Raw genomic sequence first — 72,089 nt, 5'->3', positions numbered from 1 at the left:
GACTGTCTAACGATAAGGGTGACATTGCTCCAAGAGTTGTAGAGGACTTTACGTGAAGTATTGGTGTGGACACATCAAGTGGTGGTCCCATTACAGATATCTCTGTTGAAATGTAGTCATGATCATTTATTATGATTTCCTCATTTGCAATTATGCACGTTGATTCCTCGGATCTCTCAAGTGGTAAATCAAACAATGCAGTTTGTGTGGAAGCATCGGCTTTTACAACATTACATTTACATTCTAACAATGTTGAAGCCCTCTTCATAATCGCATTTTTGATTCTGTTAAGTTTTTTTCTGCCACTTATTTTCAGCAGATCTTATCATAAGTGTTTCATCAAAAATTGTAGGCACAGCATCTGCTTTTATTTTTCTCTTTTTTCCTTGGCCACTAAAAGATTCTTCAATGAAGTGCACTGAACAAAATCGGTAATTATCGCTACGTTTGTCATCTAGAATAAGTGGAATGTATTCTTCTATCATAGAATCCTCCATTCCTGCATTTCTTAGCCATATCCTGATCCTCTGACTATCCTTTGGGAAGGTAATATATTTTATACCTTTCTCAAGTTCCTTAGAACCAATGTGGTTTTTGCACACTAGAGCAAAACAGCACAGCATTTCTAAATACTGAATAATAAATCATATTATAAATTGTTGGACATAAAAGTATTATAAGTACATATACTGAAATTTTATAATTACAAAATTAAATTTAACTTTAAAACTAAATATTTTTTAAAAAATAGTATAAGTCTTAAATTAAAAAAAAAAATGTATTTTTTTCACCTGAATGTCAATATTTTTCGGTCAATATGTTAATATAAAATATAAAAATAAAAATTTTCAAAACAATTTCAAACAAAATATTATAAAAGAAAGAAATAAAAACAAAAATTAACTTTACAAAAAATATTTTTATTTATATTAAACATCATAAATATAGCATTTATAATAGAATATACATGATAAGTTCAATATTCATTAAAAAGAGATAAAAGTGTAAGAGGGCGAAGACTAAAGTTTAAGAGGGCGAAGACTAAAGTGTAAGAGGGGAAAAAAGTGTAAGAGGGCGAGAAAAAGTGTAAGAGGGAGAAAAAAAGTGTAGGAGGGCGAGAAAAAGTGAAGGAGGGCGAGAGAAAAGTGAAAGAGGGCGAAGAAAAAAGTAGAGGGGATAGATTGACAGTAGGGGGGGAGGTATAGAGTGATGGGAGAGTGGGGGGACAGAGAGACAGTAGAGGGGGGCCATAGACAGAGGCTGAGTGACAAAAAAATAGAAAATAAAATTTGAGAAAAAGCAGACAGACATTACAAAACATTTTACTAACAAACAAGTATTTGTATGGTTTCAATAAAATTAAAACCAATCGTCATAAATACAAATCAAAAAACAATTCTTGAGATAATAGGATAGATGGTAGAGGGGGGGGGGGATATAATAACAGTAGAGGGGGGGGGAGGAGAATAGAAAGAAAGTAGAGGGGGGGGGAAAGATAGAAAGTAGAGGGGGGGGGGAAAGATAGAAAGTAGAGGGGGGGGGGGAAAGATAGAAAGTAGAGGGGGGGGGAAAGATAGAAAGTAGAGGGGGGGGCAAAGATAGAAAGTAGAGGGGGGGCAAAGATAGAAAGTAGAGGGGGGGGGAAGATAGAAAGTAGAGGGGGGGGAGATAGAAAGTAGAGGGGGGGGGAGATAGAAAGTAGAGGGGGGGGAAGATAGAAAGTAGAGGGGGGGGAAAAGATAGAAAGTAGAGGGGGGGGAAAAGATAGAAAGTAGAGGGGGGGGAAAGATAGAAAGTAGAGGGGGGGGAAAGATAGAAAGTAGAGGGGGGGGAAAAGATAGAAAGTAGAGGGGGGGGGGGGAAAGATAGAAAGTAGAGGGGGGGGGGGAAGATAGAAAGTAGAGGGGGGGGGAAGATAGAAAGTAGAGGGGGGGGGGGAAAGATAGAAAGTAGAGGGGGGGGGGAAAGATAGAAAGTAGAGGGGGGGGGGGAAAGATAGAAAGTAGAGGGGGGGGGGGAAAGATAGAAAGTAGAGGGGGGGGGGAAAGATAGAAAGTAGAGGGGGGGGAAAGATAGAAAGTAGAGGGGGGGGGAAAGATAGAAAGTAGAGGGGGGGGGAAAGATAGAAAGTAGAGGGGGGGGGAAAGATAGAAAGTAGAGGGGGGGGAAAGATAGAAAGTAGAGGGGGAGGGAGAATAGAAAGTAGAGGGCTGGGGGAAATAGAATAACAGTAGAGGGGGGAGAATAGAAAACCAGTAGACGGGGGGGGGGAGAATAGAAAGAAAGTAGTGGGGGGGATTGAAAGACAGAGGGGATAGACGGTATAGAGTGATGGGAGAGTGGGGGGACAGAGAGACAGTAGAGGGGGGCCATAGACAGAGGCTGAATGACAAAAAAAATAGAAAATAAAATTTGAGAAAAAGCAGACAGACATTACAAAACATTTTACTAACAAACAAGTATTTGTATGGTTTCAATAAAATTAAAACCAATCGTCATAAAACAATTCTTGAGATAATAGGATAGATGGTAGAGGGGGGGGGGGATATAATAACAGTAGAGGGGGGGGAGGAGAATAGAAAGAAAGTAGGGGGGGGGAGAAGAATAGAAAGAAAGTAGAGGGGGGGGGGAGAAGAATAGAAAGAAAGTAGAGGGGGGGGAGAATAGAAAGTAGAGGGGGGGGAGAAGAATAGAAAGAAAGTAGAGGGGGGGGAGAGAATAGAAAGTAGAGGGGGGGGATAGAAAGACAGTAAAGGGGGGTGAGAATAGAAAGAAAGTAAGTAGAGGGGGGGAGAATAGAAAGAAAGTAGAGGGGGGAATAGAAAGTAGAGGGGGGGGGGGAATAGAAAGTAGAGGGGGGGGGAATAGAAAGTAGAGGGGGGAGGGAGAATAGAAAGTAGAGGGGGGGGAGAATAGAAAGAAAGTAGTGGGGGGGGATTGAAAGACAGAGGGGATAGACGGTATAGAGTGATGGGAGAGTGGGGGGACAGAGAGACAGTAGAGGGGGGCCATAGACAGAGGCTGAGTGAAAAAAAACAAATGAAAATAAAATTTGAGAAGAAGCAGACAGACATTACAAAACATTTTACTAACAAACAAGTATTTGTATGGTTTCAATAAAATTAAAACCAATCGTCATAAATACAAATCAAAAAACAATAGAGGGGGGGGGAGAATAGAAAGACAGTAGAGGGGGGGATAGAATAACAGTAGAGGGGGGGGGGATAGAATAACAGTAGAGGGGGGGATAGAATAACAGTAGAGGGGGGGAGGAATAGAATAACAGTAGAGGGGGGGGGGGGATAGAATAACAGTAGAGGGGGGGATAGAATAACAGTAGAGGGGGGGGGGGGAATAGAATAACAGTAGAGGGGGGGGGAATAGAATAACAGTAGAGGGGGGAGGAATAGAATAACAGTAGAGGGGGGGGATAGAATAACAGTAGAGGGGGAGGAGAAGAGAGACAGTAGAGGGGGAGGAGAAGAGAGACAGTAGGGGGGGGGGGGTGGGAAGATGGGAGAGATCAGTGGAAGAGGGGGGGGTGGGAAGATGGGAGAGATCAGTGGAAGAGATGTATACAAAAGAATAAAGATAATGTTAGCTGTAAGGGATAGAGGGGGACAGAGAGGAGGATACAGGTGAACAGAGAAGGGCTAAAGTGTAGGATCAGAGTGGAAGTGAGTGGTTATGAGATAAAAAAAAAAATACACATACACAAAAAAAACATATATTTGACACAAATAAAATAACCCTTGATTTTTTTTTGGGCATGGTTTTGAAAAATCAAAATCCACTTGTCAGTTCATTCTATGGAAAAACAAATATAAATTAATCAGAAACAAACAAGTTCATTTATATATCAGTGCAATAAAAAAAAAAAAAATATATATATATATAACAGTGCCGATCACAGAGATATCACATATATGTATGATCTATCTATTAAAAAAAAAACACATACACAGAAAATTCATACCTGTTTTGAAAGTTGAAGATCAACAATTTAGCAAGATAAATGAACTTTTAGATAATATTTTTTTTTTTAATTAGAAAGATCGTAACAAAAAATTAGCAAAGCAGACATGTTAGCGAATTTTTTTTATATGGAGTAATTTTCAAAAATATTTTTTTAAATAGATATTTCTAACATACCTTTTACGTTGCTACCGCTAATGTTTTCGTAATATGTCTTCCGACTAGCTTTTTGCAATCTTAGTTCAGCTTAAAAAAAGAATTTACATTTTTTTAAATAGTAATCATGATGACTTTTAATAAATATACATATTCATAATACAAATTTTTCCATATATAAAAATATAATAATCAAATATAAAAAAATATAATAAAAAAATAAATAAAAAAAAACAAAAAAAAAAAAAACCATATTGATTACCAAACCATTAATTTAGAATTTTAAATGAGTGATGTTATTATTAAGATGCTAAAAATATGTATTAAAAAAAATAATAAATTTAAAATATATAATGCTTTATTTCTTGCCATTAATCACACAGAAGAAAAAAAAATAAACCCCACACACACAGAAAAAAATCCCCCCCACACACACACAGAAAAAAAATCCCCACACACACAGAAAAAAATCCCCCCCACACACACAGAAAAAAATCCCCCCCACACACACAGAAAAAAATCCCTCCCACACACACAGAAAAAAATCCCCCCACACACAGAAAAAAAAGCCACACACAGAAAAAAACACACACACACAGAAAAAAAATCCCCACACACACAGAAAAAAATCCCCCCCACACACACAGAAAAAAATCCCCCCCACACACACAGAAAAAATCCCTCCCACACACACAGAAAAAAATCCCCCCACACACAGAAAAAAAAAGCCACACACAGAAAAAAACACACACACACAAAACCCCCCCCCCCCCCCACAAAAAAAACACACACACAGAAAAAAAAAACCACACACACACAGAAAAAAATAAACCCCACACACACAGAAAAAAAACCCACACACACAGAAAAAAAATCCCCCCCACACACACACACACACAGGAAAAAAACCCACACACACACAGAAAACACACACACACACACACACACGAAAAAAAAAACCCACACAGGAAAAAAAAAAAAAACCCCACACACACACAGAACCCCCCCCCCCCACACACACACACACACACAGAACCCCCCCGCACACAAAAAAAAACACACACACACACAGTAATTCGAATTTACATTTACAAACATAAAAAATTATGACGGTTTAAGAAGAAAGAGATTAGATATACCTAACAGTTAAAGCAAACGATTATTATGCATGTGGGATAAACTGTATTTAAAAAAAAAAAAAATAAGGTTTAGAACGCACTTACAAATAACATTACATACACCGTTTTAGTCTAAAAAATACAATCAAAATGGTTAGTAATTTTACACTTACCTTGTAAGTAGATGATAACGTTCTGGTATCCTTGCCTCACGTTACACTGCCTTAGCCTTGCTGTAATGGAGGTTTTTGAGAAGCCCGCCCTCCTTCCTTTGTTTATCTCGGACGTCACTTCCTGCATACGAAATCCCGCGATATTTTACATTACGGCTGCGCATTAAAGAAAGGGAGCTAGGCATATTAGCTCCCAGAGTGCACTGCTGCAAACGGGAAGTGACGGAATGCCCGTATTATTCCCGCAACGTTGGAGACCGGAAGCCTCTTCAATTACAGAGGTAATGTACATTTATATTAATTAAAAACATCGGTTTTTAACATATTTTAGGACGAAAATATAAAAGGGGCAAGGTTGTAATTAGGGTGGAGAACCGCTTTAAGCCACAAAAAAAAAAAAAAGCTAGCATTCCATAAAGAAACCTACTCCACGGCTCGCAATACTGGGGCTCTCCTCCTACTGCACTCTTGCTGCAGTGCAGACTGCTGCCACCTGCCCTCAAAGAAGAAATATTACAGTTCACGTTTGGAAGACATCTCACCACACTATGGATTTAATCCTGGTAAAGTATGTTGCCTGTGGCACCCTCAAACACGTGAGTGGCTTATCAATTTTCCTTTACTCACCTTCCATCATTCCATTAATTGTTTCTGCTAATTTATATCCCTCTCTCATTTTTTTTCAGTTGCAATTTAGTGACGTCACGTCGCACATGCATGCCTAACATTGGACCTGGATGTGGATGAGGAGGAAGCAAATAGAAAAACACATGAGGTTTTTTCAGCACTTCATAGTAAGTATTAAGACTAATGCCGCGTACACACCATCACTTTCTGCGATGAAAAAAAACGAAGTTTTGAAAAACGTCAATTTAATTGATCGTGTGTGGGCAAAAACGTCGTTTTATGTCTTCTAAAAAACGACCTAAAAAAATTGAAGCATGCTTCAATTTTATGTGTCGTTTTTGGCCGACGTCGCTTTCTGTGTTCTAAACATTGACCGTGTGTATGTAAAAACGTCGTTTTAAGCACACGCATGCTCAGAAGCAAGTTAGGAGACGGCAGTGCTCATTCATGTAAAACGACTGTTCAGAATGGAATAAGCACATTCGTTAAGGTCTTTTTCAGCTTATATACAAGAAAAGAAAGCGCTTCTTTAACCCCTGCTTTTAACTGCTACCCAGAAATGGACGTTTGTTGCGGCTGATCTTGTTACATAGTTATGACAAGCTTTTAATTAGTTTCTTTCTTGTTTGATAATGTTTATGTTTGTTTTCTGTTATTTAGTTGTATCTTCCATCTTTAAAATTTTAAATATATATATTGGGCAACCTTTTTTTTTTTTGGATTGTCACCAATTTTATTTGAAATCTCTATTTTGTGTTGATTTGGGAGTGTGTGAAGTGGCTGCAACAACATAATTTTTTGTGGAACAAGCATGTTTTTTGACCTTGTTAATGTTTCCAAGAACTTTTCGGGAATGGGTCTGCCCACTCACTAATGATCTCTCAAATCTACAAAAAAGAAACATGGTCAAATTTGGCTGAAAAATTAAAATTGCATTTATTCTGCCCAAAAATTGACAAAAAAAATGGTGACAACCCAAAAACACAACATAATAAAAACAAAGATGCCAAGGAAGGCAGCACTTTAGAGCGTGCTTGAACTTTGCTGAAAACAAGGGTCCCCGAAGCCACCAATTCAGCCTGTGAGTCAACATTAAAATTCCATCAGGGGCACCGTTTTATTTTTTGGGCTTTTTCTTCCCAGCAGCCTTCCCTGCAGTCTTCCCTGTAGCCCGAGTCCTTGGGGGCTGGGTTCCTGGAAGAGATGAAGTGCCAGGAGCCAGAGCAGCCTCATGAAGAGGAGGAGCAGGAGCAGGAGGAGCAGCAAGGACAGGAGGAGCAATCCGCACAATGTCGGTGTCGTCATCGAGCTGCCCCAGGGATGCCATGCTTATGGCTTTGAAGATGAGTTGTTCGCAGCGCACACGCTGGCTCTGCTCCAGATTGTAGAGCTTGGCTGCAATGAGCGCTGCGAACCCCTCAACTTCACTGGGTGGCTCTCGGATGGCCGCAGTAGCTTGGCGAAGCAGGCCCTGGGTCTCCTCCTCCATTTGGCGCAGACTCCTGAGCCGTTTAGCGGGATTGCGGAATGGAGGGATCCGGGAGATGGTATCCCGCCGGCGTGCCTCCTGGGTCCCACTGGGGCCTGCCACCTCCTGGCTCCCAGTGGGCTCTGCCACCTCCTGCCTTGCAGTTGGCCCTGGCTCTTCCTGGCTCACTGTGGGCCCCGTCTCTTCCTGGCTTTGGTCTGCCTGTGTATCAAAAAAAGGAACATAGTTTATTTGTGTTTGTCATTAATCACACACATTTTTTAAATCATGAGTGATGCAAATTGAATGTCAATATATATTACACACAGGGTCGCCATCCCTAATTATGTGGCCTCTTACACACCTTCAGACATGGTCCCCCTGGAATTATGTGGGTTGTTGCAGGCCTAATTTTGGAAATAAGTGGCCTTTTCCCCCAAAAATTAAGTAGTAAATTTCGTGTCAACTAGATTGTACTCAAAAAGGGTGTTTTCCATCTGGGACCCCTTGCAGGTGTATTGCGTTACCCCCCCCCTACTGGCCTCTCTGAAAATGCCACCCACTCCTTCAGAAACATTATTATTTGGCCAATTTTGTCCCCATCCTGTTTTGCCACTACTGACTATTGATCTTATCCCAAAACTTTGGAGATTCACTTAGAATTTCGAACAATAGTAACAGAAATTTAACATTATTACTAGACTTGTCATATACTAACTAAATTCATACAAAAAACACATACCATGCTCCATGGGTCACAATTGGGGTCCTCCAGGAACTCTTGCTCTTCCTCCGAGCTTGCCTGCTCTTGTCTGCAGAGAAGACTGGAGGATTGGCTGCTGGGAAGCTGGGAGCTACCTCTTGGGGGAAGGGTAGACATGGATGCCCTGGTCTCAATGTGGTCGTCCAGGAACTGCAGCTGACTGTAGTACCACAGGGTTGGTTTGTAGATGGAGTCAGCTGCAGCCCCAGACCTCATTGAGGCCAGGACTTGGACCCGTTGGGCCCTGTAGGTGCCCCTGATGGAATTTATTTTGCTCTTCACTGTGGCTTTTGTGGCATTGGGGACCCTTGTTTTCAGAAATTCAAGCATGCTCTCTTTTGCTTTTTCCCTGGCATCTTTGTTTTTATTGATTGTATTTTTGGTTTGCCACATAACAGGATGTTCCTTCCATTTTTGGATAAATTCTGTCAGGAACTCCGCATCCTTGAAGGGATCCATTCTTTCTGCACATGAAACAGAAGCCAAAACCTAATGTAATTAAAGCCACTAGCTTACTTCCCCTAACTAGCCCACAAACTCATTCCCTCTTCACTATAATAAAGTCGCAAAAAATAACTTACGTATCGTCGTTAGCAAAGATCGTGACTTCCGCCTTCTTCCACAGACTATGCACGCCGTTTACAAACACGTCCGATCCCTTTTTACACTACGCACGCGTGACGCTCCGCACGACACCCCGCCCCTGACGTTCGGTATCGTCCTTTCCACGCCCCTTCTCTGTCGTTTGGTGAGGGAGAAAAGATGGACAACATGGAGGTCTATTCCAGCTCAAGCCAGGAGGCAGGCCAGGCCCAACCACGCCGCAGATTCAGATGCAGAGCCTCCAACATGTCATTCAATGAAATGGTGGAGATGGTCACCATATTGAGGAGGGAGGACTATGATGCCAAGCATGGCCCCTACATGCATCCAAATAAAGTTAAGGCAAAAATAATGGAGAAGGTCATCCGTAGGCTCCAGCGGAAGTTTGGAAGACGCAGGAGCAGAGAGCACCTGCGCAAAAGGTGGTCAGATTTAAAGAAGAGGGAACCCCACCAACTTGCCAAAATAAATAGGGTGATTCGAAGAAGAAGTAAGTTTTTTCCATGTGTATTAATTATTTGGGTGTGTTCTTTGTGCCATGTGTTGTTTTTTTGCAGGTTGACCAGAATTAATATTATGAATGTGGACGCATGATTCAGTCGTCGTAGTCGTCGTTCATTCGCTGACTTTCAATAATCCAATACCATATTACTGCGAAATGGCATCATGCCTAGTTTGCATGTGCAAAGGGGAGTTGAAGCACTGCATCATAAATAAAAACGTAATTGTAGGAATTGGGGGCGAATGAACGACGACTCCTAGGACCAATTATTCGACACAAATATGAAAGTTGTGACATTTTTTGGGCTTAAAGGTGTCTTCAATTCTGGTATTGATGTCAATGTGTTTCTGCTTATTTTTGCACAAACTTAAATACCTTGAGATTCCGAAAAAGGAGCGTTTGCTCATCATTTTTTTTATTGAACATGTGTACTCAGTAGCACAATTGTTTGTCACAATCACAACCTATGTTGGGTGACACACAGGGGTGAGCAGATCCAGGGGATACTTGGTTAGCTTACATATAGAAAAATACACCAATTGTCCCCAGATTTTAAATTACTTTGTGAATGGATTAAATACTGGTCTATCTTCTTTGAACGCTTTTTAAAAACAACAATATTGCCCTCTTTTATTTTCTTTTAAAATATTTTTGGGTCCTTTCAGGCCGCTCTAATGTTTTAACATCCTGTTTTCCCTTTCTTCAATCTTGTAGGGCACAATGAAGCAGCAAGGCAGGAGGCACAAGCCAACCAAGCCACACCCCAGAGGGATGTAGATGAAGGGGAACCTGCCACAACATCCGGTAAAGTAACATATACCACATTTTCAGGGAATATAGATATAGGCATACAATCTTTTAACACATGTTTTGGTTCCACATTTCAGGAGGAAATCGGGCTGGTCAGTGACTGGACACGTATAGTGCCCAGCTCCTCATCGCCGAGGTTCTGACATGCAGGGCCCAAGTCGAGGACATACGTCTGGCCTGCCGGGAAATTCGCCACAAAGCGAAGACGCTGGAACGTCAGCTAAAAATTTTATTAATGTTTTGGGGAGGGTTTAATTGTTTGTGGTCCTTTTTTATTTTGTACTAATTTAAAAAAAGACAAAAAAAAATTATAAAAATATTCTATTATATATTTTGTTTTTTTTTAATTCGTACAAAATAGAATCTTTTTCTTATATATATTTTTTTTTTTTTAATTAGTATAAAAGAAAAAGATTCTATTTTGTACGAATTAAAAAAAAGACAAAAAAATTGTACTCCAAAAAATGTGTGTGTAGTTATTGGTATCAATGCTGACTCATTAAATTACTCAGGCATATTTGTAGAGTTATTAAGATTTACACTCATGGGAATTTAGGACATCCCAAACACATGGCTGGATGAGAACCTAGGAAAAAGAAACAATACACAAAAAAAAAAAAAGATACAAAATAAATTTACACTGTTTAATCAAGAAAAAAGAATATATTATTTAATGAAGATCGGGCATTGCAATGGCCCCCCTCCCCATAAAATAGTCCACATAGGATTGACGCACTGCACGTGCGGTTTGGGGGACCAAGCCTCTATGGCTAGCCTCACGTCCCGGCTCCGGAGCCACAACATCTGCCTCATCAGGCAATACCGTGAGGTAATTTTGGGAATGTCTTTTTAAAAAATTGTGGAGAATGCAACAACATAAAATAACGTGATTCCATTTGTATTCCGCAAGGTTGATTGCTGTTAAAAACAATCGGAATCGGCTGGCCATGATTCCAAAGGCATTCTCTACCACACGTCTTGCTCTGGCCAGCCGATAATTATAAACCCTCCTCTCATGGGTGAGGGTGCGTAGGGGAAATGGCCTCATGAGGTGGGGACCCAAAGCAAAAGCCTCATCTGCAACAAACACGAAGGGCAGACCCTCTTCATTCTCCTCCGCAGGTGGCAATCCTAGGTCCTCCGACTGAAGCCGTCTCCGTCTCCGCAAAGACACCGCCGTCCGACATCAGACCATTTTTTCCTACATCCACATACATAAACTCATAGTTGGCAGAGACCACCGCCATCAAAACAACGCTGTGGAACCCCTTGTAGTTGTAGAAATGGGATCCACTATGGGGTGGGGGCACAATGCGGATGTGCTTGCCATCAATGGCTCCTCCGCAGTTCGGAAAGTTCCAACGCTGGGAGAAGTCCGCTGCCACAGTCTGCCATTCCTGTGGCGTGGTGGGGAACTGGATAGAAAGATAAGAAAAAATCCATTCAAACAAACATTGTGAACAGAATATATCTACAATTTCAAGGGATCCCCCCAAAAAATAAACAAAAAAGGTTAAGATTAAAAAATAACATGTGAACACTAAGAATATTAATCACCCCCTCTGATGTTCAAAAACTATAATTAGGGGGGGCCCAATATGAGTTTGTCACCTGAGAAACCACCCCCCAAAAAAATAACAAAAAAATAATAAAACTAAATATTAGTATGTAGTCAAACAATCTTGGGGGGGGGGGGGGGGGTTTGACAATGGAGGCCACAAATAAACGGGGATATAGGGACACACAAAATGCAGCACTACAATGGAGGCCACAAATAAACGGGGATATAGGGACTATGCTAGGTGGGTTTGGCCACAACATAGAATGATGGACAGGTTGGCTAAATACAATAAACATGTAGGGCTTTACAAATTGTGTAGAACAGCATACATGGAGACAAAGTGAACATTCTGAGCATATTAGAAATAGGTTAATTTTTTTTTTAGGGCCATAGTTTGACCATTGAAAGAACACCACTTACCTTAACATAGTCCTCCTGAAGAACCTGAATGATGGCCGAACAGGTATCCGGGATTATGAGGCCCAGAGCCTGGGGGGAGATGCCCGTCGAGAACTTCAAGTCCTGCAGACTTCTCCCTGTTGCAAGGTAGCGCAACGTTGCAACTAGCCTCTGCTCAGCAGTGATGGCTTCCCGCATAACGGTGTCCTGCCTGGTGATATATGGCGACACCGAAGCCAAAAGCTGCTGAAATACGGGGTCAGACATCCTAAGAAAATTCCTGAAATCATCAGGGTTATTTTCTCGGATCTCCCGCAGCAGAGGCATATGAGAGAACTGGTCCCTGCATAGCAACCAGTTCTTGGTCCACAACCTCCTCCTCACCCTGTTCATGGACCGTCGCCGGGATGCAGCACACATCCTAACAACAAGCACAGCACGATCTCGGCGAAGAGTTCGTACCCGCAACATGGCTAGAAAACGGTCGTCAAATCAGATCAGACTAAAAATTACGCCCTGAAGTACAGAATGGCCTCTGAAGAACGACCTGCTAAACAGCACAGTGCACACAAAACGTAATGCCAAAACAAATACGTCCTTAGTACAAGCACTGTATCACAGATCCGACGACAAATAGACAAACTGTACGACAGAAAACGAAATTTAAAGCACAAACACTGAAAATCACGAATCGTCTCTCACCAAACTTTTACTAACACGCAGCAACACGATATCAGCAAAAGAGGCCGTCTTCCGCATGGAAACGACCTTTTATAGTGACGTTGTGCGTGATTGACGGAACTGCGCTTTGCTAGAGCGTTGTGAAAAAGTGATGGTGTGTATGCTACGTCGTTGTTCAAATTGAAGTTTGAAAAATGTCGTTTTTTTCAAGCACATAAACCGTCACATTTTTTCATCGCAGAAAGTGATGGTGTGTACGCGGCATTAGAGTAAACCCCACTTAGGATGTTATAATGATATACTTGTATGACTTTTTTTTTAAATAAATCGCATTTATTTGTCATTGTGTGTGAGTGAGTATGGGGTTAGTCTGTGTGTTTTTAAGGGTCAATGTGAGTATGTCTGTTTTTCTGTGATTAAGTGTCTGGGTCAGTCTGGCTTTGTTTACAAGGCACTTCATTTATTGGTCAGTGTGTCTGTCAGTTAAAGTGTGTGTCATCTTTATGGGTCAGTGTGTGTCACTGTGTATATGTATATTTTAAGTGGGTGTGAGTAAGTATATCGGTGTGTGTCATGGAATGCATAATGTGCAAAAATGTTCTTTTGATGTATATATGGAATAAAATTGTGTTACTTATTTTATGTTTTTTGACATTGAAATCATTTCTTCTATGCCATTGTCAGTTCATCACCGCCACACTTCCCAGAGCTACAAATCTAAACTCATGGTCTATCTTGGCCCTGGTATTTTGATTTCCAATGTAAATAAATAGTTTAACCACTTAAGCCCCGGACCATTTTACAGCTAAATGCCCAGGCCAGGTTTTGCGATTCGGCACTGCGTCGCTTTAACAGACAATTGCGCGGTCGTGCGACGTGGCTCCCAAACAAAATTGGCGTCCTTTTTTCCCCACAAATAGAGCTTTCTTTTGGTGGTATTTGATCACCTCTGCGGTTTTTATTTTTTGCGCTATAAACAAAAATAGAGCGACAATTTTGAAAAAAATGCAATATTTTTTACTTTTTGCTATAATAAATATCTCCCAAAAACATATATAAAAAAAATTATTCCTCAGTTTAGGCCGATACGTATTCTTCTACCTATTTTTGGTAAAAAAAAAAATCGCAATAAGCGTTTATCGATTGGTTTGCGCAAAATTTATAGCGTTTACAAAATAGGGGATAGTTTTATTGCATTTTTATTTATAGCGTTTACAAAATAGGGGATAGTTTTATTGCATTTTTATTAATTTTTTTTTTTTTACTACTATTGGCGGCGATCAGCGATTTTTTTCGTGACTGCGACATTATGGCGGACAATTTTGACACATTTTTGGGACCATTGTCATTTTCACAGCAAAAAATGCATTTAAATTGCATTGTTTATTGTGAAAATGACAGTTGCAGTTTGGGAGTTAACCACAGGGGGCGCTGTAGGAGTTAGGGTTCACCTAGTGTGTGTTTACAACTGTAGGGGGGTGTGGCTGTAGGACTGACGTCATCGATCGAGTCTCCCTTATAAAAAGGATCACTCGATCGATACAGCTTCCCCATGCTTCACTGTGGCGGCGTGTTTACATACGGCTCTCCCCGTTCTTCAGCTCCAGGGAGCGGCTATAAACGAATAGCCGCGCCGTCGCCCCGGATCGCTCCCCGAGGGAATCCGCCCGCCGCACGCAGCGGAGGGGGTCCCGATCGGACCCCCGACCAGCTAGAAGGCAGGGACGTATATATACGCCCATCTGCCTGTCCGTGCCATTTTGCGGACGTAAATAGTCGTGCGGTGGGCGTTAAGGGGTAGGTTGACTCTGTATTTTTTAGTTTATGGACTTAGTATTTTATTCCGAACTTCAAACTCTATTACCATGTTTGTGTGTGGAAAATGAATATCATAATAATTTAGCAGATATGTGATGATGTATATAAATAATAATAATAATAAAACTATCAAAGTATTAGACCAAAAATAGTTTGTCATTTCTAAAAAAAAAATATTTTTTTAGTGAAAATAAAACACACATGCTGGTAGGTAGTAACTTGGCAGCATAAAAAAACTTTGCTAACAAAATCAAGGAACTGTAAAGATATATTCTGCATAACAATGTGAGATGAGATGGCATGGGTCCTGGGGCAGAGGTCTAGCCTTCATTTTTCAAAACTTTTTTGCTGGTTATATGTTCATCGTAGCTCCCAGGCATTGGAGCAATGTGTCTCGAAATATCTTCAAGTACCGTAATTCTAACTCGGTCCAATGCCTAATTGTGTTGTTGGCTTGACCGGGCCAAAATAATTTCAAAACGGTCAGTTTGCTGTCTGCTCAACTGATGGATAAGCCTTTTGACCTTTCTTCGTAGTTTTCGGTTGTCACGCCTTAATTCTATAAGCTCCCTCAGAATGATTTCCTGCACAGTTGGGAAAGGCGGTAGGTACAGCAGTAGGTGGCATCAGGGCATGGGGTGGCAGAATGAATGAACCTTGGCCTCTTCCTCTGGGCCGGGGGAGAAATCAGGAGTCTGGGGAATGATAGGAGTAGTAATCTCTGGCTGAATCTCCAGCCTTTCCAAAAAAAGAACAGGAGAGTGCGGGCTGCACTGTACTGTCCTCTCAGGCTGGTATTGCTGATCTGAAATAGATAAGATAGGCAAAGTTTGATGAATGATGATGGCGTTCATAGTAATGAATTTATTCAGATTAGACTTTTATGTAGTAGGAATAATGAATAATGGAGCAAATGAAAGATTGAGTGAGTTGGGGAGGGAGGATAAGTTGAATTGAAATTGATTTTTGGTTTTCTCTCAATCATTAACTTATTTAGGTAAATCTACACATTGCATTTATATCCTATATAGCGAGACTTGTTTTTCTCTTGACTTTAAAGTTAAAAAAATGCAAAGCTTATTTAATAAAATAACCTTTATAGAAGTAAATACAATTTAAAACTGCAGAAACAGAAAATGCCTTAAACAGAAATTCTGTTTTTTTTTCTTTATTAGATAACATAGTTATCAGCATATGACACGCACATTTAACTCCTGAAAACAAAGGGAAAATGCCAATGTGTAAATAAGCTGCAGATAGATGAATGATGATGAATCTGATAATGGTGTTAGTGCTGTGTCCTGTTTCTTCCCAGATCATGCACTTACCCCTGAGGAGGAGCAATGGTCCTGCCAGAAGCTGATGCTGGAGGGTCTTGAATACAGCTTTCTGTTAAAGACAGAAGAAAGAATGAAGATAATGTTGAAGATAAAGTTCCTAAAGGGTCCCAGTAAGTTGCAGGTAAAAAGGGCATATGTATCCTAAATTTATTATCCTAGTACTGTTGATATCCTACTGCAAAAACCTTTGTAGCGCTTTTATACCCACTAAAAGATAAAAAATACCTGTAAAGCAAAGGCATAATGAGCTAGTATGCACAGCATACTAGCTCATTATGAGCTAATAACCTTGTAAGTAATTTAGCGTGCCGTGCTAGGTATGCAGGGCGAATATCTTCTAAACCATACAGGTTATAGAGATATTATGTATAGATATTATAGGCTTAACGGTAGATAAAAAAAAGTGCAAAAGAGCTGTTGAACACCTTTCAATAAGGGCTACTAAATTCAAAATCATTAAAAAAAACAAAGGCAGAATTTTTTTTTAATTACGGTGGAGTTCCGAAAAAAATCTTTGTGCTATGAATGAATCTCTGACATCACAGCCCCTCATTTATTGCCACAGTTTTCGCAGTCCTCCTTGATATATCAATCATCCTTCAAATCACAGTGTCCCTTTCACAGTTGAGTTCTGAAGGTATGAGGTGTCATGTTTGTACAAATTTTTAAATTGAACTTTTAGGTGTATTACATGAAAATGCCTATGTGTAAATAGGGTACATGATGATGATGATAATGGTGTTAGTGCTGTGTCCTGTTTCTTCCCAGATTATGCACTTACCCTGAGGAGGAGCAGTGGTCCTGCCAGAAGCCGATGCTGGAGGGTCTTGAATACAGCTTTCTGTTAAAGACGGAAGAAAGAGTGAAGAGTCAAGGTAATGTTCATGAAAAAGCCAACAGCTTTGTTTATAATTTTTGCCTGAGATATGTTGTATAACTACAATATTTTCTACTATGAAATCAAATATTCAACAAAAAATGGACTGAGGGATTCTTTTGCACTGGAAATGTAAAATATAATCAGAAGTTGCTGATGTGTTAAAACAGATGTTACATTTCTGGCAATTTTTAAGATTAACAAAATATATGTGAAATATGCTATCAAGTATCTACATATCATTTACTACAACCCCCATATACATAGTACCAGGGCTAAATTAGCTACTAACCAGGCCTCAAGGGTTACTAGCCAACAGTTAGATGCCACACCCAACTCTTACCTTTCCCCACCCCTAATTCAACCCCTAAACACACCCTCATAAATTATCTCATTAAATGACACAAATTTTTTTTATGCAGAATAAAATTTAAAAAAAAAATATTAACACCAACTTTATCTAAAACCACCCATGAAGCCTGCCTGTGCCCACCATGCAGCCTACATGTGCAGGAGAGAGCGATAAATGTTTTAATTTCAATTGATGTTTTCACCGCTACTAAACAGCCCCGTCCCATGGCCAGGAAACTTTAATTTACAGATCACCTGTCCTGGGATTGGACAGGATAAAAGTCCAGGAGGAGGGGATGTATGTGGCAGCGAGCGGCGGGGAACACGGCAATGTCAAATCAAAGCTGTTATCGCTGTGTTCTCCTCTCTCCCCCCCCCCCTGTGACCGATGAGAGAAGGACTCCCTTTCAAACTATGCTGTTGGCGGAGCTCTCCCTCCTTTCTCGGCATCCCTCAAAATCTAGTCGCAAAATGAGAGCAGGCAAGTTTAAATTTGGAAGGGTGCATACTACTACTATAACCACCTTTTTATTTAAAAATCCCATTTCTTACATCAGCTTCCTCAGTCCACCTTCACATGACAGTTTCCCCTTCACAATTGTGTTCTGATCTGAACCCCCTTCACAATGGTAAATTTCACCCACCTTCACAGCACCTGTGAACAGCTGTGTTCTCTGTCCCACCCTGCAACTTGACCCACCTTCACATAAACAGCCCCCCGCAGCTCTGCCCCCGTCACAATTCAGCATCCACAGCTCTGACCTTGCTACCTTGCTTGGGCACACAGAACCGTAGACACAATACATACTATAGTGTGTGGAGCAGAAGTTGCTGAAGTTAACCAGCATAATGTTGTTTGTTACGGCCGCATAGCAACCAATCACCTGCTGGTTAATTTGAAAAAGTTCTCTTCAGCTGCTCTATTGCTGCCCACTAGTTTGCGTTTCTGTTTCTTCGCCCCACTGTGCATAACGTTTCTGCCTTCTGCTCTGGACTGTGATAGTAAAAGCTGAGTAGCCAGGGAGACAGAAACGGCACCTAATTGGCTCAACTGTGACGGTCTGCATGGCACAGTGAATTGGTCCAAGTAGTAAATAGCAGTTCATGATTATATATCCTTTGTGTTGGGTACTCACCAGAATGTTGTTGATAGGAATAGGATGTACTTGGAGTTGGAGCTGATCCTTCCAAAGATGATGTTTCTTGATCTGGAAAACATGAATGTAAAAAAATAAAAATAAAAGTCATACATGTGTAGTCATCATAAACAATAAGATAGCTTTAAAAATATATTATAACTGCAATATATATAATGATATATTTCATTTTACTCACCACCAGCTCTATGATTTGGACCCCTGCTGCTGAATCCAGGGACATCCTCTGCCAGAAGGACATCTCTTAGCTCCGCCTCCCACTCTCGCAACTTGATAGGCTTTCCTCTGTTTTGTCCTAGTCGAAGCTTCTGCATCTTCTGTAACCGTTGACCGACATAGAACCTGCAAATGTACATAAACATTATGATTACATTAATTAAAAGCCAAATACTTAGATTAATGTTTTTTGAAAACCACATTTCTTTTCACATTGTGATGGGTTATATGTATACTGTTCAGCATGTGGCTGTGACAAATTAATTTTCCCCTAATCGTCTTTCAGGACAGCCACCTGAGACCTTGGCTCCTCCCCTCTATTGGAAACACCGCGCCAGCCTATAAATTTCCTCCTCCACTGCTGGTCCTCAGTTATTTGTGTTTCCTCCAGAGGGGAGACACCACAGGAATCAGTCAGGAAGAGCCACGGGAGGCTCAGGCAAATCGGTCCTGGAAGGGAGCAGGGGCTCTTGGACTAACCTGGAGACAGGGTGGCCGCCCCCACATCCCTGAGCGCAGGTGCAGGTTGGGGGGGCTCCGTTCTTGTATGCACTGAGTGCGGTGCGGGCGAAGTGCAGCCAGCGTCCCATGCTCAGCAGCGTGTGGTTGCAGGAGGAATGGGGATTCCAGAGCGCAAACCACGATGAGTATTGGGACCGCTCGGAGGAGCCGACGGCGGGTGACGTCATGTCCGGCATACGGGGGCGTGCACTTCCGGGTTCGCGGCTTCCGGGCGCAAATTTCAAAACGGAGCCAGGCAATGGCTGGAGGGAGCTGCATATCGCTGTAGAGACAGCACAAGCGGCGCTGGTGACACAGACATGTCGGGGACAGAAGGCAAAGATGTTGCTCCAGCAGAGACCAGCTCCAGCCATACTAAGGTAAGGGGAACCTAGGGTGGCTTTCCCCTCTCCTAGAAAAACCCACCATCCCTCTTCACCCCCAGGGTAATAGGGAGGGGGAGGTGGTTTAACCCCTCAGTGTCAGAGGGTGATTCATAGGGCCCCTAGTGTTGTAAGCCCCTCTGAAGGCACTGCGCACCTGCCGTGTAGCAGGGGGAAGGTTACGGTACTAACTGTGGGGTATATTTTGTTCCCTTGTGTCTTTCAGAAAACTGACAAAGATAAGAATACCCACAGTTCAAGAAAAAAGTGTCCATCCTGTAGAGTCACACTTGGATAGTCATGGAAAAAAGCTATTTGTAGCGACTGTATTAACAAGCTAGTACAGGAGCACACTGCGGAACAGAGTGATCTGGCATCATCGGTTAAAGAACTATCTAACACCTTTGGTTCTTTTAAAACATTTTCTGAAGGTTTCCAGATCCCGCAGCTTCAGTCAGCTTCTCCTCCTGTACAGGCAACAGCTTTAGTACCGGAATTAAGACCTTCCACTAGTGCAGGCCCTTCAAGAGTTCCTAGTGAGCCAGAAGAGGAACCTGACAGCGCAGTGTCCGGTTCGCAGGAATCAGAGGAGGAGGCTCAGGAAGGTGATTCCAAGAAGCCCTCCCATTACAAACTCTCAGAGGATGTAGATCACCTCTTGGGAGCTATATATACCACTCTGTGTATTCAAACAGAGAAAAAAATCACTATCCCTACATGACCAGATGTATGAGGGTTTAGGTGATCAGGAAAAGAAACATTTTCCAGTCCATGAAGTTCTGATCGAGGCAATTAAGAAAGAATGGCAGGAACCAGAAAGAAAACCATTTTTTTCTAAAGCTTTGAAAAGGCGATTTCTATTTTCTGATGACCCATCCTCAATATGGAACAAAACACCAAAGCTAGATGCTGCCTTTTCTCAAGTATCAAGGCACACAGACCTAGCTTTTGAGAATATGGGCGTCTTATCCGAAGCTATGGATAAGAAAATTGATTCGTTACTAAAGAAATCTTGGGACTCCACGCTGGGTAGTTTGAAACCAGCAATGGCAGTCACGGTGGTAGCCAGAAACATGGAATTTTGGCTAAACCAGATTCAGGCTCACATTGAGGAGGAGACTGCAAAAGAGCAAATCCTATCCTCTTTTCCCACATTGTTGAGAGGCATAGCTTATATTGCAGACGCCTCAGCTGAACTTGTACGAATAGCAGCCAGATCATCTGCACTGGCTAACTCCACTAGGAGGGCTTTATGGTTGAAGACATGGCAGGGGGACTGCACGTCTAAAGCCAAACTATGCGGAATCCCATTCACAGGGGACCTGCTTTTTGGGCCTGGATTAGAGAAGGTGCTAGACCGTACAGCGGATAAAAAGAAAGCGTTTCCGCTGAAACGCAAAGCACCTTGGAGTCAGCCACAGCAGAATAAAAAGAGACAAAACAAATTCAATTGGGTTACAAAAGGTCCCTGTTTCACAACACCCAAGGCAGACAATCAAAAAAGGCCCTGGGCCCAGAAGGGAAAAGGCAAACCAGGAGCTATTTTTCGTGCTCCTGAACAAGCCTATGATAAAAAATGACAAATTGCTTGCAGTGGGAGGAAGACTGGGGCCTTCCTCCCTCAGTGGGAAAGGATAACTTTCAATCAATTTTATATTGAGAATCATAAAGGAAGGTTATCATCTGGAATTCTCCAAACCACCCCCAAGAAAATTTTATTTAACAAGGCTTCCAAAAGACAGAGGAAAAGCCAAAGGGTTAATGAGAGCTGGAGGATCTCAAGAAACAGGAGGTAGTAGTAGAGGTCCCCAAAAAAGAAAGGGGACTCGGGTTTTACTCCCACATTTTTGGAGTACAAAAGCCCACGGGAAAGGTCAGACCAATCCTAAACCTCAAGCCCCTGAACGTGTCCATAACCTACAAAAGGTTCAGGATGGACTCAATATATTCAGTGAAGGCCTTACTACCTCCAAACTGTTTTCTGGTCTCCTTAGATCTAAAGGACGCTTACCTACACGTCCCAATTCACAAGGACCATCAAAAGTTCCTAAGATTGGCAGTAGAGACGGAAAACAGAACCTTGCATCTACAGTTTCAGGCCTTACCCTTCGGCCTTTCCTCCTCACCCAGGATCTTCACAAAGATTCTGGCGGAAGCCCTGGCACCCTTGCGAGTCCAAGGCATATCCATCATCGCCTACTTGGACGATCTGCTGCTGTTCGCAGAAACCCCAGAGAGGTTGCAAAAGAACCTCAAGATCACACAGACCTTTCTAAAGTATCTGGGGTGGTTAATAAATGTGGAAAAGTCAAATCTAAAACCCACACAACTAATTACATACCTGGGGTACGTGATAGACTCTGTTCAGCAAAGGATATTTCTACCCAAAGGGACGATAGAAAAAATCCAAAAGGAAACAAGGGCAATCCAGGTAAATTCACCATGTTCCATTAGACAGATCATGTCAACACTGGGGTTGCTAACATCAGCAATCCCAGCTGTTCAATGGGCAGCCTTACATTTTCGGCCACTGCAAAGTTCCTTCTAAAAGTCTGGGATCACAAGCAGGAGTCCTTAGACACCCAGGTTCTAATACCGACACAGGTAAAAAGAACCCTATGGTGGTGGAGGACGGTAGAGAATATGACCATGGGTCGGCTGTGGACACTTCCCATTTCCCAGATCCTTACCACGGACGCAAGTGGTATAAGATGGGGAGCATATCTGGGCTCCCAAGGGACTTGGAAGTGGGAAGAGAGGATGAGATCCTCCAACTGGAAAGAATTGAAGGCAGTAGGGCTTGCACTTCAATTCTTCCAGAAACAACTAAAAGGACATCATGTTCAAATAAGGTCCGACAATGCTTCAGTCATTCCCTATGTAAACAAGAAGGGTGGAACAAGAAGTGGAACCCTGTGGGCACTAGCGAAAGAAATCCTGACATGGGGAGAGAAAAACATACTCTCTCTTTCAGCAATCCACTTAAAAGGGGATTTAAACACAGTAGCGGATTTCCTCAGCAGAATTCAGGTGAAAGAAGGGGACTGGGAACTGAATCAGGAGGTGTTCAATCAAATCACGCAAAAATGGGGAACACCTCAAGTGGACTTATTTGCATCCAAGAAAAACAAAAAAGTCAAGACCTTCTTCTCTCTAAACAGGGAGGACGGAGCACTGGGAGTGGATGCATTAGCACAAGGGTGGACATTCAGGATATGTTATACCTTTCCTCCACCAGTATTAATTCCAGCAGTGTTAAGGAAACTGCCAAACTGCCAACACCAACCTGATTCTCATAGCACCTCACTGGCCCAGGAGACCGTGGTTCTCTATACTGAAAGAACTAGCTATAGAACCCCCCTGGTTGTTGCCAGTCCAGTATACTGCCCCCAAGTAGAAAGGTGGAACTTGGCCGCGTGGTTTCTGAGGAGCAGCTGCTGAAAGCGAAGGGTTTCTCGAGCCGCTTAATTGCGACTCTGCTGAAAAGTAGGAAAATAGAGACACGCAAGATCTATGATAAGGTGTGGAAGTGCTTTGGCAATTGGTGCACAGAAAACTCCTTTAATACACAGAGTTCAGTGGCCATCCTAGAGTTTCTACAGAGGGGTGTAGAGAAAGGACTTAGCCTTAGTACGTTAAAAACTCAAGTATCCGCACTATCAGTTTTCCTAGAGGAAAGGCTAGCATCTGACCCATGGATAGTCAGATTCTTCAGATCTCTGAGCCGGCAAAGACCTATACAAAATTCAGTCTTCCCGAAATGGGACCTGTCATTAGTACTACAAACTTTGACAGCAAAACCTTTTGAGCCATTGGAAGATTTCAACCTAAAGACGCTGACGCTAAAAACAGTCTTTCTGGTGGCAATCACCACAGCAAAAAGGGTCTGTGAGTTAGAGGCCTTATCGATCAGACCCCCTTTTTTTCAGATCTTTGCAGATCGTATAATTTTTAAGATGGACCCGGGATTCCTGCCTAAAGTAATCTCGAGGTTCCATAGGGAACAAGAAGTTATATTACCTTCATTTTGTCCGAACCCTTCTAGGGAACGGGAAGTAAAATTCCATAACTTAGACGTCAGGAGATGCGTCTTACATTATTTAGAAGTGACTAAAACTTCAAGGAAAACGGACTCCTTATTTATTTTGCATTCTGGAGCTAGGAAAGGGCATAGAGCTACCAGGTGCACAATAGCTAGATGGTTAAAATAAGCCATTGAACAAGCTTACAGGTTAGGAGGCATACAGATTCCAGAGGGTATCAGAGCGCACTCCACAAGATCTATGGCAGCCTCACAGGCAGAGAGAGCTGGAGCAACGCCGGAGCAGATCTGTAAAGCGGCGACATGGTCCAGTTTTGCCACCTTCGTAAGACACTATAGAGTGGATCTTTGGTCAGCTAAGGATCAGACCTTTGGACGTAAGGTCTTACAAGCTATGGTCCCGCCCTAGGGTAAGTGCTCGGTTATCCTCTCAGGTGGCTGTCCTGAAAGACGATTAGGGGAAAAACGAAGTTACTTACTGGTAACGTTCTTTCCCGGAGTCTTTCAGGACAGCCGGGTAACACACCCAAAGGTATGTATAAGATTTACTTACAGGAATTGTGATATGGTTAACGATGTGTATCCCCAGCAACTGGAGGTGCTCCAAAGGAACTGAGGACCAGCAGGGGAGGAGGAAATTTATAGGCTGGCACGGTATTTCCAATAGAGGGGAGGAGACAAGGTCTCTCAGGTGGCTGTCCTGTAAGACTCCGGGAATGAACGTTACCAGTAAGTAACTTCGTTTTTTTTGTTACGTTGAACTGTTACTTTTTTGTTATTGACTACAAAACTGTGTATTTTTTACACCTGTGTGTTCTAAAAGTGAAAGAATATTTTAATATTAATTACCTGTGTCTGACACCAGTGGTGGGCCTGTGAAACTTGGAGACCGCATTGACGGAGTTCCGGACTCGTTCCCAGGCTGCTGACTTCTCAGATGCTGGCACGGATTGGCAGAAGAGTGTCACTTTTTCTTTTGATACTGCAGCAACCAAGGCAGCATTCTCCTCTTTGGTATATACGGGTCGCCTTGATTTCTGTCTCTTGGTTTGCTTGTTCTGCTGCACATCTGAGTCCGCACTATCTGACATAGGAGGGGCCACATGTCTCCTTTCTTGGCCATGCTCCCGCTCCACTACACCTCCACACTCCCTTCCATGCCTCGGCTTCACTCCACTCCTCTCCTCCCCTCCATGCCTTTCCTCCACTACGCTCCTCTCCTCCACGCCTCCTCTTCCCTCCACGCCTCTCCTCTGCTCCACACCTCTCCTCCACTCCACTCTCAGTCACACCAACAAGTCTCACATCAACACACTGACTAACACCAACATTCTCACTCTCAACACTCACATGTCCATTCTCACTCCTATACATGACTTTAATTGCCCAAAAGATAGCAAACCAGTGAAACCACCACACAAAAACAAGTAGAAATTTGACAAGCCCACCTCTGCCCTGCTCTCTGTTCCTCCCTCGCCAAACCACGCACTCATACACCCTCTCAAAATGGAGTCCAGGGGCGGAGGCTATAACCGCGCATCGAAAACGAAAGTAAAGTATGAGATTTCCGAATGGTTACGATTTGCTGCGATGTACTTACGAAAGTACGAATGATTTACAAAACACATTAGTAGCGTTAGCGGAGCGCAATTCTGACACATTGCGTAAAATAACGAAATAAGGCCCAATAACAATCTTACGAAAGTAATAATAAGTAAGACCGTCAAGTAGTCTATCGCAGTAAAGTTAGATTTACAAAATTACGACGAATAGTGTGTCGAATTAACGTAAAATGTATTTTAACTGAATTACGAATGCACTAAAATCTACTAAAGCACGTTTTTATAATCGAATGAAACAAGACACGAAAAATACGAATGATGATAAAACAACGAAGATCTATTTCTTCCGAAAATAAGAATGCGGCATGATGGGAAACTAAATGTAAATACGAATATAAAAACAACGAAAAATAAACCAACGTAAAAACGAATAAACGAATAAATTCATTCTAAAAATACGAACGAGGCAGAATACAACATTTAACGAAAATACTAATTTTGAATCACCGAAAATTAAACTTAACAGAAAAAAACGGAAACGGAAAAAAAAGTGTTACGAAAATACTAAAGAGTACGAATACGATAACTAACGTCTTACGAAATTACGACTCGCTACGAATCACGATAAACGAACAGAAACGAAACAGAAATAAACGAAAATTTTTGCTGTGCACATGCCTATTTAGTATATAGAGTCCAGGCTATGCCTGTGTTAGATTTTGCCTTTGCGTGGGGCAGTTCAATATACCGTGACTCTGACTTCATGCTTTGGTTCTACATCAGCAACCTACCATGTGGAAGCTGTGTGTTTCTTTTCCTTTTTTTCTTGCTGGGGGTTGCGACACGGGGGCTTATTTCACTGCGACCTCATTTTCAATGCATGCGTGTTTTTTTTTAGGAATAGTAGAGTATTGACATTTGGCATTGTATTGTATAGCCACACTAGCAGATTAAACATACAATTCAACTGTGGGAGCATGGGTAACTGTTACAGTGTGACCACTATTGAGGTACTTCAATGTATCGTTTTTTTTTTTTCTTTCAGGCTATTTAAAGGCATTGGCAGGACACCAGAACCTGCATACAAGTCTGCTGGCAGTTGATTTGTGTGAAACTTCGAGACAAGGCCAAGGAGTGGGCCATAAACCGTGATGATCGTGCAAGTTGAGTATGTGATCAATTTGTTTTTATTTCAAGGTGGTAGCTCCAAGGTAACCTACCTTTCATTTATGAACACTGCTCTTCTTGAACGTAGGGTTACAGCACTGCCCTCGGGAGTAGTAATAGAATTGCCAACTAGTCCCTTTTAAACACAAACGTCTATTAATGTGACAGGTTCAGTGGGTGATTAAGTTGGTAGTTAATCTGACTCTGTGCCTTACCTGCATCAAATTAGCCTCAGAGCATGTGTAGATCCTATATGTTTGGGTTACGAGGCATGAGAAGGCAAACCTAAGTAGGACTCTAGGCAGAAAAAAAAAAAAAAAAAAGGAACACAGCGCCCTCAGCATTTTTAGGACAGATTTTTAGGTCTGCTGTGCCTATGAGCACTAGGTCTGCCTTTTCGTTCATTGGATTGTCCCTGTGGAGATTTTCAATCTACAACCGGTCTGGGTGATGGGGCCAGTGAGTTAAATGTTTCATGGGCATGCATAGGACTGTTCATCTTTCTTCTTTGTAACAGGGTTTTGACTGGCCAACAGACTGCCCTTCTGCTACCTCTGGTGGACTGTTATGTATGTTCCTCCCACCTGGCAGGCTGTGGTTACTCCCCTGGGGTGGTGGGCTCTGCGAGATCCCCGCTACCCTTCAGTCAATGGCTATCTACGTCCATGCTCTCCCTCCTCTCCCCTTCTGTCGGTCGAGTGGACCTCAGTCTCAATGTATATAACCCAGAGTGTCATAGGTTTTGTGTTGGTTTTGGTGTCTGCTCAGTCGCCTACTCCCTTTATCTATTTTTTTTACTATTGTCGCCCTCCTCCTTAGTTGATGGAGAGATGTGTCTGGCTGGTCGGTGCCCATGTTTTTTTAAACCCCTTTCTCCCTTTCTCCCTTTCTCCCTTTCTCCCTTTCTCCCTTTCTCCCTTTCTCCCTTTCTCTCTTTCTCTCTTTCTCTCTTTCTCTCTTTCTCTCTTTCTCTCTTTCTCTCTTTCTCTCTCTCTCTCTCTCTCTCTCTCTCTTTCTTTCTTTCTCTCTCTCTCTCTTTCTCTCTCTCTCTCTCTCTCTCTCTCTCTCTCTCTCTCTCTCTCTCTCTCTCTCTCTCTCTCTCTCTCTCTCTCTCTCTCTCTCTCTCTCTCTCTCTTTGGATCCGGACTGGCTGTTTGTACTCTTTGTAGGCTGCGGCATTCACATTGCCGGTGGGGCTCAGGTTGGTGGTCTTCCTTCCCGGCATTGATTGAATTATTCTAGTCTGCATCTCTCCAAGGTAATACTTAAAATCTGTCCTGTTATCGGGCCCTGAGGACAGGGTTTGACGACCCCTGCTCTAGGGCACCTTTCGATGGCCAGTGTACTGTGTCCGATCTCTCACGGGTGGGCTCAGAGCACGTTTAGGCTGTGGCTTTGCGGCCTACTTTAGCAGGTGGCAGCGTCTGTCATTTCAATGTTGGTATTTGCCAGTCGTAGTTAACAGTCTAGCTCCATGTCTTTGCAGCGACTCGTTTTCCTGCACCCCCACCCACTTTAGTGACTTGAATTCCAGCCCATATTTTGGTGTTCTGTTGCCTCTCCATTGGTATTCTTGGGTGGTTCCCCTTTCTCCCTCTTATGGCTGCATCTCCCCATCCTGTTGACCTTGCCTTATTAGTACAGTTGGTGTGTTTTTTTTATTATTATTATTTATTTATGTTTATGGCCATGTGAGTGGGCCCCTGACCTTTTTACAGATTTCAGATCAAATTAACCCTGTTATTTTTGGCATAAAGTAGTAGTAAAAGCATATATATATATATATATATATATATATATATATATATATATATATATATATATATATATATATATATATATATATATATATATATATATATATATATATATATATATATATATATATGTAATATATCTGTGTATTTTCGTGTCCATAACGTTAAAATACAATTTTTGACATTCATTGTGGGATGTGGTGCTGTTTCACCCATATTTGCATCCTCAGGGCCACCCTCTTAGTATGCAAATAAGACAGTGACTCGGTCCATCATTTACAGTGCCTTGCGAAAGTATTCGGCCCCCTTGAACTTTGCGACTTTTTGCCATATTTCAGGCTTCAAACATAAAGATATAAAACTGTAATTTTTTTTGAAAAATCAACAAAAAGTGGGACACAATCATGAAGTGGAACGAAATTTCTTGGATATTTCAAACTTTTTTATCAAAAAAAAAATGGAAAAATTGGGCATGCAAAATTATTCAGCCCCCTTAAGTTAATACCTTTTGCTGCGATTACAGCTGTAAGTCGCTTGGGGTATGTCTCTATCAGTTTTGCACATGGAGAGACTGAAATTTTTTCCCATTCCTCCTTGCAAAACAGCTCGAGCTCAGTGAGGTTGAATGGAGAGCATTTGTGAACAGCAGTTTTCAGTTCTTTCCACAGATTCTCGATTGGCTTCAGGTCTGGACTTTGACTTGGCCATTCTACAATGGAATGGTTCACAAATAAACATATCCAGGTGTTATATTTTGCTTTATGTTTTGGATCTTAGTCTTGTTGGAAGACAAATCTCCGTCCCAGTCTCAGGTCTTTTGCAGACTCCATCAGGTTTTCTTCCAGAATGGTCCTGTATTTGTCTCTATCCATCTTCCCATCAATTTTAACCATCTTCCCTGTCCCTGCTGAAGAAAAGCAGGCCCAAACCATGATGCTGCCACCACCATGTTTGACAGTGGGGATGGTGTGTTCAGGGTGATGAGCTGTGTTGCTTTTACGCCAAACATAACGTTTTGCATTGTTGCCAAAAAGTTGGATTTTGGTTTCATCTGACCAGAGCACCTTCTTCCACATGTTTGGTGCGTCTCCCAGGTGGCTTGTGGCAAACTTTAAATGACACTTTTTATGGATATCTTTAAGAAATGGCTTTCTTCTTGCCACTCTTCCATAAAGGCCAGATTTGTGCAGTATACGACTGATTGTTGTCCTATGGACAGAGTCTCCCACCTCAGCTGTAGATCTCTGCAGTTCATCTAGAGTGATCATGGGCCTCTTGGCTGCATCTCTGATCAGTCTTCTCCTTGTATGAGCTGAAAGTTTAGAGGGACGGCTAGGTCTTTGTAGATTTGCAGTGGTCTGACACTCCTTCCATTTCAATATTATCGCTTGCACAGTGCTCCTTGGGATGTTTAAAGCTTGGGAAATCTTTTTGTATCCAAATCCGGCTTTAAACTTCTCCACAACAGTATCTCGGACCTGCCTGGTGTGTTCCTTGTTCTTCATGATGCTCTCTGCGCTTTAAACGGACCTCTGAGACTATCACAGTGCAGGTGCATTTATACGGAGACTTGATTGCACACAGGTGGATTCTATTTATCATCATTAGTCATTTAGGTCAACATTGGATCATTCAGAGATCCTCACTGAACTTCTGGAGGGAGTTTGCTGCACTGAAAGTAAAGGGACTGAATAATTTTGCACGCCCAATTTTTCAGTCTTTTATTTGTAAAAAAAGTTGGAAATATCCAATAAATTTCGTTCCACTTCATGATTGTGTCCCACTTGTTGTTAATTCTTAAAAAAACAAAATACAGTTTTATATCTTTATGTTTGAAGCCTGAAATGTGGCAAAAGGTCGCAAAGTTCAAGGGGGCCGAATACTTTCGCAAGGCACTGTAGCCATGCTAGAGGGGATCTTGCCCCCGACCTCCAAGAATTCATATTCACAAATTGTTAAGGCATCCTAGAAGTCAGATTCAACTGTTTACTCTCTTTCTTTTATAAGGAATCAACTCTATGGGATTCAAATTACACAAACCACAGGGGCATGCCACGTGTGAGAGAAATACATCAACAAAACCAGAGCGTGCCACATAGCGTGGTTGAACAATGCTATGCTGAAAATCACTGGACGCATGCCTCCACAAACCAAAGAAAGGCATTTTCTTTTATTGCAAAGACAATGACACGCAAGAAGAGAGATGTTAATACATAGTAATTTTACGCCTATTGACTGATTAAAAATGTGTAACTCAAGTTGCAGGTATTCCCGGAGGGGAAAAAAAAACATTTTGCCTCACTACGTTTCTTACATCTGTTTTATGATCTTGTATGGTTACATGCATGCACCCCCCCCCCCCCCCCCCCCCCCCCCCCCATTAAGCTTTTTTTAAGTACTGACGTAGAAAAAGAAAACATTGTAAGTTAATAATAAAGAATTACTTAATTAATTTTTTTTTTTACAAGATTGTAAGCTGTATTAAATATTGCAATCTGTTTTCTCATTTAAAAAAAAAGATTGTAAGCTGTAATGAGCAGGATCCTCTCATTCCTCCTGTATTGAATTGTATTTCAAATGTACTGTTGTAAAGTGCTTTAGTATTGCTGTCCTGGACACGGCCGATGAATGGGATCGCAGGTAAGCACTATTACCTCTGGAGATCACAATTTCACCTGCAACATTGTTGATCATTCATCACCGCACAGATCCTTGAAATACTACTAATGATACGTTCCTCGTTCTCATAGCAGAACATGTGCACTGTATTTTAAATGGTGTGACCTTTGAGCACAATGTTGCAGTATTTCAAAAATCTGGGTTGTGATGGCAAATACACGTGATAAAGACAAGTCTCCTGCGCTCCGGTATTTTCAGGAGGTGCTACGGAGTAGTGTAGTTCAATTTAAAAGCTATCTTCTAGAATCTTGCAGCCCTCCTCAGAATCGTGGGAATTCATAAAACTAGGAAAAAAGAGAAGAACGGAGGCGCACTGACCTACCGTATTTTCCGGCGTATAAGACGACTTTCTGGATGCAAAAAAATGCATCCAAAGTCGGGGGTCGTCTTATACGCCGGGTACAGTCTCAGTACTCACTTTTTTCCCCCAGCGCTGACAGTCTCCCATGCTGCGATCGCGATCGTGAAGGATTTCAAAGCCGCGCCTTCACTGCAGAGTGTTCTGTGATAGGATGAACAAAAATCTTCCCAGCAGCGCCTCTGTTCTTTGTTCCTCCTATCACAGATGCCTTCTCATCCTCGGACGAGATGAGAAGACGTCCGTGATAGGCGGGAAACATAACAGAGGCGCTGCTGGGAAGATTTTTGTTCATCCTATCACAGAACACTCTGCAGTGAAGGCGCGGCTTTGAAATCCTTCACGATCGCGATCGCAGCATGGGACACTGTCAGCGCTGGGGGAAAAAGTGAGTGTTATTGCACTGGGGGGGCAACAAGTTCAGGCACAGTGGGGGCAAGTGATGGCACAATGGCAATGTGAGGGGCAAGTGATGGCAATGTGGGGGCATGTAATGGCACAATGGCACAGTCTGGGCATGTAATGTAATGGCACAGTCTGGGCATGTAATGTAATGGCACAGTGAGATTTGAAAAAGCCTGTTTCTGTCAGCAGTTCTGGCTACCCCTCAGCTTCCAGAAAGACAGTAAGAAGGGGGTAGTCTTATACAGTGAGTATATCCCAAAATCAAAATTTTTCCTGGAAAATTAGGGGGTCGTCTTATACGCCGGGTCGTCTTATACGCCGGAAAATACGGTAGTGTGAAACTGCTAAATTGAATTTATTCAAATGTTAAAATCAATCATTGTACTCACAACACTCATGTTGCTGGATTTCTGCTGCACTGTCTTTGAATGCCTGATTTTAATCTTCACATTGTGAGTACAATGATTGATTTTAACATTTGAATAAATTCATTTTAGCAGTATCACACTAGGTCGGTGCGCCCTCCGTTCTTCTCTTTTTTCCTAGTTTTATGAAATACACGTGATCCCATGTTTTATTTTTTTTCTAAGTGTGTATGTGTGTGTAATAAATAAATATATATATATATATATATATATATATATATATATATATATATATATATATATATATATATATATATTCAGCACAGCACAGATCCTTGAAATACCAGGGCTAGTGAATAAAAATTCATGGGGGTCCGTTGGGAAAACAAAAAAAAATCTTCCAGTGGAGGCCCGAATGTCATATTGGTGCTATGTCTCAACATGATATCCTCCAACACACACACACATTTAGAAATGCCAGTTTTGCTGCGATTTTAGCGTTTAGTTAAGAAACATAAGTGAGGACTTGGATATGAAAATTAGGTCTATTTTTGAAATGATATTGAAAATCCCGCAAAAGGAGATTGAAATTGAGAGGGCCCATAGAACCCCTGGCCCGAAATCCTTAAACTTAGAAAGGCCAAGAGACATAATCTGCCGGTTACACAGGTACCAACAAAAAGAAATGATCCTTAGGATGACATGGGACATGCGGGATGTGGTGTATGAGGAGGCGCATATTAAAATCCTCCCGGACGTGTCTCGCGCTACGCTTCAGAGAAGAGCATGTTTGCGTCCATTGCTAGATTTGGCTAGAGAAAATGGGTTCACATATAGGTGGGGATATCCTCTAAATGTAACGTTCCGTAAGCCTGGGGCTGCGTTCACGCTTAGAACTCCCCTGGAACTACCAGATCTGTTCCTGTTTATGGAAATACCACCTATTCAGATACCAAACTGGCTATTCCCTATGTCGTACATGGGGAATAGAGGAAGACCCCCAACAAGGCCAGGACACAGACAAGGAAAACCCCCACAGACTTATACCCAAGAGGACACCAGCAGACAAGGTGACCCTGTAATTGGGCAGGTAGAGTAAAAGCCCAGACCTACAGAAGAAAAGAAGAAGAGATAATGAACAGCGGGGCTGGAAGGAGTAAATGAGGAGTTAATGAGTTAGTTGGGAAAACAGGGGGCCGGGATTAAATTACCCTACAACCTATTATTTTTAATTCCTTTTTTTTTTTTTGCTCCCTTTCCCGGAGGTACTTCATACATGACCCTGGCTCCCTATGCCCCCCCCTTCTTTTTTCCTTTTTACATATCTATATATATTTTTTCTGGAGGGGGAGGGGTTAGGGTGAGGAGGGACTGGTCGACAGGAGTTGAAAGAAAAGGGGATCCTATCCTTAGTACCTTGAAGTAGAATTATCGTGGCGGACAAGAAAAAGGACTAAATGGACTAAAAGGACTAAAACTTTTCCAACTGGGGTGTAATAAATAACTCAAGTGTTAAATATACAGAGGGTGGGGGCTGGTGAAATTATGTGAACAAGGGATAGAACAAAGAGGGCATATTAAGGGCAGGTTAAGGGGGGGAGTAAAGGTGGTAGTAGGTGGGCGGACGGAGAGGGGGGAGCATAGAGGATTATATACTTTTTTTTTTTTTTTTACTCACTCCCATTTTTTTTCTTTTTTTTAGGGGTTTTCCCCTTTTTTTTTTTTCTCAGTTTGTAAGGCACTGGTTCTGCTACTAGGGTCAGTAGCAATACAACAATAATGGCATTAATAACTAATAACTAAATACACTTAATACACTCTAATACACTCTACTATTAAGACACAGACACACACAGCACATAATGCACATAACGCACAATACAACAGGAAAGTCGCACACAGATTATAAACACCAACATTAGACACAAATAGGTCACATTAAGGGCACAATAGGCCACAATAGGCCACAATGGGCTGCCGCTGTGGGGCACAAGGTGGGGGGGTCTGATTGTGGGCCCAATCGCGAAGGTTCCACCCCCTTTTTTTTTTTTTTTTTTTTCTTTTCTCACCTGCACTAACGGAATACTACACAGGAATGTATACACCCGAATTGGGGGCCACGAATAAGGGCTAGTGGGATGTGGCTTTTTTTAGAGGACACAGCACTCTTTCTCTAGAAAGGTTTTTTTTTTTTTTTTTCTCTTCCTCTCTCTTCCTCTTCCCCTCCCCCTTTTCTTTCCCCTTGTATGCGGTATAGGTAGGCGTATGTGTTTGCGCGTTAAGGCGTAAATATATACAATATATATACACAATATATACACAATCCCCGATAAGCCACCTACCTGTAATGATCACATGGAAGTTAAGACTCAGTTGGGAGGGGGAAAGAAAAAGGAAAAGTCCCCCCCCCTTTTCTTCTCGTTTCTTTTTATCTATTTTTTCTGTCTGTTTTACGCGGTAACCATATCATTTTGTCTATCCCATTCGATTAGAAGGGGGAGTGGGGGAAGAGGGGGAAAATGGGACATGTATATGAGCGCATATTAAATGTATGCATAAATGTATATAAATGTATGTAAATGTAAATTTATTTAAATATATATCCCATAAGTTAAACATACTAATGTACTAGTAAGGGGATAGGGGGAGGGGGGTAAAGGCAGAACATGTAAAGGAGGGGATGATGTAGCAGAGAGCAAAGTGAATGTAAGGATTACTATTTGAATGTTTGGTTGGTGATAGCTCTCATGCTCTTTTGTGAATCTTGCTGACCCCCATCTTGTACTGTCTCTATATGGCACCCGGGCATGATGACATGTAAGGAAAATGGGTTTATTTTCCTCTCTTTTCTTTTTTTTTTTTTTTTTCATTAGAATGAGGATATGGGAGCCGGCCCCTCAGTACTCCTTTCAGTATCCTTCTTTTTTCTGTTTTTTTCTTTTTCTCTCTTCTCTTTTTTTCTTCTCTTTCTCAGATGAAGCGAGGAATATAGAGTAACAAAGTGCAACATAGTGCATTATGACTATTGTTTCTGTTTTAAGGAGTCTAGAAGGGTACCGTGGAGAGGCCCAGCTCCAAGCTCTCTCCCTTTTTTTTTTTCTATTCTGTGGCTAGCCTGAATAGTGGTTCCGCTCTCTTTTTTCTTGTTTTTTGGTTTAGAGCCAGGGGAACTGCTGTTTTGTGCTGAACTTTTATTTTCTCTCTCTCTTTTTTGTCTCCCTCCTGGGGAGGAATACTCGCGCACGCCTGTGTTCAGAGGCCCTCGGATACCGGTTCAGCTTTATGGTGTGGACAGGCTCTTTGAGGGGGTTGGGACGCAGGGGGGCACGGGTTCTACCTGGGGTACACGCCCCTAACCATAGGCTGACGCTCAAATACCGTGTATACGGTGAGTGTTAATTAGCAGATTGCTAAATATTAGAGTTTGATCCTATTCTTTTTTTTTTTTTTTCTTCTCTCCCTTTTCCCTCTCTCCCATTCCCCCCTCCCGCCCATCTCCTCCCCAATACGACTAAAGGGAATTGAGATGGAGGCTTTAAATATTCTGTCACTGAACGTAAAAGGATTGAACTCACCAGAAAAAAGGAGGGTCCTTATGCATGACCTGCAAAGACTAAGGGTAGACATGGCATATATACAGGAAACCCACTTCAGAGAAGATAAAACCCCGATCTTAAAAAACAGGTTTTACCCAACTGTATATCACGCTACAAATCAAGAGTCAAAGTCAAAAGGGGTATCTATCCTTATAGGAGGGAGAATTAAGTGGACATACACGGATATGATGAGAGACACGAAAGGGAGATATCTATTTGTGAAAGGTAAAATAGGAGGAATAGGGGTAACATTTGCCAACGTATATGCACCGAACGAGCAACAGGAAACTTTCCTGGGTAAAACGATTAAACGTCTTCAAGACTTCTCAGAAGGTCACCTGATACTGGGAGGGGACTTGAACATTCCGCTAGATCCCAAGATGGATACATCAACGGGAAAGTCATCTATCTCTTGTGGGGTTAGAAATCGTCTCAACCAAACTCTATTTAAAAACCAGTTGACTGATATATGGAGATTGCTACATAACAAAGAAAAAGACTATACATTCTACTCTTCACCACATAAAACCTACTCTCGAATAGATCTTTTTCTTATCCCACATGCCCAATTACACTCAGTACGATCAGCTAAAATAGGATCTATTACATGGTCAGACCATGCCCCGATTTTTCTGGAATATGAGATACAAGATTATAGACAGACTAGATCTAACCAGTGGAGACTAAATGAAAGTCTATTGCAAGACAAAAAAACTCTAGAAGAGGTAATTAAAGAATTGGAATGTTACTTTAATACCAACGATACCCCGGAGTGCGATCCCCGAATTATCTGGGAAGCACATAAGGTGGTCATTAGAGGGGTTCTAATTAAACATGGGTCTAGAATAAAAAGGGAACGTACGGAAAAACTGAAAAAGTTACTGGAGGAATTGGCCATGTTGGAGAGTAGACATAAGCAGGCAGGATTTACAACAGGAGAGGAAGAGGTGGTGAGGAAAAGAAGGGAAATTACAGATCTTTTGTACTATAAAGCTCAAGCAGCAATACAGAGGTGTAAAAAGTATGCATACGAATCAGGAGATAAGTGTGGGAAGGGATTGGCTAGATTATTACGTGAACAGAAGACGAGTAACTATATCCCATGTATCAAACCATTAAAGAAACAGAAAGTTTTTAAACCAAAGGATATAGCGAAAGAGTTTCAAGAATATTATAGCTCTCTCTATAACATAAAAAGTAAACCCCCGATCAAAGGAAAGATCGACCAGTATCTTATGGAATCAGCAATACCAAAACTAATGGAAGCAGATAAAGAGAAGCTAGATGCCCCTATAGTTGAAGAAGAAATTAAAGTAGCAGTTAATTCAATGAAACAGGGGAAAGCGCCTGGGCCCGACGGGTATACGGGTCAATACTATAAAACTCTACTCCCATCGCTATTGAAATATATGACGAAATTCTTTAACGCATTAGGGACATCAGCTAGCTTTACGAAAGAAACTCTACTGGCCTATATTTCGGTGATACCGAAAGAGGGGAAAGACTTGAGTTTGTGTGAAAGTTATAGGCCGATTTCTTTACTAAATTTAGACGTGAAAATCTTCGCTAAGATCCTGGCAAATAGAATACAACAATATATCCCAGAACTGATACATTTGGACCAGGTGGGATTTGTCCCCACACGGGAAGCACGCGACAACACGATAAAAGCCATTAATTTAGTACAGATTGTAAACAAAACACAGACACAATGTGTACTATTAAATACAGACGCAGAAAAGGCCTTTGACAGGGTGAATTGGAGCTATATGAGGGCAGTTTTACAACATGGAGGTTTTGGAGATAAAATGGATACTGTCTATGTACTCTGGCCTGACGGCCCAAGTTCGGGCCAACGGAATAGTATCAGAACCCTTCCAGATATGGAATGGTACAAGACAGGGGTGCCCCCTGTCCCCGCTCCTCTTCGCCCTGTCGCTAGAACCCTTCCTGTGTACCGTACGCTTAAATAAAAATATATCAGGAATATACATAGGAAAAAACCATTGCAAAATATCTGCATACGCAGATGACATGCTGTTCACACTCACGAAACCACTGATCTCTATCCCGAACCTAATGAGGGAATTCGAGAAATATGGCTCTCTCTCGAACTTAAGTATTAACTTCAATAAATCAGAAGCAATGGGAATTAACGTCCCACAAACATTAATAAATCACTTAAAACAAAAATGTAAGTTTAAATGGACAGAAAAAGCATTAACATACCTGGGTATACAACTTTCAGGGAGAGTAGATAAGATTTTTGAATTAAATTTTCCACCATTGCTTCAGAAGGTGAAGATACTACTGGATAAGTGGAACCAGGGGTTCCACACCTGGTTAGGCCGATGTAATGTCATTAAGATGAGTATACTTCCAAAAATCGTTTACTTATTGCAAACATTACCAATCCATATCCCAGCGCAGTTTTTCAAACAATGCCAGAGAGTCATCTTCAAGTTTATTTGGGCACACAAAAATCCCAGAATACAAAGAAAACTAATGTATACCAAACAACAGGGAGGTCTGGGAGTGCCAGATATACGGAAGTACTACTATGCTGCCCATTTGAACAGATTAATAGACTGGAATAGGCACGCAGACACTAAACTCTGGGTACAAATTGAACAATCCCAATCTAAAACGCCATTAGAAAGGGCACCATGGTGGTATGCTTCATTTCCAAAAGAACTTAACAAAAACCCGATACTGGGAAATACAGTGAAGATATGTGTTACAGCTTTTTCCATGATGGGCATGGACCCTAGGACCTCTCCACTATACCCAGTACTGGGAAACCCCCTTTTTCCCCCGGGAGATGAGGATGGAGTTTTCCGAGATTTAAGGGAGGGGGGGTGTAGACAGGTAGTGAGTTATATACGAAGGGGAAGATGGCTCACAATAGCTGAACTGATGGAACAAGGGGGGGGATTCCATCTAAAGTTTTGGAATGCACTCCAGATGGTTCACTTTTTGAATACATTACCAAACCCAGGGGTTTTCAAAAGACCAATTATGAGAATTGAAAAAATGTGTAGCGAGAGGGGAAGATTAGAACATACACTATCATTATGTTATGATATATTGACACAGTCAGGGAATCATCCTCTGAAATGTGTCCAGGATTGGGAACAGGAACTAAAAAAGGTATTTAGCACGGAACAGCGACAATGCATATATAAACGAATACATAAAACATCAATATGCGCAAGGACACAGGAGACAAATTATAAGATATTCGCGAGGTGGTACAGGACACCGGAGAGATTAAACAAAATCTTCCCGGAGGTGTCAGATAAATGTTGGAGGTGCCTGGGGAATAAAGGGACGTTGTTACACATATTCTGGGACTTCCCTTTGATAAGGAGCTTTTGGCTGGAGATTAAAAGGATACTTCAGATATGCTCAGAATATGAGATACCGGAAGATCCAGAATTCTACCTCTTACATGTGAACCAAATACAAGAGAAAGCATATAGGGAGACAAGTCTAGGTCATCTATTAGATGCTGCAAAAATGTGCATAACAAAAAAATGGAAGTCCTCAACATCACCCACAATAGAGATGTGGATAAATAAAGTAAAAGAAATCAGTAAATTAGAAGAATTAATACAAACAGCACAACACCAAAAGGAAAGATATTTAAGAATTTGGACACCCTGGAAATCTTTTATAGACTCCAGGGCTTGAGGGGGGGGGAATGGGGGTGTGGGATAATGGAGAGAGTATGGGCGAATTTTTTTTTTTTATTTTTTTTTTCCTTTTCTTTATGGTTTTGTTCTCTTTTCTGGTTTATATATCTTTTTTTCTCTTTCTTTTCTTCTCTTTGCTCCTCTAACAGATGGGTAGGAGTGTTTAGGATCACATCCATAGGTTAGAGGGGATACGCTACAGAACGCAGTGGCAAGGTCAACCTATGTGAATTGTATATATATATAATGAAGATGTGTACAACAACAGTATCTTAAAAGTAATAAGCACTGCTATAATTGTATAATGTATAATGTTTTATTAATGTGTATCTAAATAAAACAAAATAATCAGAAAAAAAAAGAAACATAAGTGCCAAAAAAAGTTGTTTTTTCCACTAGCCACGTCACTTGCCACAAGTTGTGGATTGTCCACCAGCCACGTCACACAACACAAGTGGTGGATTTCCACACCACATCACCCACCACAAATTGTGGATTGTCCACTTGCCATGTCCCACTGCCTCTGAACACACGTTTAACAGCAACTTGTGTGCATGGGGCCTAAGCAGTGCTTGTCATTGCATGTTGAACACGCCTGCACTTTTTTTGCAACTGGAGCGTGAATGCTCTTCCTCCGAAATATATGTATAAATATATATTTCAGAGGAAGAGCATTCACGCTCCAGTTGGGTAGTCTTGTGGTTGGGATTTGAACCACCAACCTTCTCAACTGCTTGGCAAGTGTGCTACCCACTACACCACGGTGACCGTATCTATGTCCTATCCAATCTTTTGAAGGGCATAATTGAGGAAAAGGTAGGTGTAGTGCAGTACGGTACGGTTTGTATGGGGGAAGATGTATGCTTCAGGACACAAAGAAATAATTATAAAATGAACTGTTGTATAAAATCATTATCAAAAAACTACATTACTTCAGGACGTAAAACATTACATAAAAAACATGCGTTTGCCCAATGTTTCAACATATACTGTACACATGCAGTTTACATGTGCCTAAATATTTAAACAATGTATGGGAGCAAGATCATAGTTAGTTGTATGTGTACATTGCCAGTTTAGGGGGAACGTAAATGTTTTTATTGAAGTGCATATACGACTTTTGCATTATATTATTAGCTAATGCAATAGGGCATAGGATGGGACAAGAGTGCGTTCCAGGCCATGGAAAAGGTACCTGCACACTTTTGGAGTACCTCCTAAAAAAAAAATGGTGGTACCCCAAAATTTTGGGGGCATCCACATTTCCTGAGGGGGACCTTTGAAGGAAATGTACCTGCACACTTTTGGGGTACCACAAAAGTTGTGGAGGGGGGCCAGGAGCACGTTTCAGCCCATAGAAAAGGCATCTGCCCTCTTTTGGGGTACCACAAAATTTGTGCAGGGGAGGGGCAGGAGCACGTTTCAGCCCATGAAAAAGGTATCCGCACACTTTTGGGGGAGCCAGGGGAGGAGTGCGTTTCAGGTCATGGAAAAGGTATGTTCACACTTTTGGGGTACCCCAATTATTTCAGAGCACCCACATTTCCGAGGGGGACCATTCAAGCACTAGGTGGGTAGAGGGGTGGCTCGGATTTGAACCACCAACCTGCTCAAATGCCATACAATACAAAGAAAAGATTATAGTATATTATTATCTTTATATAATATTATCAAGAGACGGGACAAAGACCTTCAAGAAGAACAAGGAAGACCACACGGCAGGTGAGTGGACAGGAGTGCGTTTAAGGACATGCTAAAGGTATATGTATCTGTAGGGGCACAATACATTTCTAGGAGTGTCGGGCAGGAGTGTGTTTCAGCCCATGGAAAAGGTACCTCCACACTTTTGGGGTATCCCAACATTTTTGGGGGGGAGGCAGGAGTGCGTTCCAGGCCATGGAAAGGGTATGTGCACACTTTTCGGGTACACCAACATTTTTGGAGGGCCAGCAGCGCATTTCAGGCCACGGAAAAGGTACCTGCACACTTTTGGGGTACCCCTAATTTGTTGGAGCACCAGGTTGGGTCCAGGAGCATTTCAGGCCATGGAAAAGTTACCTGCACGCTTTTGGGGTACGCCTGGTGGGTCGAGGTGTGGCTGGGATTGGAAACACCCACCTGCTCAACCGCTAGGCCCCAGACCATACAATACAATCAAAGGATAATATTATATAATCAAAAGACGAGACGAAGACAAAGACCTTCAAGAAGACGAAGGAAGAACGCACGTCAAGTGAGTGGACATGAGTGCGTTTCAGGACATGGAAAAGGTACCTGTACACGTGTGGGGTACCCCAAAAAATGTGTGGGCACCCACATTTTTGAGGGGGACCATTCAAGCACCAGGTGGGTTGAGTGCGTGCAGCCGGGATTTGAACCACCAACTGCCAGGCCCCAGACAATACAATCAAAAGATATTATTATATAAACATAATAACATAATCAAAAGATGAGACGAGACAAAGACCATCAAGAAGAAAAAGGGAAGACCGCACGCCAAGTAAGTGGACAATGGTGCCTTACAGGACTGCATTGCACCTGCGGTGTGGCTAAACCGCAGTGCATCAGTGTGAAAGCAGCCATGGGCCCCTTTCACACGGTCAGTCTGACCAATTGGACCCTCACCTCTAAGTAGTGGCAGACATAAACCAACTCCAATCCGATCCGCTAAAAAAAAGAGTATAGTGGGCTGTGTCTGTGTCCCCTCTGTGTATGCAGAGTAGACACGGACATGCCATCAACCCGCTCCGCTCATGGCCCACAACCAGTTACCAAGTCGCTTAAGTGGCCCTCGCTCTTCAAAAGGTTGGGCACCCCTGGTCTACAGGATAAGCTTGTATAAGCTAACAATCTCATGTGAACATACAGTAGTTGACATGAGAGTGTTGATGCTTGGAAAGGCCACAAGATGTCCACAGGATGAGCTTGTCTAAGCTAACAAACTTGTACGTACTCATCTGAACATGCTCTATTTTGACATTACTATAAATAGACATTTTATAGTGTCCAAACAATGAGAAAAGAAGCGCACATTGTCTGCAGACTACTTATGAACTTGCTAATTCATATGAATGTAAAAGGGGGGGAACTTGATGCGCAAATCAACCTAACCAAGGGCAACTAAGCTAAATACATATAATAAAATATAATAAAATATCCAATATGCAGCAGCCACGACTAATAGTGCTCTCACACTGTCAACAGATAAAATAAGGGGTGGGTGTAGTGGCGCTTGCAAAGAACTAAAATATAATAAAAATTCCTGTTCAAAAACAACAATAACCCCACAGCACAAAGGAAGGAATCCTAATGACTGTTGAGTTAATCCGCCACCTGTTGTGGATCTAAATATGTTCCACTCTGAATGCGTCAAAGGATACCACCCAACATTAAAAATAATGTGGAGGGTACTAAGAGTGGTACCAGCCGCTCTCCATCCTATGACTAAGTGACGTCGGGCTGTCACGATACGCGTGAGGACGTAGAGAGCTGCTGGTGACGTCATCCGCTCGCGGCCGCAGAGTGGAGGACACATGATTACACACGCTGAAGCTCCGTAGCTGTTTGTGAGTGTTTACTTTGTTTTATTCAATAAATGCTTAAAGATTTTATGCTATGGAGGCTTCCCTTCCTTTTTTTTCGTTTGAGAGAGACCGTTCTACTGTATGAGCCGTGGTGTATGTGATTGGATCAGCAGGCTGGCTGTGGGAGCATTTTACATAGGCTTTAATACAAGCCTTCTGAAGGTAAGGGGCTTGAACACACTTTCTGCCAGACACTGTGGGGAGCCTGATGTTGGTACCTACAAGCACGTATGCACGGTCAGCATCAAGCACTGAAGCATTGATTTGTGGAGCTGTTGGAGCACTTTTTCACTTAAGAACTATTATTTATTGATTCTTTTGGACATATTTTGCACGCTTTTGTGCACTGGACACATTTAACACTACACCTTTATTTCGTTTGATTCCTTGGCTGGATCATTTGGAATATTTTTTCATTATATCATTATTGTTTTCATGCCCACTTATGTCATTGATATGTTTTTTTTCCAGGAATTTGGTCTATCACATTATTATATTCTTGGGACATTCTTTCACTAATATTGCACTGATTTTTTTGCACTATGCACTTTTAATGGATGAAGCACTTTATGGATATTTTATTACATTTCTATTTATTTGTCAATATTTCTATGGTGATTTCATGCTTCACTAACATTGTGCTGTGTTTGGCACATTTGTTTACCTGTAATTAGGTATTCAGTATTCACCACTCTTAGTACCCTCCACATTATTTTTAATGTTGGGTGGTATCCTTTGACGCATTCAGAGTGGAACATATTTAGACCCACAACAGGTGGCGGATTAACTCAACAGTCATTAGGATTCCTTCCTTTGTGCTGTGGGGTTATTGTTGTTTTTGAACAGGAATTTTTATTATATTTTAGTTTTTTGCAAGCGTCACTATACCCACCCCTTAATTCATATGAATGCTTCTGAGCATGCTCTCTAGATTACCATTACTGTGTATATATAGTTGACATGAGGTTGGTGTTGCTTAGAAGGTGCATTGTCTGCAGATCAATGAACTCTTACAAAACTCATATGAATGCATCCAAGCATGCTGTCTAGAATGATTACCGTTATTGTGTATAGAGTTTAGAAGAGCTTGTTCTTACTTAGAAAGGCCACTTCTCTGCTTTTTGCTAAGATCAAGTTTAGTATGTGTTCTTATTAGTTGCCAGGAGGTGGTGCTGTGCTAACCGTCCCCAGTATGCGGCAAGGTTGAAAGGGATGGTGGTGGCACATACAAAACCTGCTGGCGTAATGGCGAAAGCCTCGTGATGGGAAACCACTGGGTCAAGGCGGAGGGACGGGGGTTTTTCTGGCCGGTGTTGGTGTAGGCTATGCTCCTATCGGCCTCCGGTGAAGGAGCTGGGTGAGCCATGAAAATATTCTGGATTGATGGGGGCCTGGAAGGGCTAGTACTGGTGGAGGTTGCTATGATAGTCGGCGGCTCTCCCTCAGAAAACCCAGAAGGGCTCTTGATCTAGTAGGAGCAGAGTGCCGCACTGATCTGGTCGGATAGGAACTGAAAAGCCTACTGTGAATGTGCCTCTGGAGTCACCGTTTAGGGGTGCCATAACCCCATTGTCTGCAGATGAGCTCTTTTAAGCCCCATACACACTATCAGTTTTCCTGCAGGTTTTTCTCTTCAGATTTACCAAAACCATGTAGTGTAAGGGCCTGCCTGATTGCATAAAAATTGAAACTCTTGAGGTTTGACCTCATATTAGATGGTTTTGGTAAACCTGAAGAGAAAAACCTGCAGGCAAACTGATAGTGTGTATGGGGCTTTAGGCAAACCAACTCATATGAACTTGCCTGAGTATGCTTTCAATTGCCATTACTATGCATACAGTTACATTTTGCATGTGGAGAACCAATGCCGACAGAAGCCCTCACTGTCTGCAGAATAATGAAATACTCTTGAAAAGTAGCAAACTCAAAATCATATAAACTTGATGCAGTATTCCATTATGATGAACAAAGATTGTGTACATTCTTATCGCAGAGAAATGCCACATGATATTTCCATTGTATTTAGTTTATGAGCTAGTGGAGCCTGCGTGGAATTATTATTTTTTTTTTTTTATGTGTAAAATTTCAGGTTTAAATTTTCATCTTCACCAAAGCCAATGACTTTGGTACTGGGGTGTGTGGAGCCTGATGGGGGACCGTGAGGTCCAGTTTGCTTTTGATTGGCCAGAAACTGAAAAAAATAATGATCTATAGCTAATATTCAGCCCAATGTCTGCTTACAAACTTGCCCTCTGCAGACCTGGTGTGAAACTAGTCTCAGATCTCCATCACACTCTGCCCATTTAATGACAAATCATTTCACAAATGTGGGTATTGTCACCACCATTATCACATTTCCATTTAGCTTTTGGAGAATAAATCTCACAGCCGACAGCACTATAGTGTGTACATACAGCTAGCTTCCCAACAAAGGCACTGCCTGCTCTGAGTACTCGCATACCTGTCTATGCCAGCTCAGAGTTGGTCTTAATGACCAATCTACGAAACGGAGTTAAAGAAATGATTGCTGTCATAGCAACAGATTCTTAAAGTGGCAGTACTAAGAACTATCTGAAATGGTCAAATTTCAATAATGTTACCAAAATGCTTGCCTGGGTTAAGTGTGATTATTTAAGAATTACACACAGAAAAGTTCCAATAGTTATTTTTACTTAAAAGTATTGAAAGCACAGCCATGAAACCTGCATTGTTCAAGAAGCATAAACAAGAATATGTTTTATCATTTTTTTATTATTATTTAAATGTGTAGCCAAAACTTTTTTGTACAAATATTTTATATTTATATAAATTGAAGATAATTGATATATACACAGTACTCTGTTGTCAGATCAATTAGATGAAAAGTGCTCTGAGAAAAACAATACACAACAACATTACTAAAATGGTAGAAACATGTGAAAACTTAGGCCCCTTTCACACAGACGGATAGAATGGTGCTTTTAGCTGCAGATTTTCTAGTTTTCTACTGCAAAGCACACATGGCTTTCCTATGGATCCATTCACACACAACGTTTAGCTGCGATTTTGTTGCATGCGGTTTGGTGCGAGTAGAAAAAATAGAATTGAATGCGTCCAGGTGTGATTTAGCGCAGCTATATGCACATAGCCGCATTTAATCGCAGTCTTTTTCTCATGCTGCTATCCGCAGTTGACACAAAAAAGAACAGGAAGCACATCATAATCAAAAAAATAAAAAGGGTTGCTATGGAAATGACTACTGCAGCTAAACGCTGCTGCTTGCACTTAATCGCAATGTACAAATGCAGCTAATCGTAGTGCCCGGAGCCTTAAATTTCACAGAAAATTTACATGCTTTTAACTGCGGCAAAACTGCCGTTCGTGTGAAAGGGGCCTTACAGCTGGGTTCACACTGCAGTATGGATTAGCTCACAGCAGGGGTACGGTGCATCCGTTTACTGTTTTAGGTTTGATTTTCTTCAGAATTTTAGGCTAAATTAAAACCTAAAAAAACAGACCAGAAGACGCACAGGACTCCTGTGTGAACCTATAACAATGGCCTAAAACATAATTCAACAATATAAAAAAATCCCAAACAAGCTACAGGGAGGTGGAAAAATAACGAAAATGTTCAAAGAGAAATAAAGCACAGTCTTGGTCTTTTGCCACCATGCTAGATAAAAATATGGATGATAAAGTTGATGCTTTAAATTCAAAGCTTTTCTTGGCACCGCATTAGATCTTGGGAAATGTGTTCATTTTTTTTCAAATATTTCTGTGAGATGAAAAAAAATAAAATAAATACTTTTGCAACGACGTAGAACACAAACATTGAATTAAACTGCATGCAAACCAGGTGCAGTGTTTCTCAACTCCAGGTCCCCCGATAGACCATGTTTTCTGGATTTCCCTCAGCTGAAATATCTGTGGTAATTACTAAAGCAGTGAAACTGAGGAAATCCTCTGTGCAAAACAATGGGAATCCTGAAAATATGACCTGTTGGGGTGCCTTGAGGAATGGAATGGAGTTGGGTGGAAACCAAGCCTGTTATAAGCCAGACAAATTGTCAGTTGCATGCCATTGATTACGTGTGTAATTACTGATCAAGCTCTCTGTCTGCTGGTTTAGATTTTTCTGTGTATAACCTTGGACCGGATATCAGACTATGATCAGAACTCTGCCTGCCTTCAACTTGGACTGTCATAGAATCACTCTACCTGTCTCTCAATTGCAAGTACCTTTTTGGGGTAAGGGTGTCAGTGAAACTTTACTCAACTCTGTCGTGGAAATGAGAGAAATTGTATCGTATGCAAACGATGGAGAAGGAAGGAATGTTTAATTGGACAAACTGAGGAGACATGGCCCAAGAGAATGATAAACACACCGGTTCCAAAACACTTTATAACATTTTAGCTTGTATATAAAACACAGTTAAAATGGGCTTGCTTCACCAATCATTTAAGGACATTGTGCTTCTATAACTTACAAGGGACATGGCTATGCCTAGTGGCTCTAATGTGGTTTTCCCTGGGTTCCAGGGTCAGCCAGGAGAAAGATCAGAATTGCTCTGAATTATTATTTGTTGAGAGGCTCACTGGAGAACCTCCTTTCCTGTTCTATTTAGGGCACTTGCTTCAGGACTACTAGGAGCCGAGCATTATTTTGATATGCTAAATCACTTTAGACTGGATTTTTACATGGCCTTTCCTTTAAGCCATTAGAATTCAGTTTTACATCTGAGCGGCGGCATTTGATGCACGCACGCTGAGGGAAGGGGCTGGACCGCACCACGTCGGAGACCAGGAAAGGGAGGATGGAGCGAGTCGGAGCGTCAGCGGCTGGCAGATCGCTCGTCCACCCGCTCGTAACCCGCTGTGACATCGCGGCAACCCCAGCTCCCCGCCGCCGATGCCAGGAGTTATTCCCTTCCCCGCGGGGAAGTATTGGTGGAGGGACCCCAAAGGCGGGCAGGTAACGGCGTGCACCTCCGGGATCCACCGAACCCACACCCCCGCCCTGGGTCCTAGGAAGGAGCAGGTAATCTAGGCACAGACCTTCGGGTCTGGAGCTGTTCTAGCTGAGAGGTTGTACTCAGAAGGGAAAGAACATTAATGCAGTGGAGTGGTAAGACAGATGGGATCTGGGTAAATTGTATACTGCGGAGGGCTGATGCATGAACTGCTCCCTGTAAAGTGTATACTGCTGATGGAAAGAAAGTTTACCGCTCAGAGGTCCCAGAGAACTGCAAAGTGGAGTCCAAACACTTGGGTGCAGGCACTGCAATAGTATGCAAAAATGTTTAAGAAAGAACTGGGACGGCCGCACTTTAATTTATCTCCTCCACACTCTCTTGTCTCACATACGTTTCCATAGGACCTTCAGTTCATATGCTCTTTCACTCACATATTTTTTCTTTTCTTATTTTTCGGCTCCTTTCACACACACATCTAATCTTTCACCTTTTTCATTTTCCCATATTAGTCTACACATCCTTTCCATGTGTCTTCAGTTTTGGGTCTCATTTGCTTTTACATTCGTCTGCATAATAATCATGTATTAACCCATTCATCCACACATTCACTCATTCATTTTATATGTTATAGTTCTGCATTTCTAGGACTTTTTTTATGGCTAATGGATGATAGGATGCACGTTTGTGGACATGTGGAAAACACTTTCAGCCCTGTGTGATACACCTGTGATTAGCCAATTAAACAATTAGCTTTGAGGGCGTTTACACAATTGCTTTCTATGTTGAATAGAGTATAAATTTCTTCTTTTGCTATACACAGCCAGCTATGAATAAGCACTGTATGAGAGTGTGAAACGCGTTGGCCCTTTTTCCTGATTTTTTGCTGTGACATCCATGTTGTGACCAGTTTTAATTAAACGGAACAAATTTTTATTTTTGGAGTGCGACCGTCCGGTTCTTTCTTATACATTTTTGTATACTGCTGATGCATGAATTGCTCCCTGTAAATCGTCTACTGCTGAGGCATGAACTGTTTTTTGTTGCTTTTTTTTTTTTCAAAAAACATACACTCTCTGATTATTATCAAGAGATCGGTACACTCGATGATCTATGCTAGAGGACTCAGGGCGCATTTAGCAGGTGTTTTAAAAACGGCGCCTCTGTTTGTTTTTTCTGGGCCTGAAAATGGACTTTGATTTCTATCCTGAGCATATGGTAGTGGGAGGAGGGAAGAGCTGTAATCAAGTATCCAGGTATAGAGGGTCATTGATTCTATGTCACTCACCGAGCGTCTACTGGGCTCTGTGAGTAACCCCCCCTATGTCGGAACCCTTGTATGCTCTCCTATCCGGAGTGAGTAATAAGTCCCCACATCCGTTTGGCTTAACAGGGGCCAGCGAGAAGAGAGATTAGTGGTGGGAGGGAGAATTAGTTCTCTATCTCTAAAAATCCTCTCTCTTATTTATATTGGCTACCCCGTACGCCCTTACTCCTCCCACACATGACCCCCCCCCCCGATGTGAATTTTGGATCTGAAGCCGCAACTTCGCCGGGTAGAAAGGGGAATTTTTTTTTTTTTTGCGGCAGAGATCTAAAAGATAAGAGACTGTGGTGGGAGGGGTTTGGTTTTCGGGGGATGTAAACCCTGGTGGCGGTGAGCAGGAAAGTGGACGGGAGTCACCCCAGGCCCCTCCCAATTTGTGTGCCGAGTAAGCTCAGTGGTGCCAATAAGCGGCCAATTCAAATCGGAGGGCACCGGAATACCCTACTGGTTCTTAGATATCATCCCCTTAACCATCTTTAAAATTGGGGAAACGTATTGGAGCTAGAAAAAATATCATGAATAAGTCAACAAGGGGTGCCGCCCCCAAAATCCCAAAGGACAAAGCTGCCACCTCCACAATAAGACATTACCTGACACAGGAAGGGGGTGTTAAAAGCCCGGGTACCACCAAGCAAACAGAAAAAAAGGGGACGGCTAAAAAAGGAGGTGGGGATCAGCACCCCTCTAATACTGATACATCGATTGAGGGGGAACAAGACACGAGCCATCTGGAAAAGTCAAGGATAGATACACAAGTCCCATCAAAGGGAGATATGTGTGATATGTTTAGGAAATTGGAGGAATCAATAAAAACCGAAATAAACATGCTGAGAGGTGATTTAAGCCACCTCTTGTCACGAGTAGAGGAGACGGAGGTTAAGGCGGAACAACAATCGTTGGAATTGAACCAATTAAAAGAGCAATATCTCGAGTTGAAACAGAATCAGAGGAGATTACAGTATCGGTTAGAGGAACAGGAAAACCATAATAGGAGAAAAAATTTAAGAATCCGCTCAATTAGAGAAGGGAGGAAAATTTGAGGGAGATTATGAACAACCTCTTTATACCTATACTAGGAAAAGACACCGAAGACCACCTCAAAATAGAGCGAGTCCACCGCATAGGGAGGGCAAAGAACCGTGAGAGCGAATGGCCTAGAGACATAATAGTCAGATTCAGTTTCTACGAAGATAAAGCCGCAATTTGGTAGAGTCTAAGACGTAAAGCACCTGTGAGTTATAAAGGAGCAGAAATTCAGATTTTTACAGATTTAGCCTGGGAAACTTTGGCACGAAGGAGGCTATTGAAACCTCTTCTAGTACAGATGCGGTCATTGGAGATCGAATACCAATGGGGCTTTCCGGCTTGGCTGATTGGGAAATAAGAAGGCGTGTCAGCCAGGCTGATCTTCCCGGAAGATCTAGAAGTATTTTGCCATAAATTAGGCATGCCGGTCTTAGATCTACCAGAGTTGATAGAATAAAGTGAAATGAAATGTTCGGGATAGACAGGAACGGAGAAGTGTGGGTGGGTTATGGGAGGAGGAGGAGGGATCTTTCTTCCTTGTCCCCAGGCCCCCACTTCGAGGGGAGCTGGTGACGGGGATGGTGTGGCCCAAAGCCTACCTCGTGACAAGAGAACCGGTGGAAAATGGGAAATGAGACCATCCACGGTTCAGAGGCCAGGCCTAGGCGGAGGGGTGGGGGGGTTGCGGGGGGTGGGAGAGGGGGATGGGGGAGGGGAAGGGTAGGAAAGGCTCTCAGGGACTCTATTAGTAAACGGGTAATGGCCGAATAGGACGGGATGGCTGAGATTAAGTTTCTGTCATATAATGTCAAGGGGTTAAACTCCGCTGGGAAAAGACACAAGATTTTAGAAGAGATTAAACGATAAAACGCAAATGTAGTCTTCCTACTGGAGTCCCATTTGACATTAGATTCAAATGTGAAACTATATTCTCCCATGTTTCCAACGTGGTATTATGGGGACTCGATCTCTAAACGGGCCAGGGGAGTGGCGATTGGGTTTGCGAGAGGGACAGGGTTTGCCCTAGAGGCGAGGTTGACCGACCCGGAAGGAAGGTATTTATTCCTGAAGGGGAGACTAGGGAATACTGTATTTACACTAGCAAGCATCTATGCCCCCAATACAAACTCAATCACATATGTAGAGAGAATCCTTGGAAAGTTAAAACATTTTGCGGAGGGCTATTTGATTCTGATGGGAGACCTCAACTTGTGTATAAATCCGAGTGTCGACAGTACGTCCCGTGCGAAGGAGACAGGTAACGTACAGCTTAAAAAATTAAAAACGTAAGATGCAGGATTGTCAGCTGGTAGATGTGTGGAGGGTTCAACACCCAAATACACTAGATTACACGTTCTTCTCCCCTCCGCACGGAACTTACTCTAGGTTAGATTACATTTTGGCCGATCACAGGTTACTAGAAAATGTCATTGGATCAGAGATCGAAATTATGACGATATCGAATCATGCTCCAATTACGATGATAATTAAGACATCAGTACAAATCAATCAACACCCCCCGTGGCATCTAAATGAAGATCTGATAAGAGATGAAGAAGGGGCGGGGAGGGTGCAAGAGGAGCTTAAACAATTTTTTGCAGTAAATGACACAGAAGGGATTTCAAGTGCCACTCTCTGGGAGGCGCATAAAGCGTTTATCAGAGGGATTTTAATTTCCGAGGGTGCTCGGGATAAAAAAGAGAGAAATAGGAAGTTCAATGCCTTGGCTAAAGAAATAGGGAACTTGGAACAAAAACATAAAGAACGGGGATTAAAAGAGACGTACCTTAATTTAACTTTAAAGAGAGGTGAACTTAAGGAGATCTTAGAACAAGAAGCAAAGAAAAGTGTAAACAGCATCGCCAGAGATAAATACCTTTTGGGGAAATAAACCCAGTAAACATCTCGCCAAAATGGTTCAAAAAAAGAAAACCAGGAATTATATTGAGAAAATCCAAAGGAAAAATGGGGAGTTGGTATACACTAATAATAAGATAGCAGAAACATTCAAAAACGAGGAGGTCTATACGAGCAGCCAGTTAAGGGGCCAAATAGGAGATAAAGAGGCTAAAACCCGAGACTTTTTAGAAAAGGCAGGACTGCCGAAAATTGGGGATTTCGATAGAACTAGCCTTGATAGACCGATAACTGAAGAGGAAATCAAAAATGATTTGAATAATACAGCAGTTGGGAAAGTCCAGGCCCCGACGGGTTTACTGTATTTTATTCTGCAATATCCTAGTGCCAAAATTGTGTAAATACTTCAATGGTTTGGGATCAGAATTTGAAACAAGTAAGGATGCCCTGGCCGCCGCAATAACATTAATCTTAAAAGAGGGGAAGGACAGCTCACTCTGCTCAGGGTATAGACCAATTTCGCTATTAAACACAGACATAAAGCTCTTCGCTAAAATCTTAGCGGAGCGAGTAAAAGAGGTCATACACTTACTGATCCACCCTGACCAGGTAGGGTTTGTCCCCGACAGAGAAGGTAAAGATAATGGGATAAGAGCACTTCTCTTGCTCCAGAAAATAAGGGAGGTCCCCAGGTCTATTCCTGTCAGTGGATGCCGAAAAAGCATTTGACAGGGTAGACTGGGGACTCATGATGCAAACCCTAGAAGCGATGGGATTTGGGCAGAGGCTGTTCGATGGATCAAAACACTCTATCATCATCCCTCGGCAAAGATTAAAATCAATGGCACACTCTCGGAGTCTTTTGAAATGAAGAATGGGACAAGACAGGGATGTCCGCTCTCTCCCCTTCTTTTTATCCTGTCTATAGAACCATTATTAGCCACGATCCGCAATGACCCCGAAATTAACGGGGTCAAAGTGGCGGGGGAAGAACATAAATTATCGGCTTATGCCGACGATATCTTATTCTATGTCACCAACCCCTTAAAGACAATACCTAGGTTAACCAAGGTATTATCACAATTTGGCGTCATCTCAAACTTTAAGATAAATATAACTAAATCTGAAATCCTAAATATCAATTTAAATAAAAAAGAAGAGAGGAGGTTGAATGGGATCTGTGAGTTTCCCTGGACAAAATAATTAAAATACCTCGGTATCAAATTAGCCAACTCGGTAAAGAAGATCTATAAAATAAACTTTGTACCTGTGACGGTATTGGTATGATATCCCCGTCAACGTTCCCTTCTTCCCATAACGAAAATCACCCCAATATTCCACGAGGAGGGATATCCTTGGAATCGCCCAGAAAGCCACACATGCCAAGCTTACTGCTGGAACAACACAGAGTTTAATGTTATAACACACACAGCTTATATGTCATTTCCAAAACTGTTACAATGACAAATCTCCGCCCCCCTCTTACACAGTGGGGGGTCTTCAATACAGCTCCTTTGAAATAAAGATATTTCTTTGAACTAATCAGTATCTAGCCGGTTCGGCACCGCATATAGAGAGATAATTACCACAATGAAGCAATCAGCATAATTAACATGAGCCACTTATCTAATCACAGTAACCAGTAAACACAGGGCTAGAACAATTAACATTTGAAACAGGACTAGCTGCAGAAGGGTAAATACCATAACAGCCTTAAACAAGCAGGGAGGATTAAACTGAAGCATATAGGTAAAAAGTCCTTCACAGTACCTTTTTGTTAAATGAGATTAAAAATGACATTAAAAAAATAATAGGCCCATTTCCTGGTTAGGACTGTTGTGGAAATTTAAAGATGTATTGTCATAATGGCACCCAGTTTTAGTACTTCCGCAGCCCGCTCTAAATAGAACTGACTGGGGCAGTCTGAGGCTGGTTGAATCTCGCCTGGTAGTAGAAAATGTCTTGAGGTTGGAATGTGATGTTTGCGGCGTGGACATATGTCCGCTAACAGGGGGCCCTCTGTGTCTTTAGCACAGACGATCGTTGGGGGGGGGGGGGTGCGCTCACTCCACAAGCACACGGATGGTTATGGACAGATGTGCGTTCTTTTTTTTTTTTTTCACAAAAAAGGTTTTTATTAAGGAAAAGCTAGTCATACATATACGCGTACAAACAAAACATGACAATACTTCTGGTAGTACAATTATGGCGTGACATAAGCAAGGTAACACAGTTTATCACGGCATCAATGAGCACGTAATGTAGAACCATGCAGTACTTAACATAATAACACCAGGTGAATACCATAAGCCTATGGACAAACCATGGATAACCGACACTTGTGGTTCAGACAGGGGGCCTGGAGGAGGTGTTTTTCGGCTATATCGCCAGAGGGGCCAAGGGCCCTAGTTGGAGAGGGGGAAGGAGAGAGAAAAGAAAAGGAAAAAAGGAAGAGAGAAAAAAAAAATGAGTGGGGTGGGTCCAGGTCGTGAGAGTCCTTCTGACAAGTAATTTCTTGCTAGCAAGGGAAGAGGGACTTGTAAAAATCTGAGTTCCTGAATTGTGACCAACAGGCCCACGTCGTTGTAAACTTATGAATACGATCTTGGGCAATATAAATTAATTCCTCCATCTCCTCAATTTTGGACACCCTAGCCAGCCACTCTCTGATGGTTGGGATATCCGATGAACGCCAGTGGGTGGGGATGCAGAGTCTGGCCGCATTGACCATGTGCATTGCCAGTGATTTCTGGTAGGCGTGTCGGGAGAGGGATGTGTGGTGTAAAAGGTATTGGGCTGGGGTGTAGTCTAAGGTATAGGTGGTGACCGAGGAAATTATGGAGTGAACTTCTCTCCAGAATGGTTGGAGCAAAGGGCATTCCCACCAGATGTGAATCATGGAGCCTATTGCATTTTGACACCTCCAACAGGTGTTCGGAACTGAGGGCGAGAACTTGTGTAAGCGAGCTGGGGTCCTATACCATTTTGTGATGATTTTATATCCATTTTCCTGGATAGCTACATTCATCGAGCCTTTGTGAGCAGATGTATAGATGGATTCCCAGTCGTCTTCCGTGAGAGTCAGTTGTAGATCTGCTTCCCAGGAAGTATGTAGAGACTGTGTCAGGGAGGGGTCCTTGTCAGCTTGCAGAAGAGCATAAATATATGAGATTAGATGTCTCTGGGGCGTAACGTGTGCATAGTGTTTCGAATGGCGTGAGACATCTATTCCAAGGGTCGTTCGAGTTTGTGGAGGTAAGGAAGTGCGACAGCTGTCTGTATGACCAGAAGGGAAAGGCACCCGTACGAGAATCGGAGTTCAACTCATCGTAAGAACGCCGATGGCCTTTATGAAAGAAATGACAAGCCAGAACCTCCTCGTGTGGCCATTCCCTTTGCAGGAATGTTTTGGACTCTCCCGGTGGGAACTCAGGGTTCTCTCTCATGGGAGTCGGCGGACCTGGTTGTGAGGATAGGTTGAAGAGACAGATGTGCGTTCTTATCAGGGTCTTGTCTGATCAGCAGGGCTTGGGATTCATAGCGTACGCCTGTAGATAACCTCCTTTCCACCTTAATAAGGGTATAATCTGGATATGCATTATTCTATGGAATGGCGCAGTTTCAGAATTCTATCAGCGATTAATATGAGAGCTTATGGACGGTTAGAGGCAGGGGGGGCACTCCCTGCCACGCCCATAAGCCTTTAGCAGCATTGTATGTATTTCTATGCATTGTATTGTATCCATTGTATTATATTCTATTCATGTATTCTATGGGACTTCCTGTTAGAAGGAATGTCATTATATGGTGTTAGCTGTGTCCAGGGGACATCATGTATTAACCACTCCCATGAGGGAGGTGTTTAATTGGTGCAGTGAGCACTTCCTGTTTAGGTAAATAAAGGGTGCTTGGCTGAGCCAGGAATGGCAGTGATGCTGGGAGAATGATATGAGAACAAACTGGTGTGAGGTCTCGTGACTTGTATGAATGGCAGAGAATGAATGTATTGGTAAGTGAATCTATTTAGCTTAAATATGGATTATTTCATTAAGATGAATAAGACGCAGAATATCTGTCTGTCTGCTTTGCAGACAGCCAGAAATTCTACGACAGGACGCATTAATACTGTAAAAATGATTTTTGTACCCAAAATACTCTAAGTTCCAGCTGATCCCTATAGCCTTACCTCCTACAATATTTCAGAATTTTAAACTTATTACTCCTGAACTTTGTGTGGAAAAATAAAAAACATAGGATTTCTCTGTCTACCCTAAAACAAGATAAGCAACTGGGGGGCTTGGCCGTACCCGATATAAGGAAATGTCATAATGCGGCGGTCTTGTCCCGGGTGGTTGAATGGGCCAGGGATAGACCTGGGAAGAGATGGGTTCAAATAGAAAAAGCACAAGCAAAGGCACAATTAAGTAGTATTATTTGGATACCGGCAGAATTTAGAGTTTTAAACAATAATTTTTTCGATTTAACACGAGACACAGAGTATGGGATATGACACTGGTACAATTAGATATGAAATTTAATTCTCCACTAATTAATTTAAAAGACAACGCATATTTTGCACCAGGGGAAACAAAAATTGGGGGGAATTGGATTAGAAAAAATGATTTACACCTGGGGGATATAATAAAAGATGGCGAAATCAGGACCTATGAAGAGTTGAAGTCTTGTACCAACATCTGGAAGCTTGACAGGTGGCGGTATTCGCAGTTATATCAATTTGTGCGACACCTCCCCCGCCCATTACGGACGGGAGAGGAGTTGACGACGTTAGAGAAAATGTGTAAGGCAGAGAACTCAAGGGGCACTGTTTCCAAATTATATAAATTACTCAAAGATTGATGCACGGGGTGAACCCTATTTTGTTCAGAAATGGGAAAGGGAGTTGGGGATAGATAGAGGTAAAAACACGTTTTGAAAAGTTGCTCAAATTGACCCATTCTTTGGCGATTGACATGCGAACCGCTGAAACAAACTACAAATGTATTTCGAGCTGGTACATCACTCCTGACAAAAGCAGTAGGTTTAGAGCCGGCCAGCCTGCTGAATGTTGGCGAGGTTGCCCGGAAAGGGGAACGATGGCCCATTTCTGGTGGACCTGCCCGAAAATTCAAACGTTTTGGGACCTTATCTTGGGCCAAATTAAGGAGATCACAGGGAACAAGATTAAAAAAGATCCCTGGGTGGTTCTCTTTCATGGTACTCAAGAGGGAATTAAGAGGTATAGGCAATCACTTACACCCTACTTGTTGAACGCTGCAAAAGGGCTTATACCAAAAAAGTGGCAGGAAACCGAAAGCCCGCAGGCTTAGGAATGGATTGACGCAGTAGAGGAAACTTACAGGATGGAAGAGTTAAAGGACAGGGCTGTGGAGATGAATAAAGATTTTAGGGAAAAATGGCGCGAGTATAAAAAAAACATGGAGTTATGTGGAAAAATTTTGAGTTTTTTGTTGAAACATGTGGAGAATATAGAGACTTGGGCCTTACTATACAAGCATTTTCTGTGAAAGGAGTACCATTACTATAAAACTATAAACAACAAAAAATAATTATGGTAGCGATTGCATCACAATGTCATCAGAGCCCTGGGAGCCTGGGTGGGAGAGGGGGGGGGGGTGGGGGTAAGTTTAATTCTGTTTTGTGGGTTTAACTGTGGTAATATTCCAGTTAGGTAAGGTACCACTTAACACCTTATAAGAAACAAATAATATGTAAAAAAAAAAAAAAAAAGCTAATAAACTAAACGTATAATAACACCACAAGAATTCAGTTTTAATTGTATACAGCAGTCCTAGACCGAAACATCTACTTCTCTAAATATTGCTGCAAGCCTAACCTGTAAAAGGTACATGAAAATCTGTGACCTTCTACAAAGTGGTAACTGGCTAAGGTTTCAGCAAGTTCCCATGGAGTGAACATGTATGGTTTTATAGAGAATATGATTAAAAGAGTGAAAATATAGATGAGAGTCAGTCTGGGTTAGGGTCAATGGTAAACGGCAAGTACTTCCATTTCAGGCCTGATTATGAAGCAGCTGCTCAGTGAAGCTGGTTGATGGCTGTTTCGCTATCAGTGATAACCTACCTCGATCCTGTCAGGAAGCCTCTGTATTATGACTTTAACCGGTTTGGTGAGTTGGCCTGAAAAAGAGACTTTAGTTATTGCATCGACTGTTGTTAGAACACTGAAAGGTAGCCCTAAAAACACTCTGTGGTACTCATCACAAGAGTTGCTTGTGGCATTTTGAACTGCCCGTGAAGACAAAGTCTATCGTTATTTTCTGCTTTGCTGAAGAAAGCTAATTTTAAGTTGATGGAACGGTTTCCCAGCCACACCTGTTTTACACCTCAGATCATGACTCCCATATAAATGTTGTTATTTTAACACACTTTACTTACTATTTAACCGATTGGAACGTCTTTTTTTACTTCTTTGGTTCCATCGTGACATCTTCAGGCTCTTCATTTCTGTTTCAAAAAAATTTAAAAGAGTTTATAAATCTGAACCTCAATTTTTACTCTCCAATGTTGAGCATTGTCACCATCACTTTATGTAACGGTTAAACTATTTTCTGTCTTGGATATTTTAGCAGGACACTGAGGGAACATTCCCTAAGAATGGCACATCTTAAAGCGGTGGTTCACCCTAATTTTTCACTTTATGTCAATGCAACTGCTAGGCATAGACAGTAACCAAACCCTTTTTTTTTATTTTTATTGCTCCTTAACCCTTTTCTGCTGCCGTTTCTGCGCTGTCAATCACAATCCCCTGCGGGGAGTGGGCGTGTAAGTTCATTCTCCCCTGACCTGTCAATCCAGTCCTGACACTCCCAGGAGACACGCTGTGCTCTAATCGTGCGAGATCTCGCAGGTCACGTGAGTCGTCAAGCGTGTCATGTGACGTCGGCGGCAACGAAGTCTCCATTTCAAGTATGGGAACACAGGTGTAAAACGCCATTACACACCTGAATTCGGCAGAGTAAGGAAGCCATCGGACGGTACAGTGCTATTTCGGTCCTTGCTGCCGTGCTAAAGTTGAATATAAGGTAAGTAAACTACTTTTCAATGCTTCTAATGTTTACATTTCACAGTTTACATAAATAAGGAATAAAACAACAGTTTTCTCAATCTTTAAAGGGCAATTCATTCATCGCTAGCTGTAACCCAGATGCAGATGATTCATTAAGTTCATTATTATTTATCACAATCCTTATAGAGTAAATTCTAAGGTTTACACTGATTTTTTAAATAGATATTTTTTTTTGATAACATATAATTTTGGTGTGTGTTTTATATTTTCTTCTGATGGATTTGCTTATTTTTTTTTTTTTTTTAAATGTTTAAACTCAAATATTTTTTAATTCATAAATGTTATTTTTACCAGGTTGAAGAACTACTACTACCACTACTACCAACAGTAAAAATACTAAGATTTCTCAAAAGCTCAATTTGTCTCATCTATTGTTTAATCAGGTAAGTACAATATAAATTTTTTTTGGATGCGTGTGTGTGTTCATATTTTTTTTATTAAATATTGTCCAAAATTAAAAGGTAAGTTTAAGTGTCTGTCTTTTTTTTTTTTTTTTAATGCCAAATTTATTTTTTATATATATCAAAATATATATATATATATAATCAATATATATATATATATATATATATATATATATATATATATATATATATATATATATATATATATATATATATATATATATATATATATATATAGTGTTTAATTGTATAATGTCTGTCATATAGAGCGAATGTTTTTTTTTTTTGGATCTTTGTATTTTTTTCTACAAATCAAATGTATACCGTATTTAATCGGCGTATACCGCGCACTTTTTTGCCCTGAAAATCAGGGCAAAATCATGGGTGCGCGATATACGCCGATACCCGCGCCGAGTTTGAATACTGCGCCGACATATACCGAGCGCAGTACACTCGGGTATAGTCGGGCAGTCTTGGCTCCTCTCGCGCTGATGTCCTGGACGTACAGGACGTCAGCGCGAGAGTAGCCGAGCCTGCCCGACAATACACGAGTGTACTGCGCTCGGTATATGTCGACACAATATTCAAACTCGGCACGGGAAACGAGCGGGGAGGATGCGAGGACGCCGCAGAAGGACACCGGACACGACGAAGAGGACACCCGAAGCCACAGATGGACGCCGGACCCGACGAGGCCGACGATGGACGCCGCGCAAGACACCAAAACTAAGTACAAAAAATCTTTTTCCCACAGGAATTCGGGGCAACTTTAGGGGTGCGCGCTATACCCCAATAAATACGGTATGTATACATCTGATATATATATATCTCTGTCATATAGAGCGAAGCAAGTTTTTTTCTATCGTGATTTTTTTCTAAAAACAATTAGAGAGATAGACATTTTTTATTCTGAGCAATATAATAAAAAATGGATTTTCTCTCAAAAACAGCTTTTTTTTACTATATGCATGTAAACAGAGAGATATAAACACAGCTGTTTATATAGCATATAAAATAAATTAGTATATATAAGTCTGGGGGTGTGTGTGTGTGTGTTTTGGTATTTTCTTACTTTATACTACAAAATCTCATGTTATGGACATTTTTAAAAGTCTGAATGTGTTTAGATAGGGAGTCTAGGCAGATGCTTCATATGTCTAGCCTTTCAATGTTATCTTATCTCTGTAAAACAAAAGATGGTCAAGAGACAGGCTATTACCTGTACTTACTAAACAAAAATGAACCAAAAAATACTCTAATTAGTACAGGTGATGGCCTTTCTCTTGAGCTTCTTTTGTTTTACAGAGATAAGATAACATTGAAAGTATAGTAGTAGTATAAATTAAGAAAATACCAAAACACACCCACACCCAGACTTATATATACTAATTTATTTTAAATGCTATATATACAGCTGTGTTTATATCTCTATGTTTACATGCATATAGTAAAAAAAATAAAGATAGATATATATATATATATATATATATATATATATATATATATATATAGAGAGAGAGAGAGTGTTATATATATATATATATATATATATATACATACATACATAAAAAATATATTTAATAATACATTGAAAATATAATAATTATAAATTAAACTTACCTGATTCTTAAATATTGAATGAAGATTCCTCAAATTGAAGACTTTATTGACTTAATCTTTTTAGAATCTATTTTTGGATATAGGGAACATAAGATAAAGTCAATAGATTCTAAAAAGATTAAGTCAATAAAGTCTTCAATTTGAGGAATCTTCATTCAATATTTAAGAATCAGGTAAGTTTAATTTATAATTATTATATTTTCAATATATATATATATATATATTACACACACTTTCTATATGCTTATAGTGAATACTTTAATTTTTCTCTTTTATTGGAAAAAAAATTAAAATATATTTAAAAACAATATTAAGATTTGATTTTTTTTTTTTTTTAAGTATTGATTTGAACAATAACTAGTCAGTCAGTATTTCCTTGAATTTCAACTATCTTTATAATCTTCATTTGATTCTCAGGTAAGCTCTATTTTATTTAGTATTATAGATTGTAGTATTATATAATCTGGTGTGTTGTGCTTTTTTAAGGTCATTTTTACCCGCACAGTAATTTACTTTGAATTCTTTTATAATGAAGATATTTTTAAATACAAGACAATCTATATGACATAATCTGTAACATGAAACTTATTCACGGAGACGTATGATCATACAAAATAGCTAATTTATTGGTAGACAAAATATGAATATTTACATGAAATTAAAATACCAGTTGCGTTACATTAACGACTTGAAAATCAATAAAATACCCCCAAACTGGGCATGCAATACCTTTGATTTGTGTCATGGTAAGTTCTCAAGATAACTTTATGTAAATGACAATGAAACAAAAGCGTCTATTTCACATGCCCAACCGTTACTATACTGCAGGTAAGTAAGTGGTTAACAATGTGAAATATATTGGATGTTTGTTTTGTCAATAAAATTGGAACTATGTAAAAATATAATTAAAACTGTACTCTTTAAGGAAAAATTACCAGTTATTATTAGGAGAACAAACCATCACTACAGGATATTCAATACTTCAATATTTCAACATTTTAAGGAACAACAATATATTTCAGATAAAATCAAAAATGACATAGTTACCAATTCCCAAGATGGCTATTTCCTATTGGCAAGTGACCAGAGCTATTTTTATATACTGTGACAAAATATATATATATATATATATATATATATATATATATATATATATATATATATATATATATATATACAGTGAGGAAAATAAGTATTTGAACACCCTGCTATTTTGCAAGTTCTCCCACTTGGAAATCATGGAGGGGTCTGAAATTTTTATCGTAGGTGCATGTCCACTGTGAGAGACATAATCAAAAAAAAAATCCAGAAATCACAATGTATGATTTTTTTAACTATTTATTTGTATGATACAGCTGCAAATAAGTATTTGAACACCTGAGAAAATCAATGTTAATATTTGGTACAGTAGCCTTTGTTTGCAATTACAGAGGTCAAACGTTTCTTGTAGTTTTTCACCAGGTTTGCACACACTGGAGGAGGGATTTTGGCCCACTCCTCCACACAGATCTTCTCTAGATCAGTCAGGTTTCTGGGCTGTCGCTGAGAATCACGGAGTTTGAGCTCCCTCCAAAGATTCTCTATTGGGTTTAGGTCTGGAGACTGGCTAGGCCACGCCAGAACCTTGATATGCTTCTTACAGAGCCACTCCTTGGTTATCCTGGCTGTGTGCTTCGGGTCATTGTCATGTTGGAAGACCCAGCCTCGACCCATCTTTAAAGCTCTAACTGAGGGAAGGAGGTTGTTGCCCAAAATCTCGCAATACATGGCCCCGGTCATCCTCTCCTTAATACAGTGCAGTCGCCCTGTCCCATGTGCAGAAAAACACCCCCAAAGCATGATGCTACCACCCCCATGCTTCACAGTAGGGATGGTGTTCTTGGGATGGTACTCATCATTCTTCTTCCTCCAAACACGGTTAGTGGAATTATGACCAAAAAGTTCTATTTTGGTCTCATCTGACCACATGACTTTCTCCCATGACTCCTCTGGATCATCCAAATGGTCATTGGCAAACTTAAGACGGGCCTTGACATGTGCTGGTTTAAGCAGGGGAACCTTCCGTGCCATGCATGATTTCAAACCATGACGTCTTAGAGTATTACCAACAGTCACCTTGGAAACGGTTGTCCCAGCTCTTTTCAGGTCATTGACCAGCTCCTCCCGTGTAGTCCTGGGCTGATTTCTCACCTTTCTTAGGATCATTGAGACCCCACGAGGTGAGATTTTGCATGGAGCCCCAGTCCGAGGGAGATTGACAGTCATGTTTAGCTTCTTCCACTTTCTAATGATTGCTCCAACAGTGGACCTTTTTTCACCAAGCTGCTTGGCAATTTCCCCATAGCCCTTTCCAGCCTTGTGGAGGTGTACAATGTTGGCTCTAGTGTCTTTGGACAGCTCTTTGGTCTTGGCCATGTTAGTAGTTGGATTCTTACTGATTGTATGGGGTGGACAGGTGTCTTTATGCAGCTAATGACCTCAAACAGGTGCATCTAATTTAGGATAATAAATGGAGTGGAGGTGGACATTTTAAAGGCAGACTAACAGGTCTTTGAGGGTCAGAATTCTAGCTGATAGACAGGTGTTCAAATACTTATTTGCAGCTGTATCATACAAATAAATAGTTAAAAAATCATAAATTGTGATTTCTGGAATTTTTTTTTTTGATTATGTCTCTCACAGTGGACATGCACCTACGATGACAATTTCAGACTTCTCCATGATTTCCAAGTGGGAGAACTTGCAAAATAGCAGGGTGTTCAAATACTTATTTTCCTCACTGTATATATATATATATATATATAATATTTTCTATCTATCTCATTTTAATTGTTATTTTAAATTGAAACAAATCTGGAAATTGTTCCCCGTTTTGTATATAATATTTCATTAATTATTGTGTTTAGAAATATATTAACGTTTTTGTGTGTTGGTGTGTGTGTGTCTATATAGATACATTTATCTTTAAAAATGATTTTCTCACCTCGTCTTTCAGGACAGCACTTGGAGAGAGCGCAGCTCCACCCACTTCCCAGGAAACACTGCAGTCGTTGCTTTAACTTCCGCCCACTTCCACCATGGCCTCAGTTGTAGTGTTTCGGCCATGGTGGAAGCGCTGCAGGGAACCAGGGGTGTGCTGTACTCTGTCCAGGCGGAGGTGGTTTGGGCATACCTGCGTGTGGTGTTTTCTCTGGGAGGCAGACCCAACTTCTCCCCTGACGGGTGGGGGATGTTCAGGTGCTTTCCTCTACTCGAGCCCGGCGAGGGCGAAGGCTGCTGGAGGTCCCGCTCCCATAGGCTGGGCATTGTAAGCTGATAGGGGCGGTCAGGTGCTGTCTCCCGGGGTTGCGATGGTCCGGTCCGGTCGGCGGGTGACGTCGATGCCGGAGGGGGCGGCCTCGGCGGTGCAGTTTCCCGTCCTCGCAGCTGCGAGGAGAACCGGGAAAGTTTAAAAAGGTCGGACAGACGATTGCAGCGTTCTGGGAGGGATGGAGCCAGAAGATGCAGCGGAGGTGGTGGGAGCAGGAGCCACATGCACCAGCCTGACCAAGGTAGGAGAATCAGCGGTGTTCAAGTCTACCTGGGTTTTGTTTACCTGGGTTTTGTTATGTCCCTCCTTCTGCCCCTTTGGGGGGGGGAGCCTGCCTCACTCACCCTGGTCACGTCTCTGGGAGAGTGTTGTATGTTTGGTGGTACAGCGGTGATGGGATCTGGTGTGGTATTGTTCACTGCCTGTTTGGTGGCTATGTTGCTTGGGACTGATGCACAAAAGTTTAACATTGGGTTGTTGTCTTTTGTGTCTTTTCAGAAGGCTAAAGAAAAGCTTAAAGTTGCAGTACCTCCTCCTAAGAAGCGGTGTGCTACTTGCAAAACTTCCCTTAAAGGTCATGGACCAAGCCGTTATGCAAGACATGTATTGCAGATATAGTTAGAACGGAAGCCTCTACTAGTACAGGCTCCGAACAGCCTGGGTAGATGCTCTCTTCCTTTTGGAAGGAGCTGAAGGAGACCTTTCAGTCATTTCGCTCCTACCTGGACAAGGGGCCGGTTGCAGGGTCAGCAGCTAGGGCCTCTACCAGCGCCTCCTCTGGTTTAGGGGGGAAGGTAGTGAGTCTGAGGAGGAGGAACCTAGTAGCATAGTCTCAGGCTCGGAGGCAGAGGAAGAGGATGAAAGGGAAACATCTTCCTCTTGCTACATTGGTAAATATAGAATAGAGGGCGCTAGGCCCATACAATAAGTGTAAAGTGCCGTGAATCAATCGCATATGATTGACAATCAATAGCTCATTAAATGTAAAATTAATTAAAAATAACAAAATAAAGTCCCAACATATTGCAGTCGGCGCTGCACTTTGAAAAACACACACAAAGTGAAATCAAATGTGATCATAAAATATACAGGAAAAGTCCCAAATATTATAAGAAGACGATAATTATAGTCCACTTCCTTATTAACAGTTATCCTGTGAAAAGAGAAAATGCCACCACCGCTTCTGAATAATTATTTTCAATTCCACCCAAGGTGCTTGAAAAATGAATTGCTCTTACCAGAGCTCGTTGACCACTTTAATGAAAAAGATGGTCAACTAAGCTTATGCAGGATTGTGCCTGCACACGAGGATATGGACAGACCGCTTTGCAGATCCAGGAACTCCAAACGGGATTTTATGCAAAAGAAGAAAAGCCAGGAAGCCCAATAGCGTTATACCGTTTAATTAAAAAGTGTAAAAACATACATAAAAACAGCCAAATGGCTCCTTACATTTGGGGGTGCCCACCCGGCACTGAGGCTGCGGACTTGTCACAGCTGAATTGCGGTTTCAATTGTTAGGATTCTGTGAGGAGATGAAAGCCGCCGCTGACACACCATCCGATAGATCCTCGCAGACACTCCACAGCGCGGGGGGTAAGTCACGTGACCAGGCTGCCTCCGACGTACGTTTCGTTATAGTAACGTCATCAGGGGGGCGTGCCTGGTCACTAAGCATGATGGTATATGTAGTAGGTGAGTGACGGTAATTGGTGGACGAAAAACAAATGCAAATACAGCCTCGGTGCCGTTTGTCATCCACTTAGATACAACACCGTAAGTAAAATTTGCTTGTGCTAGTTAATAAACAACCAGAGAGATGTTAAACATATAAAATGAATACAAATAACATTTTAAGAAGTTCAAAAACCGCTAACATACATGATATTATAAAAAGCGCAGATCTCGCATCCCTCCGGACGTGCAACATTCACAATTAGTAACAGAAAAACAAAGCAACAAAAAAATAATAATATAAAGAAAAAATACTATTATTGTTCACAATTTAATGGTTTAGAATCTCTGTGGAAAAAAATATGCCAAACTCAAGCTGGACAGTAAGGCAACTCCCATATCCATTTAAAGAAGTTGTTCCTCTTGCTACAAACTGTCTTTAGTGGAGGTAGATGACTTTCTGAAGACTATTCATTCTACCTTAAATATTAAAGAGGATAAGACACAGTTGTCGCTACATGACAAGATGTTCCAAGGTTTAGATGAGGTTAAGCATCGAACCTTTCCAGTGCATAAGGTATTGTCAGATGCAGTTAAAAGGGAGTGGAAGGACCCAGAGAGGGCCCCTTTCTTTTCCCGGTCTCTTAAGAAATTTCCTTTCGAGGATGATCCAGAGCAGGTTTGGAACAAGAAACCTAAGCTGGATGCAGTCTTTTCAAAGGTATCTAGTTACTGACTTAGCCTTTGAAGATATGGGTACCTTGAAGGATTCCCTAGACAAAAGAGCAGATACGCTGTTAAAGAAGGCTTGGGATTCCACTTTAACCAACCTCAAGCCTGCTATGGCGTCCACGGTAGCCAGGAACCTTGAGCATTGGCTGGAACAGCTAAAGGGTCAAATCGAGGCTGGGAATTCTCGTAGGGAGCTGCTAGATTCCTTTCCGGTTCTTATGAAGGCGGTGGGCTACATGGCGGATGCTTCAGCCGAATCGGTGAGAATGTCCGCCAGGTCCTCGGCTTTGATCAATTCAGCCAGGAGAGCCTTGTGGGTTAAAACCTGGTCGGGGGACACGGCTTCGAAGGTTAAGCTGTGTGGTCTTCCGTTTGAAGGGGATCTGGTGTTTGGCGCCGGTCTAGACGCCGTTCTAGATAGGACGGCGGATAGGAAAAAAGTATTTCCTTTGAAGAAGGTGGTTCCAGGGGCCAGAAAAAAATTTCGTCCTTTTTTCCAGTCCCGGGATCTGAAAGAAACACAAAAAGGCCAGGGCGGTTGTTGTTGCGTTCCCCCAGCCAACCTGCTAAACCCCAGTGACGGTCTCCTTGCTGTGGGGGGTCGGCTTCAGTCCTTCCTTCCACAGTGGGTGGAGACGACATCCAGTGCGTATGTTCTCAGGGTGATTGCGGAGGGCTACGCGCTGGAGTTCTCAGGAAGACCACCATCGCGTTTTTACGTGACCCAGTTGCCCAGGGATCAGGAGAAGTCTCTGGCAATGTTATCGTTGGTGGAGGATTTTCTCTGTCAAAGAGTGATCACTCCTGTACCCCAGCAAGAGCAGGGGATGGGGTGTTACTCTCACATATTTCTGGTAAAAAAGCAGTCAGGCAAGTTCAGGTTGATTCTGCACCTAAAAATCCTGAAGCAATCAATCCGGTACAAGAAGTTCCGGATGGATACCATCTACTCGGTAAGAAAGCTTCTTCCAGCAGGATGCTTTCTGGCCTCTATAGATCTAAGGGATGCATATCTGCACGTCCCAATAAGGGCTTCTTCCCAGCGCTACCTGCGCCTAGCAATCAGGACAGAAAGCGGGGTGAGGCATTTCCAGTTCAGAGCCCTCCCTTTCGGCCTCTCCTCCTCCTCCCCCAGGGTCTTTTCGAAGGTGGTGGCAGAAGCCTTGGCACCTCTCAGACTAAAAGGAGTTTCTGTGATTCCATACTTGGACGACCTCCTGTTATTCGCCAAGTCGGAAGAACAGTTACTCAAAGACCTGAGGAGGACTCAGGCCCATTTGGAGGGTCTAGGATGGATCTTAAACAAAGAGAAATCGAATCTAGTTCCCTCCCAAAGGATAGTATTTCTAGGTTACACCATAGATTCCGTTCAAGAAAAGATTTTTCTGCCAGCAGAAAAAAATAGTCAAGGTGCAGGCTGCGGAAAAAACGATACAGACAAATCTATCAGTATCGGTCCGCACAGCCATGTCCACACTGGGGTTGCTCACAGCCTCCATTCTGGCGGTTCAGTGGGCTCGCCACCATTAAAGAGATCTCCAACAAGCAATCCTACAGAATTGGACTTATGGGGAATCCCTAGAAAAGCAGTTCAGAGTCCCATCTTCAGTGAAGAAGAAACTGTGGTGGTGGAGGGCTCATGCAAATCTGACCCTGGGTCTGGCATGGTCCTTTCCCACAGCAAGAGTCCTAACTACGGATGCAAGTTCTTGGGGGTGGGGTGCTCACCTAGAGGGCTAGATGGCCCAGGGATCCTGGTCAAGGGAGGATTCCAGGAGATCCTCCAATTGGAGGGAGCTCAGAGCCGTGTGTCTGGGGCTGTGGGCCTTCCAGGAGACAATTCAGGGTCAGCATGTTCAAATACTATCAGACAATGCCACAGCAGTAGCATATGTCTCGAGGCAAGGGGGCACAAGAAGCAGGGGTCTCCTGAGTCTGGCTTTGCAAGCTCTGTCCTGGGCGGAGGTAAATCTGGCATCCCTGACCGCGGTGCACCTAAAGTGCAACCTGAACCACCTGGCAGACTTTTTAAGCCGGAGGAGAGTTCTGGGGTCCGAATGGAGCTTAAACCCGGAGGTTTTCTAAGAAATAGTAGACAGGTGGAGATCCCCTCAGATAGACCTTTTTGCGTCCCAGACCAATGCCAAGGTTCCGCTCTTTTTCTCCCTCAACAGATTAGATCAAGCGGAAGGCTTGGAGGCGTTAGTTCAGCGTTGGTCCTTCCGCTTGTGCTATGCTTTCCCCCCAGTGCAAATCATTCCATTAGTTCTCTGGAAACTTCAGGAAGAGAAGACGACTCTCATCCTGGTAGCCCCATACTGGCCCAAGAGGCCCTGGTTTTCAGGTCTGTTGAAGCTGGCAGTAGAGGCTCATTGGCTACTGCCAGTCAGAAAGGACTTGCTGTATCAGGGTCCTCTTCTTCATCCCGACGTGAGTCGTCTAAGACTGGCGGCCTGGTTACTGAGGAGTTAATCCTAAGTAGTAAGGGTTTGTCGAAACGTTTAATTGATACGCTACTTAGTAGCAGGAAGAAAAGTTACTGGGAAAACTCCAGGCCTCCAAGCCTCCAGGCGGTCACTTTTAATATTCAGTATGTCCCATATGTATGTGTGATCATTTAGGATCTCTCATTCCGCGACACATAGGAGATATAACTAAAGAATCAAGTAGCTTCTGAAGAGTCCTCAAAAAAAAAAAAAAAAAAAAATTAAAAAAAATATTCTCCTCTTATACTTTAAATCATGCTTAAATCATGCTGTGTCTTTATATCGTTATGTCTTGTACAATATCATTTTCCCCATCCAGCTTACCCCTCGGCTGCTGCCCGGTCTTATCCTTCTTTCCTTGTCTTCCCACGCTGTGAAATTTAAGGTTCAATCTGCCTTAATCGAGCTCTCGTCTCCTTGTTCCTCCTCACAATACAGACAGACAGAACTCCTCCTTCACCCAGCCATGTGACACATCAACCGGCCAATGGGAGGGCACAGATCTCGACGTGTCCTGCACACCCCGGTCCTCGAAGCGGGGTACACAACGGGTCACACGGGGTACACAAAGGACACGGAGTCACGGGGTATGCAGCTAAACAGCCCAGAGGACCGGCATCCGAGCACCGGACCACCAGGACGGAGCAGCGAAGTAGCGGGGCGAAGTAGCGGGGCGGAGCAGCGAAGCAGCGGAGACAGCAGCAGAGCGCCAGGCAGCACGGTACAGCACTAACAACCCGGACAGGGTTATACAGTTTCACCGCTTTTTTTTTTTTTCCAGATTTTCCAGTCCTATTTCACAGCCTGAACGATAGCAATAGCGATAGCCAGGATAGTAATGGTAACGATGAGAGCGGACGTAGAAACAGCTGAGGGTAAGGCTATGGTAGTAGTGGCGCTAGTAACAGCTCAGCGGCGACAACAGCAAGACAGCGGCATCAGCAGCATCAGGAGATTAGCAGGACGTTAGCCGGCATACAGAGCGAGACCCAGCCAAGAGGAACAGCCGCATATGAGGGTCAAAAATAGGCAGGCAGGTCAGGCATACTAATTGTGCTTAACAGCTATTGCATATCCACTTCAGGGAGAGACGGCGAGACTCACGGCCTCACACACTTTGGCGCCATAGTGTGGCTCCTCCCCCCCCTCTCTACCGGAAAGGCAAGGATCTTGGAGGCTGGACGAAACACTTCTGGATAATCACAGTATAGCAGAGGATTTGGGAAGGGAAATGAATTTCTTTTTTATAGAGAACAACATAGAGAATATTGCTCCATCTGTTCTATGGGAAGCACATAAGGTATATATGAGGGGGAGATTGATTGCAGAGGGAGCAAAGAAGAAAACAATCTGGACAGCACAAAAACAACAACTATTACAGGATATTCAGGACTTAGAACAGAAACATAAAAAAATAAATGATAAAGACGTACTGAATAAGCTGCTGGAAAAAAGGGAAGCCCTGAGAGATATGTTACAACTAGAGACTAAACATATTTTTAATAAAATGGCTAAAAAACAGTATAAATGGGGCAATAAACCGGGGAAAATGCTGGCAGGACAGATTAAACCCAGGAGAAAACCAAATTATATAGCTAAGATTAAAAACAAACTGGGGGAAATTAAACATTCCACCAGAGATATTAGCAAGATTTTTATGGAATATTATCAACAATTATATAAAGTAAATGACGTACAGGATCCAGGGGATATCCAAGATAGAAAAGATAAAATAAATAAATATTTAAGGGGAATTAAGTTACCAGAGATAACTGAAGATGACTCAAAAGGATTAGATAAAAATATTACAAGAGAAGAAATAGAGCTGGCCATAAAAAACAGCAGATTGGGAAAAAGCCCCGGCCCTGATGGTTACACATCTTTATATTATAGGAAATTTGTTGATATCCTGTGCCCACATTTTCACCGATATATGAATTCAATAGGGGAAGGACAGAAAATACGGGGAGAAGCCCTTGGTGCCTATATATCCCTCTTAGCAAAAGATGGAAAAGACCCCACAATGTGTTCTAGTTTTAGGCCAATATCTTTAATCAACGAAGATATGAAAATCTATGCGAGGATATTGGCCGAAAGACTAAAACCCTTTATGCCAGATCTTATAGAGGAAGATCAAGCAGGCTTTGTACCGGGTAGAGAGACCCGAGACAATATCTTAAAAACTGTTCTCTTAATACACAAAGCCAAAAAAAGCAGAAGACCAGCCTTGTTTCTATCAATAGATGCCGAGAAGGCCTTTGATAGACTAGACTGGGATTTTATGCTACAGACATTAAAGAAATATGGTTTAGGCCCACAAATGATTAAATGGATAGGGGCCCTATATTCTATCCCAACGGCGCAAATTCAAGTTAATGGGACCCTATCTGAAAGCTTTAGGCTTTTTAATGGGACGCGCCAGGGCTGTCCATTGTCCCCCCTGCTCTTTGTGTTGTCTTTGGAACCATTTTTGACTTCGATAAGAACTAATCAAGAGATTCAAGGGATAGAGGTGGGGGGACAAGAATACAAAATATCGGCTTTTGCAGATGATATTATAATATATCTAAGGAACCCTGTACAAACTCTCCCAAAAACTTTGGAGGAAGTGGGAAAATATAGTTTAGTATCAAATCTAAAAGTAAATATGGATAAGACAGAAATCTTGAATATCTCGGTACCAACAAATCACAGTAGGGACCTTCAGAGAGTGTACCCATTCAAGTGGAAGACAAAGGGGTTGAAATATCTAGGGGTGTTACTATCAAAATCAAATACAGACTTATACCAAGATAATTATATATCCCTGCTGAATAATATTAATAGTGAACTCAAAGGATACCCTGCCCATAGACTATCATGGTTCGGGCGAATAAATGTAGTCAAAATGATGATCCTCCCAAGGGCC

At 41.9% G+C, this 72,089-nt stretch overlaps 1 long non-coding RNA gene across 1 annotated transcript; it reads left to right on the top strand.

Annotated features, from left to right (window-relative positions):
• The first annotated feature begins 24,325 nt into the window (after nt 1–24,325).
• Nucleotides 24,326–30,296, top strand: LOC120919239. The gene is made up of 3 exons (XR_005744538.1): nt 24,326–24,535; nt 26,129–26,294; nt 30,015–30,296. It is a non-coding gene; the product is annotated as an uncharacterized LOC120919239 (long non-coding RNA).
• Nucleotides 30,297–72,089: the final 41,793 nt, after the last annotated feature.

The sequence above is a fragment of the Rana temporaria genome, chromosome 12 (assembly GCF_905171775.1).
Source record: "Rana temporaria chromosome 12, aRanTem1.1, whole genome shotgun sequence".
In the NCBI taxonomy this organism is placed as follows: domain Eukaryota; kingdom Metazoa; phylum Chordata; class Amphibia; order Anura; family Ranidae; genus Rana; species Rana temporaria.
Note: the sequence above shows the minus strand (reverse complement) of the source record. Positions and strands in the feature narration are given on the sequence as shown.